This window comes from Notolepis coatsorum (genome assembly GCF_963971535.1).
Source record: "Notolepis coatsorum genome assembly, chromosome: 4".
In the NCBI taxonomy this organism is placed as follows: domain Eukaryota; kingdom Metazoa; phylum Chordata; class Actinopteri; order Aulopiformes; family Paralepididae; genus Notolepis; species Notolepis coatsorum.
The window spans coordinates 94,484,494-94,556,582 of NC_140168.1; the positions used below are offsets into that span (position 1 = coordinate 94,484,494).

The 72,089-nt window shown below is 43.8% G+C and overlaps 1 protein-coding gene across 2 annotated transcripts; it reads left to right on the forward strand.

Moving 5' to 3' along the window:
• Nucleotides 1-2,895: 2,895 nt before the first annotated feature.
• rp9 (RP9 pre-mRNA splicing factor) lies at nucleotides 2,896-36,864 on the forward strand. 2 transcript variants are annotated; one of them, XM_084312936.1, is made up of 6 exons: nucleotides 2,896-3,165; nucleotides 3,452-3,482; nucleotides 3,832-3,961; nucleotides 11,686-11,777; nucleotides 19,699-19,760; nucleotides 36,208-36,864. In XM_084312936.1, the coding sequence occupies exons 1-6, from the start codon at nucleotides 3,014-3,016 to the stop codon at nucleotides 36,425-36,427; spliced, it is 687 nt and encodes a 228-aa protein (XP_084169062.1). In that variant the 5' UTR covers nucleotides 2,896-3,013; the 3' UTR covers nucleotides 36,428-36,864. The 2 variants fall into 2 exon arrangements, with proteins under 2 accessions (XP_084169062.1, XP_084169063.1); XM_084312937.1 differs by lacking the exon at nucleotides 36,208-36,864 and adding an exon at nucleotides 20,138-20,379.
• The last annotated feature ends 35,225 nt before the right edge of the window (nucleotides 36,865-72,089 follow it).

A 72,089-nucleotide genomic window follows, 5' to 3' on the forward strand; every position in this document is an offset into this window, starting at 1 on the left:
GTGTTGGGAAAGAACGTGTTGGTGGTGCTACACTACAGTATCTGCAGTCGGCCAACAATGGCTAAGATCTGGGCTAATTCCAGTGGTGGAAGAAGTACACAGTTCCTTTACTTAAGTAAAAGTATAAATACCCAGATAAATGAGTACTCTGGTAAAAGTAAAAGTCCTCTATTCAAATTCTACTTAAGTAGAAGTAGAGAAGTATTTTCTATTGAATGCACTTAAGTATCTAAAGTAGGCGGTCAGGTGGCGTAGCGGAGATTGTGCTCATCACCAATGCAAGAGGCTGCGGTCTCGACTCCCGGAGAGTCAGCATTGCCTTGGCTCGGGCTGATCGCTATACTAACTCGTTTGGCTGAGTTAGGGGGAGGGGAGCCGTGGGTGGGTCCTGGGCGTTGTGGACAGCGACCCCTACAGTTCGGTCGGGCGCCTGCTCAGCGAAGGTAGGATCTGGTGAGAGGTAGTGCGGCCTCCCACACGTTACACTCTCCCAGTGAGAATCTGCGCGGCCAGGCTGGCTGGCGGCTGGCTGCACATGCGTCGGAGGAAAGCATGTGACAGTCTTCGGCCTCTCGGACCAACAGTAGGGGAAAGTGCGCAACAACCAGGAAGGGGGTTGGGAATTGGCATAACGACTAACAGTGGGATGGGAGAAAAATCGGAAAAAGAAGGAGGGGGGAAAAGATAATCATAGAAGTATCTAAAGTAAAAGTATGCCTTCCACATGACATTTGTGTATTCTAGTGCTTGGGAAAGTAACGGATGGGTTAAAATAAATGTAGTGCAGCATTGCCTTGGCTTGGGCTGATCGCTATACTAACTCGTTTGGCTGAGTTAGGGGGAGGGAAGCCGTGGGTGGGTCCTGGGCGTTGTGGACAGCGACCCCTACAGTTCGGTCCGGGCGCCTGCACAGCGAGGGTAGGATCTGGAGAAAGGTAGTGTGACCTTCCACACGTTACACTCTCCCGGTGAGAATCTGCGCTGCCAGGCTGGCTGCCGGCTGGCTGCACATGTGTCGGAGGAAAACATGTGACGGTCTCCGGCCTCCCAGACCAACAGTAGGGGGGGGGGGGGGGGGGGGGGGTGCACAACAACCAGGAAGAGGGTTGGGAATTGGCATAACGACTAACAGTGGGATGGGAGAAAAATCGGAAAAAAGGAGGGGGGAAAAGATAATAAAAAAAAATGTAGTGGAGTAAAAAGTACAATATTTTGGGCGCCCTCGTGGCGCACCACGTTAGTGCATCGCACACCTACGCGGCCGTCCCGGGTTCGCCTCCCGCTCCCGGTGATATTTGTTGCATGTCTTCCTCGCCTCTTCTCCCGTTCACCCTCTCCTCATCTGTCGGTCATGTCTGACTAGGAATAAAGCAATAAATGCTCAAAAATAAATCTTAAAAAAAAGAAAGTACAATATTTCCTTTGAAATATAGTGGAGTAAAAGTATAAAGTTCCCTAAAATGAAAATACTCACATAAAGTACATTGCACTACTTTTATTATCTTTATACAATAGATTAACAATAACAATAGATTCAATTATAATTTGTGATAGTTAAAAAGGGGTAGGAAAAAAGTGTATACTTCTTCCTACTCCTTTTTCAAACAGGGTAAACTAGGATTTGTTTTATCTGTTTCTCTTTTTGTTGTCTTTTTTTATAATAATTTTTTATTTTGTATATGTCAAATTGAAATTAACAGATATATTTTTGTTTTTATACTTGTTATAAAATAAAAATCATTCATTCATTATAAACCTATTCTTACGCACTTAATGCATTGCTTTTATTCTGTCAACTGTATGTTAATTGTATGCTATTTGCTGTGAAGCACTTTGAGCTGCAATCCATGTATGAAAGGTACTATATAAATAAAGTTATTATAATAAAGTACAAGTAGCTCGAAATTGTACTGAAGTACAGTACTTGAGTAAAAGTACTTAGTTACTTAAACTTTCCACTACTGGCTAATTCTCATGATAATGTCATGTCTAATGACGCAACACCACAGCTGATGGCCATGGCTGGCCACGGTTGTATGACAATCACCTGTTATTTGATTACTGTTACACGTTTGCTTACCAATATAGTCTCTGCATGTAATATAAGTATGATGGAATAGCCTACTATAAATAGAGACCTATATAGACAATTTACATAACTAAACTGAATTTCTAAAAGGTAATCGGTATAGTGACAATTAATTTCCAACAGTAATCACATTACTTTACATTTCCAGTAGACTAATCGGGAATCACTAACCTACCATAGAAATAAACAATAACTAATAGCTCAAAATAAATAGCTTTTCATATACATGTACCGTATGTGTCTCACTTACACTCAGGGAGATGCAAGCTGAGACTGACAGACGTTGCCCCCCCCCCCCCCACCCCCTCCTAATAGACAGTCTCCTCCCCACTGTATGTATATATTTTCTCCCACCCACCCACCCCTCCTAATGTACAGTCTCATCCCCATCATATGTATATATTCTCTGTTAGGATCTATGGGTAACAGTACTGTATATTTGCATATCGTATGTCACAAATGTAACCGTACTATATACCTGTATGTCATGTATGTCCCTATGCCATAAATGTCATGATGTCATGTATGTTGTGTATGTCATAAATGTCACTATGGATTGAAAATGGGAGACCCTGATGTAAACAAGACGAAAGTCTTTCTCTGGTCTGCATCCCCTTAACAATTGTGTGTATTGAGCCGTACTGTATTGTACCCACTCTGCAAGCTGTTAAATAAAGTTTTCATTCATTCATTCATCATTACAAGTGGGGTCTGAAATAAGACGCAATACTGTTTTTGTCCTGCAGGTGGTGCTGGATTTTAGCATGTGCATGAGCCAGGCACAGGAAGTACAGCAGAAGAAACACTTCTGTGTGTTTGCTCCTGGCTAGCAAAGCCTGTTATGGTTTAGCATAAATATAAACTATGGGTTAATAAGGATTCTTCTCGGGAACCCTGTCTCCAATATATACCACCACCAATGCGATGTCAGGCAGAAAGCGAGCGAGAGACTCGGAGGAGTCTGCAGAACGCAAGAAAAGGCACAAGAAGGAGTCAAACGATGATTTGGAGAAACTCAAGAAACATGCGAAAAAACTCAACCAAGAAGTGCAAAAGAGCAAACACGTCGAGACGTTGTGAGTAACGTTACGCCCCGTCCCTGTGCATGAGAGTAAACTTATGTATGAATTATGGATGCACTGACGTTGCCACTTATTAAAAGCCAGTACCCCATGCTAACGTGTGTCTTACAACACTATGAATTGAAAAGGGGGGACCCTGGTGTAAACAAGACTAAAGTCTTTCTCTGCTCTACATCCCCTTAACAATTGTGCGTATTGAACTGTACTGTACCCATTCTGCAATCTGTTAAATAAAGTTTTCATTCATTCACTTTGTTTCCTGTTTTTCTCTATCATGCAGCTATGAGAAGCCCCCACCTGTTCTGATAAAGGTAGGTCCTGGAATGATGATAATAATAAACAACACAGAGAGCCTCAAATGATGTAAGAGAAGTCTTGTCTTGGGACATCCCGCGTCATCTACAGTTCACGATACCTGTATGTCATGTATGTCCCTGTCATGTATGTCATGTATGTCATAAATGTCACTATGAATTGAAAATGGGGGACCCTGATGTAAGCAAGACGAAAGTATTTCTCTGGTCTGCATCCCCTTAACACATTGTGTGTATTGAGCCGTACTGTATTGTACCCATTCTGCAATCTGTTTAAATAAAGTTTTCATTCACATCACATCTCACATTTAATTTGTTTTCTCTTTTTTTTTTTTTTTTTCTACAGGAGAACGATGAGAAGCCGGAGGACTGTATCCCGCAGGCGCCGGGGAACGAGGATGCCAGGGACTTCCTGGCTCACGCGCCCACCAGGGGGCTGTGGATGCCCCTGGGGAAGGAGGTCAAAGTCATGCAGTGTGAGTCGTGTGTTTCCCCTACAACCAGTGGTGCAGTGGCAAATTGACAGTAGGTCAAACGCTCCACGCGCGTGTGCGCGCATGCACAGTTTTTTTTGGCTGCTCTCGTCCTGCAGCTGGATACTATTGCCTCACAGCGCGGCCGTCAGCGCGCGGCCCAGAGAGCGCCGCTGGCTCTGCGGCTCTGCAGCTGCATGCTTCTCCGGGAGTCCGGTTGGATAATGCCATGTAAAAAGCGATTGCGCGTACTTCAGCCTCAGTGACCGAGGTATAACGCCGTTATACCGAGTTATACCAGCACTGCACCACTGCCTACAACACATTCCATTACACCATCGCTGCAGACGGTTGGTTTTAATTAACGATCGTCGTTATATGACAACTGTGGCCAATAAACTGTGTGTAGATGTTTTTTCAAACATTTGTCTATTTAGGAAAATATCAGCTTTTTCAGTAATGTTAGCTACAATACTTACGTCCTTGATGCCCTGTTACACAACATACACCTGGCCCATTACAACCTTCTACTGTTGACCACTGAGCTGTTGGAGGGTGAGTGCCTTGCTCAACGGCACCTCACCTGTAGTTATGAGGGACGAGGGGAGAGTCTATAGTTCCCTGACTGCTTGGGGGATTGAAAACGGCATCTCCAAAGTCACAGCTGGCGTTTCCATTCAGGCCAAGATTGTCTCATTGAGGGTTAATTGGGAAGGTTTGAAATCCTGGTGAAAAGACATCAAACTGATCTCCTCCACCAGCACACTCCATCCCCGGAACCTACGGTCCTCTGATCTAATAATAATAATAATAATAGATTGAATTTTAAGAGAGAAGCGCCTTTCTCAGACTCAAGGACACTGTACAAGGAAAGATGGAAAAAAATAAAAGTAAGTAATAAAATTGAAAAAATATATATAATAAAATACATAAAAGATCTGTGTATAGTAACAACAAGAAAAAACAAATAAGATAAGAGATAAAAATAAATAAAAAAAGGAGGCAAGTTCTGTCCAATTGGATGAAGTGGTTAAAATTAACAAACAAACAAACAACAAAACAAAACAAAACAACGGAATCTGTGGCTTAAAAAGAGTCAGGGGTGGGCTACTTGGGAGCGGGGCCGTGTTGCGTGAAGGCAAGTGTGAACAGGTGGGTTTTTAGCTTGGTTTTGAAGAGGTTGATGGTGTCAGAGCCTCGGATGAGGCTCTAGGTCTCCTCTCCATCCCTCGCACCAGGTTACGGACTTTCGGGGACGGAGCCTTCAGCGTGGCGTCCCCTACCCTCTGGAACTCTCTCCCCCTCCCCGAAATCCGCAACGCCCCAACCCTGGACACCTTCAAAACTGCTCTTAAAACACACCTCTTCACCAAGGCTTTCCCCCATCAGTTAGTTTAGATTAGATTAGGTCCATTATCCCTTACCTGCCCTCATCGCCCTTTTTCCCCCCTACTTCCCTAGCCCTATTTTTTGTCCTGATTGTGAAGCGACCTTGGGTTCTATGAAAGGCGCTATAGAAATGTGATCTATTATTATTATTATTAAACTAAAAATGTAGGAGCCTTGTGGGAAATATGGAAGTATTGATTGACAGCCATGGTGTGAGACTGAGCACAAGTAAACTAATCAGGGTTGGGTACCAATTAGAACCGATGCCGTTACCAGTACCTGTTTTCGGTACTTATCTTTCTCTGTAATAACAAACATTTTTATTTCAGTTTAAGTTTAATTTAAGTCCAAACTTCTCAATTTCAACATTGTTATTTATTGTTGTAACACGCCACACAAAATAAATCACATGATCATGTATTACGTTTGTAAATGTTTAAATATCTGTCCATCCTCAGTAAATATGACCAAACTCCTCTGACCTCATCTAGTCTTTCCAAAGATGGGACAGTAATAAAAAATATATATATATTATTTAGTGGAAAAGGCTCCCTCTTGTCTAGTATATTACACTCTTGTACTTTATACTAAACATGTAAAGGTACCGAAATTTGGTACCGATTGATCTAAGCGTGAGTCGGTACTCTGTAGTACCGATGTAATCCGGTCGGTACCCTTAACCCTTTCACTGCCACACGACAGAAGGTTAATCCTTTACTATCACACAACCGACCGTCATACATACAGGCAGTGAAAGGGTTAACATTATGTGAATTGTCGCAGTGAAAGGGTTGACCGTTTTGGTAGTGCGGCAGTGAAAGGGTTACAAGTACAGAGTTCGGTACCCAACCCTAAAACTAATGCAACACCACCCACTCTCACCCAGAAGCAATCCTGCTCTTTTGTGCAGTGAAAGCACTGAATATCATTTGACATAGTTTACTTTAATTGCCGTGTGGTTAGAATAAGACAATGTGATGTTCTTTCTTACTGTTCGCAAGGCTCCGTTGCCTCACAGCAAGAAGGTCCTGGGTTCAAACCCCAGCAGGGGGCCTTTCTGTGTGGAGTTTGCATGTTCTCCGGTCCCCCGTGTTCGTGTGGGCTTTCTCCAGATAGCCCGCTTTCCGCTACAACGTAAAAAAAAAAAGACTCATGCTAGCCTGGTCTATACTCCTGCCGTCGCCCTTGAGCAAGGCACTGGCATTACAACTGGACCCCAGACACCGCACTATAGACGTGTTTCTCGCTTACACCAGACTCCGTGTGTGCGCGCATCAAGGGGGCAAACGGAACGTAATCCTGCTCACTTTGGTCAACGTTCACCAAGACTTGTTGATTTTTGCCACACGCTGAATGATGAGCACCTCTCTGGTCAGCACTATATTTAAAATGATGAGCACCTCTCTGGTCAGCACTAGATTTAAAATGATAAACACCTCTCTGGTCAGCACTATATTTAAAATGATAAGCACCTCTCTGGTCAGCACTATATTTAAAATGATAAGCACCTCTCTGGTCAGCACTATATTTAAAATGATAAGCACCTCTCTGGTCAGCACTAGATTTAAAATGATGAGCACCTCTCTGGTCAGCACTAGATTTAAAATGATAAGCACCTCTCTGGTCAGCACTATATTTAAAATGATGAGCACCTCTCTGGTCAGCACTATATTTAAAATGATAAACACCTCTCTGGTCAGCACTATATTTAAAATGATAAGCACCTCTCTGGTCAGCACTATATTTAAAATGATGAGCACCTCTCTGGTCAGCACTAGATTTAAAATGATGAGCACCTCTCTGGTCAGCACTAGATTTAAAATGATAAACACCTCTCTGGTCAGCACTAGATTTAAAATGATGAGCACATCTCTCTGGTCAGCACTATATTTAAAATGATAAACACCTCTGGTCAGCACTATATTTAAAATGATAAGCACCTCTCTGGTCAGCACTATATTTAAAATGATCAGCACCTCTCTGGTCAGCACTATATTTAAAATGATGAGCACATCTCTCTGGTCAGCACTATATTTAAAATGATAAACACCTCTCTGGTCAGCACTATATTTAAAATGATAAGCACCTCTCTGGTCAGCACTATATTTAAAATGATGAGCACCTCTCTGGTCAGCACTATATTTAAAATGATAAACACATCTCTGGTCAGCACTATATTTAAAATGATGAGCACCTCTCTGGTCAGCACTAGATTTAAAATGATGAGCACCTCTCTGTTCAGCACTAGATTCAAAGAGGTCCTCCTGCACGATTGCATGTAGGGAAACAAAAACGTTACAGATTTAATCAATAACATAAGAAAATGTATTCGTCCACAAATCCTTATGACTTCCGACTAAGAATGTGTTTGTTGGAGTGCGAAGCCCCCGGTCTCCTTCCATAGTGATGTTATATGTGAGACACAGGGGCCAGACACAGTAACGGGCGGCACGGGTCGGAAAGATCCTTCTCACCACGTCACTAATAACAGGTTTCACACAAGGTCCTTGAAGTGCTTAAAGTGCTTGATTTTTTTACACACAAAAAAAGTCAAGCCCATTTTTAACAAGGTGCTTAAAAAGTCCTTGGAATTCAAATCAACCATTCACATTGAATGTTTTGTTCATCCATAATCAAATTGTTCTGAATCAAGAAATCGTTTTAATTTTTTATCCATTTTTTCTATTCTTCTCCCATCCCAATTTCGCTGTGCCAATTCTCCCCTCCCCTGTCTTGAACGTTGCTCGCATATGCCCCCCACTGGCCGGTTGTAGGATAGAAGCCTTGCATCACGTGTCCCCTCCGATACACGAGGAGGCAGCCTGTCACATCTTTTCATCTGACAGCGCGGACTCTCATTGGCCAGGTGTAGCGTGTGGGAGGCTCTCACTACCCCCGCTTGTAGGAGTCGCTGTCCACAGCGTCCAGATGACCACCCATCGACTTCCACCCGCTAACTCTGCCATTGAGTTAGTATGACGGCCGGCCCAAGCCGGAGGCAACGCAGACAGTCTGATTCGAACCCGGTGTCTCTTGCGTTGGTGACGAGCTCAATGTCCGCTGCGCCACCCAGCCGCTATAAGAAATCGTTTTTATAAATGTTTTCTGTTTTAATCAAATCTGACGAGTCGCTGTCTCGCGCGCTCAAACTGCTCCTCGTTTCTTCTTGGCGTGTGATGCTCTAGCTGGCTAGCAGGCCAAGAAGATGCTTAAAAAAAACAGCATTTAAAAGTGAATTGTATCCTTCGAGTGACATCCTTGAAAATGAGTGCTTGGAGGTCCTTAAATTTAATTTTGCAATGTCTGTGGGAACCCTGATAACGTCACTAATAAGAATAGTATCTCTTATGTGGAACCAGCAGTTGTGACGCCTCAGTCTTACTATGTTCTCTGTCACTTCTCCTAATGAGCCTTTAGAACCTTTAGAACCGCCATGGAGACTGAACTCCCGCCTTGCAGTCTTTAGCCAAACAAAGACCCTCGTTATTTCCCCTATTTATTCTTCTGTCCCACTCGGTTTCCTGGTATGTGGATCACCAGGGCCATGAGCGCGCACACACACACACACACACACACACACACACACACACACACACACACACACACACACACACACACACACACACACACACACACACACACACACACACACACACACACACACACACACACACACACACACACACACACACACACAACCACACACACACACACACACAACCTCACACACACAACCACACATACACACACACACACACACACACACACACACACACAACCACACACACACACAACCACACACACACACACAACCACACCGAGTGGCTCCGTCGGCCTCCACATTGCGGCGGGGGGATCGGAAAAGCACAATTTGCTCTCTGCATAAATTCTCAGAGAAAATGTTTTGAATCCGCTCTTGTTCTCTGCGATCGGTCTCCCCGGTGGTTCGGTACACCCGGCGCGTTGCCGTGACGAACGCTCGTTTGTTTGTTGGGTAAACGGAGTATAATGGGCTCGTTTGGTTTGGTGTCGTGTCGAATGGGTTTCAGGTGTGCGTCTGTCGGCCCGGTACCAGTGGAGTGGGACAGAAGGTTCTGCTGGGACCTGATCCCAGGCCAGCAGGGGGGTGTTGTGGGTTCTTACCCACTACACAATTTTATTGCACTGTAAAAAAAAAACTGCGATTTTATATGTCTGCACTTTATGTGCCCTATTTTACTCTGTCTATTCTATCTTACTCTTTTATTATTATTGTCTATTTAAAACTGAATCAAACCATAAACAAGGTGGCCTGTTGGTATGTTAGATCCTAATGTGAACAACTGTGATTTTATATGTCTGCACTTTATGTGCTCCTTTTTTCTGTTGTGAGCTGCAGTTTCTGTATGAAAGGTGCTATACAAATAAACTTTATTATTATTATTATTACACACAGTCTCCGGTCACAGAGCTGACATATTGGACCCGTCCTCCTCGGCACTAAAATGGAGTCTGAATAAGAAATGTGTTTCCCATCATGTGTTTGTCAGATAGTTGGTAATGCTGCCCTAATGAGAGAGGAATTCCCACAGCAAGCTAAAGCACTGGGAACAGTTGATGAGGCTGTAGGCCTGTGGTGCTGGTCCAAGGAAAGAGGGGATTTGTTGAGGTCTTGTGTGTGTATCTGTGTCTGTGTGTGTGTGTGTGTGTGTCTGTGTGTGCTGGCGCAGTAATGACATTTCATGTGTTCAATTCATAAGAGTTCTTGTCGCAAACCACAGTTAGAGGAGAGACGGTAAGATAAGTTATTGTGGTGCGTCCACCACATGTATAGGAGGAGGCATGTGGTAGTCTACACCCACCCCAGACCGACTAGCTGGCAGCGCAATGACCAAGGGGGGGTGGGGGGGGGTGTTATGTTTGGTTTCATGACCTTTCTCGGGCTCGTTTAATTTCATTAATTTATTTCATTTATTTTATTTGTTTAAGAGGGACAAGCATATTGATGAACATTCATAGAACATAAAATGCACATGGAAACGTAAATGCACCAAACCAATTATAGCCAGAGGCTAGTTTCCAGAGGCAGCCCCCCCCCCCCCCCTACCAGGTGTTATAGGCTGCTCCTGGTAATCTACCCCCTTTTTTTTTTATCCACTTTTTCTCCCATTTTCTATTTTTCTCCCATCCCAATTTCGTATCATCCAATTCAACCCTCCCCTGTCTCGAACACTGTTTCTTGCCTCCCACAGGCCGGCTGCAATGTGGACTAAGTCATACTCCGATACTCGAGGTAACAGCAGTCGCATTTTTTTTAACCTGCGCAGCGCGATCTTTCAGCGTCAGGGGTCTGCGCTTTGGAGGGGCGCCGCCCCCATCGCTTCCTGATTCTACTGCGCAGGCGCACCAACCGACCTGTAGGAGTCGCTGTCCACAACGCCTGATCCCCACCCATCAGTTTCCCACCCCCTAATACTGCCAATGTGTATTAGTATGGACGACCAGCTAAACTGAAAGCAATGTGGAGCGCTGGGCTCGAACAGGCGAACCCAGTGTCTCCAGTATCCGTGGTGAGCGCCTTGCCCACTGCACCATGTAGCCGCCCTAGTAATCTACGCTCTTGATGTGTTGGGTTTCGTGTTTGAAGATACTAAAGAAAGAGTCTATAATTCCACGCCAGGCAGCCAATGCGCCTAGACGTCTACAACCACGTGGTCTAATTAAACATGTAGATGAACGAATTAATGAATAAAATAAATAAAATTATTATAGAAAAGACAAACAACAAAAAAATCTACATATCACTGTTAGAAAAGGAGTAGGAAGAAGCCTAAGCTTATCATGCTCTACCCCTATCCGCCCCTTCTAAGTGGGAACATTTATATAATGGAGGATATCCACATTGCCAATAATTCTTCATTCTTAACATTGAAAACAACATACAATTAATAAATAATATCAGTATCCATAATGTAACAGCTTAGAATCCAGAAGATTGGCAATAGTCACTTCCCCTTTCCTCTTTTTGATCATTTGCAAATATGACTCCTTTATAAATTTTTTAAATAGAGCAATATTTCTGCTTTGCTTTCCTTCATTTTATCTTCTATCCCATTCCACACAGTTACTCCATAGGATGATATGCACCTGCTCCTGAGATTGGTGCACGCATAACGCTTATCAAAGTTGCATTTACCTCTCAAATTATATCCCTTATCCCTCTCTATAAATAATTTTTGAATGTTACCTGGGAATTATTGAGTCTTTGCTCAATACATTATCTGTGCCAGTTTAAATGTGAATAAGTCCATTAGCTTGAACACGATCGCCGTGTTCTGACGCGTCGCTCCCCCCCGCAGGCTGGAGATGCAAGCAGTACGGCCACCGGACGGGAGACAGAGAGTGTCCTTTCTTCATCAAAGGCAACCAGAAGCTGGAGCAGTTCAGAGTGGTGAGTGCATAGCGTGGACGGACGGGGTCAGCCCAATGTTCCCACAGCCCACTGGTCCCACAGCCCAATGTTCCCACATTTCTAAGATTCTTCTCAAAATGAGGCCCTATGTTCCCACAGCCCAAATTGTCCCACAGCCCTATGTTCCCGGACGAACCCTCTACTACCAGAGGACAATTGGATAATAGGTTGGGTGTAATTGGCTAACCAAATTAAGAGAAAGGGGGATAAAATCGGATTATAATGGGATCAAGGAAATGTGGGAACATGGGGCTGTGGGAACATAGGGCTGTGGGAACATAGGGCTGTGGGACCATAGGGCTGTGGGAACATAGGGCTGTGGGACCATAGGGCTGTGGGAACATAGGGCTGTGGGAACATAGGGCTGTGGGACCATAGGGCTGTGGGACCATAGGGCTGTGGGAACATAGGGCTGTGGGACCATAGGGCTGTGGGAACATAGGGCTGTGGGACCATAGGGCTGTGGGAACATAGGGCTGTGGGAACATAGGGCTGTGGGACCATAGGGCTGTGGGACCATAGGGCTGTGGGAACATAGGGCTGTGGGAACATAGGGCTGTGGGAACATAGGGCTGTGGGAACATAGGGCTGTGGGACCATAGGGCTGTGGGAACATAGGGCTGTGGGAACATAGGGCTGTGGGACCATAGGGCTGTGGGAACATAGGGCTGTGGGACCATAGGGCTGTGGGGACATAGGGCTGTGGGGACATAGGGCTGTGGGGACATAGGGCTGTGGGACCATAGGGCTGTGGGAACATAGGGCTGTGGGACCATAGGGCTGTGGGAACATAGGGCTGTGGGGACATAGGGCTGTGGGAACATAGGGCTGTGGGAACATAGGGCTGTGGGGACATAGGGCTGTGGGAACATAGGGCTGTGGGAACATAGGGCTGTGGGGACATAGGGCTGTGGGAACATAGGGCTGTGGGAACATAGGGCTGTGGGGACATAGGCACGCTCCCCCCACGTGGACGTGCTGCTGCGGAAAGAAAATAAACTATTATTTCATTTCATTTCAAAATCCTTTTATTTCAACTCGTAAGACGCTGAGGTTCCCCTCGTGTACATCAGGAAACCAGGAAATACTACACAAACCAAAACCAAGTACATTTAGTACGATGAAAAAGTTGTTATAGAAATGAAAAATGTGTGTGAGATCCATTATCAAAAAGACAAAGGTCATTATGTGCCCAGCTTCGCTCTGGGATTTTGCCCCTTCACCTCGAGACCGGACATTACAGATCTGTATTTACTGTGGTATCGATATTGAGAATGAGTTTTATTTAGTTTTATTGTCCACTATACTATGAGTTGCGTAAAAAGTTATTCAGATTACCACCCCGGACTCCCGACGCTCTAGAACTGTCAATCATCCACCGATTGCGAAAATGATTGGTCAGGGTTGTAGCCAACCTGGGGGTGTGTGAATAAGGGATCTAGGTGAAAGGTGACGAGCGAAAACCAGAAGTGAAAAGAATTCTGAATGCATCGCCGTGGATGAGGAAATGGAGAAATGGAGAGCTTTTTTCTTGGTACACGGTTTACCCGGATCTCTCCCGAATTTCTGAATGGATTTTTATCAAATTTGGACCTGTACTACATAAGACTTCGGGCTATGGATTTGAGATGTTTTCCAGCTTATACCTATTATTATATATATTTTTTGCAACTACTACAGAAAAATTTGAGTACACAATTTCAACTCAAGTTCAGCCCTATGTTAAGGCGCTCCCATAGTCCAGCAGACTGTACACAGAGCAGACTCCGCGGATGTCCGCGCGGACGTCCGCGCGGACTCTTGAGCTTTGATCTCAGCGGACAGCAGACCCACAGGTGCGACGCTCCTATTTTCTGAGGCGCGGACATCCGCGCCGCTGACTTTGTGTCACACAAAACGCTGCTCGGCGTTTTGGTTGACATCGAACTGCATTTAATGTGACGCCGCGCGAGCGATTTGTGGCGCGAGGAGAGATGAGCCCGTGAAGCGCTCTCTCTCTCTCTCTCTCTCTCTCTCTCTCTCTCTGTCTCTCTGTCTCTCTGTCTCTCTGTCTCTCTGTCTCTCTGTCTCTCTGTCTCTCTGTCTCTCTGTCTCTCTCTCTCTCTCTCTCCCTCTCTCCCTCTCCCTCTCTCCCGCTGATAATGTTCCCTCTGATCTGCCAGTACAGTAGAACAGACAGAATTGTGGGAAATGTAGTAAAACTGGTGCGAGAAATGTAGGAAATAGACCGCGGACGTCCGCTGAGATCTGCTCGACTATGAAAGCTCAAAGAGCCGCGCGGACATCCGCGGAGTCTGCTCTGTGTACAGTCTGCTGGACTATGGGAGCGCCTTTACTCTATTTCATTAGCACTAAAAGTGATTTTCCTAGTAACTTCAGAATGTTATCTTTCAAAAGAGACCAGGCATATGCATGTGCTATAAGCATAAAGTATAAAGATACGCTTTTCAAAAAAAGTATGCAGTTCTCTAGGGCTGTCTTAAATACTTCGAAGCTTCAAAGCTTCGTTCGATGGGCATGGGATTCGAATGGGAAAATAAAATTCTAATATATATAAAAAAGAAAAGGATTCTATATATTTTTTTTGCAAAATCAACTCTGCCTCTCTTTTTTTTACCCACTTTTTTCTCCTTTTTTCAATTTTTCTCCCATAACAATTTTAGCCGTGCCAATTCTCCCCTCCCCTGTCCTGAACGTTGCTCGCATGTGCCCCCCACTGGCCGGTTGTAGGGAGGATAGAAGCCCCATCACATGTCCCCTCCGATACATGTGGAGGCAGCCAGTCACATCTTTTCACCTGCCAGCGCGGACTCTCATTTTGGCGAGGTGTAACGTGTAGGAGGCTCACACTGCCCCCGCCATTTTCCTGTCTGCTGTGCAGGCGCCCCAACCGACCTGTAGGAGTCGCTGTCCACAACGTCCAGATTACCACCCATCGACTTCCCACCCGCTAACTCTGCCAATTGAGTTAGTATGACGGCCGGCCCAAGCCGGAGGCAACGCCGACAGCCGGATTCGATACCGGTGTCTCTTGCGTTGGTGACGAGCGCAATGTCCGCTGCGCCACCCAGCCCCTAACTCTGCCTCTCTTTGTTAACTACAACAAGCAATGCCGTTTGTTATTTAAGATGCGGTCGGACTCGGCACTGACAGATTTGTGTTCATTGTGCTGCTTTTATAAAGCCTCAAATGACGGCTTACAATATTTCATGAAAGCAAAGTGTTTCGTTTGTCTAAGATTTAAAAAGGTTTAAACTTTAAAGCACTGACAAAGTGCTGTACAAGTCCCACAACAAAAAAAATTATAAAAGAATATATAAAAAAAAATTATATATATATATATATATTTCTTTTTTAATCTCGAACCTTCGAATTAAAATCGAATCTCGGAATTTTTAAGGTCAGCCCTACTGAGTCCTCAAGTTCAAGTAAAAAATTGCCGCTTTTCTGGGTGCATGTTAAGAGTTGAAGCCACAGCATTATTACTAGGGCCGTCAGGAATGCTTCAACCGCTGTAATGCTAACCGATGTTAAAATACAGTGTTCGAATGTGCCGATTTCCTTGTTTTTGCTGGTGGTTTTTCCCCACTCTAGAAATGTGCCAACATAAGAAATGGCATGTACATCAGGACAGCCCTAATTATTACTATACTCATAATACCCATACTGCATTTCACGATATCTGCTTAATGTTGGGTGATCAATTGATGCTCATCATATTTGAATGCATCTCATTCATTCAGACAGTCGGTCCTTATCCCAAACACAAGCTGGCATAAAGTAGATGTCACATGTCGGCGGGCTTGAAATTAATTACTTAAAATAGTGGTTAGTAGCAGCTCTAGTAACATTACCTCCTGCAACACACAGACCTGCATGCACACACACACACATTTTAAAGTACATTAAGGACATAAACACTAACGGTGCAATTAGCTCATTGGGAGTCATTCAGTTACTTTTGTGACTGTGCAGCACCCATCGTGACACTAGGGCTGACCTTCGAAGCTTTTTTTGGCAATCGAAGCTTCGGGGCCGAGCTTCGATTTTAATTCGAAGCTTCGAATTTTTATTTATTTATTTTGTATCTTATGTTGTGGGACTTGTACAGCACTTTGGTAAACTTTGTTGTTTTTAAATGTGCTCTATAAATAAAGTGGATTGGATTAATTAATTAAGTAGCCCCTTTCGCGACTGTGACGCAGCCAACCAGGTTTCACTCGGCTGTGTGATTTAATTCAAGGTGGATCGCTGTTGTCGTTTGAACAACTTCAGATTTCATGGGAACTACCAATCCCCCAAATCAAGAATGTTTAAGATGAATGAAGTAAGATTTTGATTATTTGAAATATGGCCTGTGTAGACTAAACTATGCACAGAATGATGTCAGTCTACAAGGTCCGGATTCTACATGGTCCGGCAATGTAGACCTTGTAGACTCCACTACAGACCAATTATCAGTGAATGTTCATGCATTTTTAACCCATTCTCCGCCGGGCATTGTACCCATCCTAAACCATCCTCTGCCAGCTCTATTTGTCTATGGAGATGTTCACCTTCTTTGCAGGGCTATAACTTTTTTAATTGTATTGCTAAATTGACATTACTATGGCCCATTCAACATCAATTATCTATCGTTCAGGATGTAGGAACATTTTACTTTTTCATTCACACATACAAAAATACGGTCTAGAGTATAAATATGTTTTTATCGTTTTCTGCAGTATTTCATAGAACGTGAGATATAGCCATAAATGCATATATTAGATCATCAAATGCAGTTTGATACCGATCGACGCCAGATAAAAAATGTCAACTGTACATGATCCTAAACGTTATGACTCATCATGCGCGGATGAAAGGAGGGGGGGGGGGGGTCGTTTATAATTCCGTGACCGACGTTAAATGATTCATGTAGTATGGGTGATATATTGATCAGAGCAGTTTGTATCGAAAATGGTAAAGAAAAACGCTGAAACTCACCCCAGTCTCCTCGTAGCGTTGGGTGATGAGAGTGGAGCAAAAAGATCGCTATTATGGGATGTTGATCGATGCGATCCATTGCCAGGTTGTATATTACTAATACACATCCAAATAATATTGATTATTGAGTTATGGCAAAGATCCATATCCACGGTGTCTGTATTGAGCCCCGGGACGATCACCGAGTGGCCGGACGAAAATAGGGGACGGACCAAGCACTTCCGGCCACTTCCGGTTTGGTAACTCGTCGATCGGCCACGAGGTGGCGGTATTGAAGCGTTGCAGAGTTGAGCGGAGTCCTACAGCACCAGCCAAGACTCCGTGGGTGAAGTGTGAATACCATGACGAAAATATGGAATATTGATCTCAAAGACGCCTTACGGCGTCATTGGCAGATTACACATGGCGGAGAATGACGTGTTAACAAGTCATTGGTGAGCAATGGGTTAAGAAGGGCTACTTCCAGGGGCGGTCAGGTGGCGTAGCGGAGATTGCGTTCGTCACCAAATGCCGGAGACGCTGGATTCGCCTGTTCGAATCCAGCTCACAGCTCCGGCGTTGTCACCAGCTTGGCTGGCCGTTCACACTAATACAATTGGCAGTATTAGAGGGTGGGAAAGCTGGCGGGGTGGGTCCGAGTCGTTGTAAACAGCGACTCCTACAGTTCGGTCGGGGCGCCTGCTCAGCGTGGATAGGATCTAAGGGGGGTAGTGTGATCCTTCCACACGTTACACCCTCTCAGTGAGGGTCCGCGCTGCCAGGTGAAAAGAAGCGGTTGATTGGCTAGACGTGTGTCGGAGGAAGCATGTGATAGCCTCCACTCTCCCAGACCGACTGTGGGGGGTAAGTGCGCAGCGACCAGGAAGGGGATTGGGAATTGGCATAACGACTAACATTGGGATGGGAGAAAATCGGAGGAAAAAGGAGGGGGTAAAAAAGATCAATATATAAAAAAAAATTTAAAGAAGGGCTACTTCCACAAAAAAACAAAGAACTCACCAAAACATCTCAGTAGCACCTTATCTAAATGTTCTATTTGGAGATTCATATTTATTTATGTATTGCATGCATTTCTACATTTTATTTCCTATTTTGTTTATTCATCCCAGTATCTTTCTTTCTTATGTGTGGAATTCTACAAGGCATGTAGGTGTATATGTGTTTGAGGATATCCTTCAAACAGGCAATAGTGATGATATAATTTGGGCAGTGCTGAGCTGGGTTACTTTCCTCCAGTGTATTTGTCCCCCGGCCCCACCCAATGGCCCCACGCTCGCGCACGCACACACACACACACACACACACACACACACACACACACACACACACACACACACACACACACACACACAAATCGAAGTAAAAAAGAAAATAGAAATTAATATTTTTTTATTTTTATTCTTTTTACTTCAATTTCTTTTTCATGTTCGAAGCTTGTGCCATCGAACGAAGCTTCGAAGTATTTAAGACAGCCCTAATTGACACAGATGATGTTTAAAATGTGGGTTAACGGGTACAATAGCATTATAGCATACAATAGCAATCTACTTTATGGGTACAAAAAGCAACGCTGTCTCCAAATAGAGCGGCTACCAATAATAGCAGATATAGAGCAATACCTTGCTAACTGTTTAGCCTTTCTCTTGGAGATGTGGGCCATCTGAAGGCCCCTAACCACCAGCTTGTGAACACACACACGCACACAACCCCTGCAAAAATTACCATAAGTGCAGCTTTGTCATATTTTCCTACCTAGCATTGTGAAGCAAGTGGATTTAAAGGAAAGTGCTGATGTGGCAGTCGGAGTAGAATAGGCGGGATGTGTCGAGGTGTATTAAATGAATTTCCTCTCTGCATTGTATGCATAATTGACCCACTCCTATCCAAGCTCCTCCTATCCAAGCTCCGGGAGGGTCATCAAAGAGAAGCCACCTATTCTCTACCTATCTTTCGACGTCGACTAAAAACCCACTTCTTCAATCAATATCTGAAAGGAAAAAAACAAACACTAACCTTCTTACTGTCTTCTACTATCATGCACTCTTCCTACTATACTAATATGTATCTACTACTATGCACTCAACACTACTGTCTTATAATATCATGCACTCTTCCTACTATACTAATATGTAGTGGTGGGGGAAAATATCGATACAGTATAGTATCGCGATACTTTGCGTGGCGATACTGTATCGATACAAGGACGATCGATATTTAATTATGCAAAAACATTTAAAAAAAGTTTTTATAAGGAAGTTGCATTGTTCATTTCAATACCTGTAATAGTACAGTAGTCCACACACACACACACACACACACACACACACACACACACACACACACACACACACGTGCATTCAGTTAAGTTGGAATATGACTGTAATACAAACAGTTCAGTTTGTCAGGTACATGCAACACAGATTACAGTGTTGACATCTGTCTGCTTGAGAAAATCCCATTTGCTGCAATAGAAATGATTGAAGTGAGATGAACAGACAGAAAGTTTTACTTTGCAGTTGAAAAAAGCAAATATATCGCAATATTAATTTAATATCGCAATACTTAATATTTTGATTCGCAATACTATCGTATCGTGACTTAAGTATCATCATAATATCGTATCGTATCGTGAGGCCTCCCACCCCTACTAATGTGTCTCTACTACTATGCACTCAACACTGCAGCACCCAAGTTCCAGCACTGTTTGATGAACATTGTTACTCACATGTAAGAGTCGTACCCTTCCTGCTGACTTGTCGTACAGAACTTGTACTCGCTTTGGATAAAAGCGTTCAGCTATGACTAATGACTAATTGTAATTGTATATAGCAGATGTTATTTTGGGGCGGAGGCTTAACTGTGGGTTCCGCCCCCTCGTCGTCGATGGTTGACGGATCAACGTTTTGTCTCCTCACAGGCGCACGAAGATCCCATGTACGACCTGATTCGGGAGAACAAAAGGAACGAGAAGGAAACCAGGTACGTTGTTGTTGTGATTCTCTCGCTGCTGTTATTCATGTTCCCTGGTTCCTCTTCTCTACTCTCCGAGAGCAGAAAACATTAGTCATCATCGTCGTGGATACGCCTCCCTCAGTGGGAGCTGACAACTGGAAGGATTCTCACTGGTTTGGATGAAGATAGGCAGGAATATGTCTTGGAACTTATTACTTTTGTGTGTGTGTTACATAAGCAGTGGTGGAAGAAGTACACAGTTCCTTTACTTAAGTAAACGTAGAAATACCCACATAAATGAGTACTGTGGTGAGGTAAAAGTCCTCCATTCAAATCCTACTTAAGTAAAAGTATTTGTTACTAAAGTAAAAGTATGCATTCTACATGACGTTTGTGTATTCCAGTGCTTGGGAGCGTTCAATATTCGGTCCATTGGGGTGCCCTCGTGGCGCACTGCATAGTGCCTTGCACACCTACGCGGCCGTCCCGGGTTCGCCTCCCGCTCCCGGTGCCATTTGTCGCATGTCTTCCCTGCCTCTTCTCCCGTTCATCCTCTCCTCCTCTGTCGGTCATGTCTGACCATGAAAAGCAATAAATGCTAAGAAATAAATCTTTAAAAATATATATATTCGGTCCATTGACCTCTAAAGGTTAAAGTGGTATGTGTTCCAGTTATGCTGCTCTGATTAAAGGTTATGTTAGAGTGGTATGTGGTCCAGTTATGCTGCTCTGATTAAAGGTTATGTTAAAGTGGTATGTGGTCCAGTTATGCTGCTCTGATTAAAGGTTATGTTAGAGTGGTATGTGGTCCAGTTATGCTGCTCTGATTAAAGGTTATGTTAGAGTGGTATGTGGTCCAGTTATGCTGCTCTGATTAAAGGTTATGTTAAAGTGGTATGTGGTCCAGTTATGCTGCTCTGATTAAAGGTTATGTTAGAGTGGTATGTGGTCCAGTTATGCTGCTCTGATTAAAGGTTATGTTAAAGTGGTATGTGGTCCAGTTATGCTGCTCTGATTAAAGGTTATGTTAAAGTGGTATGTGGTCCAGTTATGCTGCTCTGATTAAAGGTGATGTTAAAGTGGTATGTAGTCCAGTTATGCTTCTCTGATTAAAGGTTATGTTAAAGTGGTATGTGGTCCAGTTATGCTGCTCTGATTAAAGGTCATGTTAAAGTGGTATGTGGTCCAGTTATGCTGCTCTGATTAAAGGTTATGTTAAAGTGGTATGTGGTCCAGTTACGCTGCTCTGATTAAAGGTTATGTTAAAGTGGTATGTGGTCCAGTTACGCTGCTCTGATTACGTCCTCTTGAAGTTGTCAGGCTTCAAATGTGAAAGTATATAATCTTCATGCGTTTTTGCCATGTTTTCTATGCAAAATCCTTTTCTTCAAAGTAACTAGTAACCGATGGGTTCAGATAAATGTAGTGGAGTTAAAAAAGTACAATATTTCCCTTGAAATGTAGTGGAGTAAAAGTATAAAGTTCCCTAAAAGGAAAATACTCACGTAAAGTACAAGTAGCTCGAAATTGTACTTAAGTACAGTACAGTAAAATGCTTTCCACCATAGTGTATAAGTCAAGTTCTGCAGCCAAGTGTCTCCAGTATGTTGTCAGTGGGGGTGTGAGCGTTCTGTGTACGTGCGTAGCAGGTTTTGACATTGGGACAACTGGAGCGATCAGAGCATGATCTAATCAGCTTGTCGTCATCATCGTCGTAATGTCCTGCTGGCGTCTAATCGGGGAAGACGGCTATGAGAGGAAAGGATGAAGGTGGGGGGGGGGGGGGGGGGGTGTTATCACCCTGTTGCGTCCCCCACATCTCTTTTATAAACATGCATATCTTCTCTGCAAATCTATCTTCTACCCAGAGAGCACGCTGTCTTCACGCATCGAGGTGAATATGGTAAATGTGAGGCCTGAGGTGTTCGGGCCGATCACGGAGCGCACAGCGGCGCGTTGCTCTGCGATCAGTCACATCTTCTCAGAGAGGGTTACGTAGGCTCTGCCGTTAGGCTCCTTGGCCTGTGCCGGAACGACAGATAGAATAGAAGTACTTTATTGATCCCGAGGGAAATTCAGCACTACACACAGCTCACACAGCTCACAGTAAACATTTAGGTAGTCAAAAATGGTCAAAATCACAAATAATGATTCAACATGATGAGCACATCTCTGGTCAGCACTAGATTTAAAATGATAAGCACATATCTGGTCAGCACTAGATTTAAAATGATAAGCACATATCTGGTCAGCACTAGATTTAAAATGATAAGCACATATCTGGTCAGCACTAGATTTAAAATGATAAGCACATATCTGGTCAGCACTAGATTTAAAGAGGTCATGATTGCATATGGAAAACTAAACTTTTACAGATCACATAATCAATTATTACTTAGGCCATGTCCAGACTAAAACGACTTTCTGGCAGCCTGAAGACTGTACTTTCTGATACCAGCTCCCAGAGTGCGCAATTCTGAAGACGCCTGAAGATGCCCCCCATTGCGTCACCATCTTTACAAGAGATACGCGTCTTCTCCTGAACCGATGACGCGATAGCCCACCTCTCCCTTACCCCACGTGTGAAAACATCACAACAACAATGGCATGTACAGCTATTGAGCTTGATCGGGCTTTTACAGCTTTACATATGCTGTGCTCTCTCGATCTGTCTGAAGCGGAGCGGGGCTCTGCTGTGCTTACACACAATCCCGACCGAGGCGCACACACATGCTCACACGTATCTCCCTTAATCCGCATGCAAACCCAGACAAAAAAAAGAAACATGATAGATATGTCTTATATGGCCTGGCTAGAAGTGTTTATTAAACACCGGGAGTTATTATTATATAAGATACAGACAACGTTTGCTAGTCGAAATGACTGGACACACACAGGGACAAGTTAAACATCAATCAATTAATTTATTCCAACAGGTAGTTTGAGCTGCATGTGAGCCGCAGGCTTTCTCTCCTCTCCTTTGGAAACTAATAGCTCGAAAAGCACAGAACCGGCCGACAGAAGTTAAGCTGCTAGCAACAGACACTATAACACTTCCGGTCGGGGGTTTTCAAAATAAAAGAGCAACGTCTAAAAACAGGAAAGACATTTATTTTGTACATTTGTGGCACGTACTTATTATCTTGAGACGTTTTCGTTTTTACGGAAACCTTAAAACGAAAATAAAACGAAAAAGATCAAAATTGTTTTAGTCTGGACAAGGCCTTAGTCAACTAAGAATTTCTTCAGTTGAGGACTGCACTAGTGTTTTGTGTGTGTGTGTGTGTGTGTGTGTGTGTGTATATGTGTGTGTGTGCGTGTGAGTCTGTTTCTAATCAATGTTTAAACAGATGTATGAGCTTGGAACCCCAGCAATGTCAGCTCTGTGTGTGTATGTGTGTGTGTGCGTGCGTGCATAATTCATCCCGTGTACTTGTCCCTGCTCTCTCACTCAGAAGGAATCTAAATGATGCGGACTCCCCTCAAGGCCTTTAGATCATAACTTTTTTGACGGAACCTGGAATTTCTGCCCGTTCCTCCGCGATGGAGTCAGCCAACGTCAATTGACCTGGACGTAGCGTTCAGGCTGCCCTGTGCTGCCCTGTGTTGCTCTGTGTTGCCCTGTGTTGCTCTGTGTTGCTCTGTGCTGCCCTGTGTTGCTCTGTGCTGCCCTGTGTTGCTCTGTGCTGCTCTGTGTTGCCCTGTGCTGCCCTGTGCTGCTCTGTGTTGCCCTGTGTTGCTCTGTGTTGCTCTGTGCTGCTCTGTGTTGCCCTGTGTTGCTCTGTGTTGCCCTGTGTTGCCCTGTGTTGCTCTGTGTTGCCCTGTGTTGCTCTGTGTTGCTCTGTGCTGTTCTGTGCTGCGCTCGGTGTTGCTCTGTGTTGCCCTGTGCTGCTCTGTGTTGCCCTGTGCTGCTCTGTGTTGCCCTGTGCTGCTCTGTGTTGCCCTGTGTTGCTCTGTGTTGCCCTGTGCTGCTCTGTGTTGCCCTGTGTTGCTCTGTGTTGCTCTGTGTTGCTCTGTGCTGCTCTGTGTTGCTCTGTGTTGCCCTGTGTTGCTCTGTGTTGCTCTGTGTTGCTCTGTGCTGTTCTGTGTTGCCCTGTGTTGCTCTGTGCTGCTCTGTGTTGTTCTGTGTTGCTCTGTGCTTCTCTGTGCTGCTCTGTGTTGCTCTGTGTTGCTCTGTGCTGCTCTGTGTTGCCCTGTGCTGCCCTGTGTTGCCCTGTGTTGCTCTGTGTTGCTCTGTGTCGCTCTGTGCCGCTCTGTGTTGCCCTGTGTTGCCCTGTGTTGCTCTGTGCCGCTCTGTGTTGCTCTGTGTTGCTCTGTGTTGCCCTGTGCTGCTCTGTGTTGCTCTGTGTTGCCCTGTGTTGCCCTGTGTTGCTCTGTGCTGCTCTGTGTTGCTCTGTGTTGCCCTGTGCTGCTCTGTGTTGCTCTGTGCTGCTCTGTGTTGCTCTGTGTTGCTCTGTGTTGCCCTGTGTTGCTCTGTGCTTCTCTGTGTTGCCCTGTGTTGCCCTGTGTTGCTATGTGTTGCTCTGTGCTGCTCTGTGTTGCTCTGTGTTGCTCTGTGTTGCTCTGTTGCTCTGTGCTGCTCTGTGTTGCTCTGTGCTGCTCTGTGTTGCCCTATGTTGCTCTGTGTTGCTCTGTGTTGCTCTGTACAGCAAATGCTGGCCGACCACCTGCAGGCTGGAGTGGTGTAGTCGGCAGGCCTGGTGGGGAGGCTAGTCGCAGGCGTGTGTGTGTGCGCACATAGAGCAGTATGCATGCTTCAGTGGAGCAACATGCATCCGTTTGTGTGTGTGTGTGTGTGCGCGCACGTGGAGCAGTATGTAGTGATGCACGATATATCGGCCGCCGATATAATATCGGCCGATATGGCCGTTTTTTTACACATCGGTATCGGTCCGATATCAAGATAGGGCCGATATTAATTTTTTTTTTTTTTTATATCTTTTTTTTTTTTTTTACATGTTTTGGCCTTAAATAGTTTCAAAATATCAGTCATTTCTGAAAATAAGTTACAAAGGTAAAAAAGTTATGCGTTTTGGAAAATAGCTCTTTATTTGATTATCATAAAAAAGTGTTTTCTATACAGAGATATCGACATCGGTAAATATCGGTATCGGCCAGAACAGCAATATTAATATCGGTTATCGGTATCGGCCACAATTTTCACATCGGTGCATCACTAGCAGTATGCATGCTTCAGTGTGTGTCTGTGCACGCAGCTCAACACACACACATGCTCGCTTGCGTGTGTGTGTGTTTCACAGAGGTTATTCCAAGGTCAGTGCCTTCTAGGGCTCGGTTGCGAGTGTCTTGCCACATGGATGGTGGCATGTTGTTTGGACCAAGGCTGCAGGGGCCGGACCTGCCTCCCTCTCAGCTCTCACGGAGCGCTCGTAAAGAAAGGACCTCAAGTCACTGGATCTGAGGTTTACTGGTAGTGGAATAATAATACACTTTATTTGTATAGCACCTTTCAAACAGAAATTGCAGCTCAAACCTCAAAGTGCTTCACAGCAGGAAAAAAAGACGGGCATAAAATGAGCAATGCATGAAGTGCAGACATAAAACATAGTATTCATTGGTTACAGACATATGAAACGAGCATAAAAAAGATAGCAGCAGGGTAAGGGGCAAATCACCGTTTTTCACATTAGGCTCTAACATCCCAATAGGCCTCTCTGTTTCCGGTTTGATTCGGTTTTTAAATGGGCAGTAATAAAAAAAGAATAAAATAGAATAGACAAGAGTAAAAAAGTGCAATAAAATAGTGAAATAGAATGGTCAGTAAAATGATGCAGTACTGCAGTGTGAATAAAATAGTTCAATAAAATAGCCCTCATTTACGATACAATAATCAGTGTTGATGTAATGAGTCTAGGCGGCCTAACAGAGCAGCGCATCGCTCTTATAGCTAAAGATAGCTAAAACAGGCTATCTGGGAGTCCCAATGCTACAATCTGATGCTAAACAAAGTAAAGCAACATGGCTTTCTTCATTTTATTTGATGCAAAGAAGGATGTTGCTCTAAGGCTGAGACCACTTATCAATTGATCAATAATTATCGATAACTGCGTGAAATCGATAAGTGGCGTTTTTTTGCATGTGTAAAAAAACGATTTTCACAAAAACGATTTACCGTTAGTTTGTGTGTGTCACGTGCACTCACTGTAGTTTTTGCAATGCTGTAGTTGGCCCACGGCAGCGAGTCGTGCTGAGCGAGCTGCCAGTAGCGATCAGGAAGATGCTGTCTGAAGTGTAATAATAATAATAATAATGGATTGGATTTACATAGCGCTCTTCATGACACCCCAGTGACCCCAGAGCGCTTACAGAGTCCATTATTCGTTCATACACAGTCATACCGGTGGTGGTAAGCTGCAATTGCAGCCAGAGCTGCCCTGAGGCAGACTCACGGAAGCGTGGCGAATAATCATCGCCTACGGCCCCTCCGACCACCACCAACATTCATTCACATGCATACACATTCATGTGGCAACATTTTGAGAAGTTGGAGGGCAATATATTTGTTGTTTGCAACGTATGTAAAGCGAAACTACTGTTTTTAGGTAACACTACCAATTTACGCGATCATAAAAAAAATTATTATAATTTATTTAAAAAAAATATTATAATAAAAAAATCGATATTTATCGATAATTTTGTTCCGATTTATCGATTCTTCCAAATGGCATATCGTCTCAGCCTTATGTTGCTCTCTAATGGAGGAAAATAGATTAGGCTGTATCTTGTTCGTTATTCTCTGGTGACACCAAGTTACAGTAATGGTCTGATTGAGTTATTAGTAACAATCAGTACTTTGTATCAAAGCTTTCTTTTCACAACCCTTTCTTTTCACAACCTTTTCTTTTCTTAACAAAAAAAAAAGGACGCTGTCGTAGACGTTGGGTATCGGCGCCCAGATTGAACTGGTCTTTACGCAACGTGTCGTGCCTGTCGACCACCACTAGGGGCAGAGTGGCTAACCCTGAGTGACTTGATTAAATAATAATACTACACTTTATTTTCTATAGCACCTTCTTTCATACAAGAATTGCAGCTCAGGTGCGGCCGGGTAGTGCAGCGGACTAAGCCTACCACCACAGAGACAGTGGGATCGAATCCAGCTGTGGTGCTTCCGGGTTGGCCGACCGTCCATACTAACACGATTGGCGGTGTTAGCGGGTGGGAAACCCGGCGAGGGTGGGTCCTGGTTGTTGTAAACAGCGACTCCTACAGTTAGGTCGGGGCGCCTGCACAGCAAGGGAACGATCTAAGAGAGGTAGTGTAATCCTTCCACACGTTACACTCTCCCAGTGAGAGTCCGCGCTGCCAGGTGAAAAGAAGCGGTGGGCTGGGTACACATGTGTCGGAGGAAGCATGTGATAGTCTCCGCCCTCCCGGACCAACGGTAGGGGGTAGAGTGCGCAACGACCAGGAAGGGGATTGGGAATTGGCATAACGACTAACATTGGGAGGGGAGAAAATCAGAAAAAAAGAAAGGAGGAAAAAGATAATAATAAAAAAAGAAGAAAAAGAATTGCAGCTCAAAGTGCTGCATAGCAGCAAAAAAATAAATAAAAAATATGGGCATAAAATGAGCACAAAATTGGCAGATCAAGATCAATGCATAAAGTAAGCATAAAATAGATGGCAGCAAAATAGACAAAGGTAAGGCATAGCACATTAAATCAGTTTTTCATATTAGTATCTAACATCTTAACTCAATGGGGACGAAGCACGGATATCTCCGTGTTTCGATTCCACCCAACCCCCTCCAATGTACAGTAAATTACCTAGTATGTTTTTGTCAATATTCCAATGTACAGTTTTGCTTGTTTGTACAGTGTCCCCCCCCCCCCCAACCTGTACAGTAAATTACCTAGTATGGTTGTCAATATTCCAATGTACAGTTTTGCTTGTACAGTGTTCCCCCCCAACCCCTCCTACCCAACCCCCCCCCCCCCCCTACCCAACCTCCTCCAATGTACAGTTTTTACGTCAAATGTATATACTCCCTTTTCTGGACTCTTTTTGTATCACAAATAGTACTGTATTTGCAAATCTGGTATGTCATAAATGTATAGATGTAGCAGTACTGTCTATCTGTATGTCATGTATGTCATTATATGTCCTGATGAATTGAAAATGGGGGACCCTGATGTAAACAAGACGAAAGTCTTTCTCTGGTCTGCATCCCCTTAACAATTGTGTGTATTGAGCTGTACTGTATTGTACCCATTCTGCAATCTGTTAATAAAGTTTTCAATCAATCAATCAAACCCGTTGTGGACAGAAGCACAAGTTGTTTTGGCTTTTATTCCATTTTAATAACCTATTCAAGGTCGCCGAGCTGCACTGCAGATGTACCCTACTCTTTGAATTCGAGAGTGCAATACCGGCCAGATCCTCTTAGGGGCGCTATCGCGATAATGCAGTGTGCCCTGTGGCTGAACGGAGCATTATTTTTTTTTACTTTCAATGGAGTTTTCAGTTAGCTGGATTCTGGATGTGCAGCATGTAGCTTGGATTACGTTTTGGATTGCGGATTTCACGATGCAATAAGGGGATTTATCATCAGCCAATGGACATATCGATCTACCAGATGGAGATCGATAACGGGGAAATGCTCGGGGGGATCCAACCGGCTCATGGTAAGATCTTTTTCACGTAAATTACAGCCAGATCGAGCCTTGTTATGATACCATACGATCGGCCTATGTGGCTACTTAGACGAACACGGTTATTGGTAATCAATAATAAGAAACAACGTGCATACATGCTTGAGGATCGTGCCGATCATATGCTGTTTGAGTTTTAACTGTAGCATCTGTATAACGGAAATGCCATTGGATATAACGTTAGTATCTATTAGCCCTTTATCTCGCCTTCCAGGAAATATACTAGACCAAATGCCGTATAACGCTTATATTCACGGCGCTATAAAATGAGAACGTATTGATGAAATATTTTTTTCTTTAATCCATTTTGAAGGGACGGTTTATGGTCCCAATGGACCTATCTCAAACCCTGCCCTCTTTTCTTGATCCTCCAATCACAACTGTCGCTTACCTAGGTTCAAGAAAAGAGGGCAGGGTTTGAGATAGGTCTCTTGACAATGAGAATGGACAGATAGCAATACTATAAAGTATAGATTTAGCTCTACAAACAGCCCCAAGTCCTCTAGAGATTTATTAGATGCATCCCAATGGCCCCGAATGTGTTAAAAGGCATCTTTGTTTACGGTTTGATTATCACTGATACACATCCTTTTAACTTTAGCTTTTGTGATTTATGATCACAGGGACTCAAGATGGTCTAGTAACTTTCACCCGAAAATGACTCTTTATTATTGCAAAACAAAAGGATTTTGTTTAAAGGTGCTATAGATGACATGCGGCCACTAGATGTCGCATGTCATTTATCTAATCAGGTGCATTCCACATGGGGAAATGGGAAGTAGGGAGGTGATACATGCATAAATGGAAAATGTTGCATTTATATATAGGGATGGGTACCGAATTCGTTACTTTTGAGGTACCGAACCGAAACACGTCTGTACTACCGAGTATCGAATCAAGTGAGATACCGATTTTTTTTTTTTTTTTTTTTTTAACTTTTTTCTTTTCATGTCAACGTTCACACGCACAATATATGCTTACCTAGGATTTGACTTGATTCAACAACAAAGTAGTCGGAGCAATGACAAGCCGAAAACTGTCGAAATTGTAGTTATTTGAAGTTTGGATTTTTTTTTTTACGACTGAGGTAGGTAAATTAAATTTCTTGGGACTAAAGTACCGAAAAAAGGTACCGGTATCGGTTCAAATGTGAAAGGTACCCATCCCTATTTATATAACAGCTTTTCGCTTTACCAATTTTTGTTCCTCACATGTTTACCCGTTCACTCACACATTCACACACTGATGGCCGAGGCAACCATGCAAGGTGGCGACCTGCTCATCGGGAGCAATTAGGGGTTAAGTGTCTTGCTCAGGGACACTTCGACACGCTGCCCGGGAGGAGTGGGAATCGAACCAGGAACCTTCTGATTACCAGATAACCGCTCTACCTCCTGAGCCACTGTTGCCCCATGCAGCAACAACAACAAAATACATTTTTGACCCGTACATTTTTTTTTTATAAATGAATGAATCAATAATATTTTTTGGGGAAAAGCTTTTATTCCACACATTTTGAAAAGTTATATTGATGTAAAAATTTCATAAAACTACACTACCCAGCTGCAGCCGTTTGACATGGGAAAAAAATTTATTATACTTTTATTACACATCGAAAAGTTACGTTGATGCATTATTTAAAAATACATTGTGGTTTAAGTGAGCATATCCACTCGTTATGATGTCAGCTTCAAGGTCAAAGATACAATACATTAAACAATCACAACATGACCAGGGATGTATGGCTTTACAAGCCTCAAAAAGCCAATGAAAACAAGTGAGTCTTCAACTGTTCTTTGAAAATCTCTAGGGTCTGGATTGGAAGACTGTTCCACAACTTAGCCACCTTTTCAACCTAGACCTTGGGACATCTAAAAGTAATTTATTGGATGACCTCAGTGCTCTAGCTTGAGGGTGAAATGCTGGTCTCAAACAGTGCTTCTGCGCATTCATCCGATACCCAAATGTAACTTGAAAGAACCGGTGCTTTCTTTTGAAATGCACACGCAGTACACCCAGACTAGGTTACAGCTTTAGATCATTAACTCTGTGTACAGTACAGTCTGTGGAGTCTTGAAAGAGACTTTCTGAGTGAGACTTTAGACACGGAGTCGTGGGAGTGCAGGGAACAGGCTTTGCACAAGGTCCTTAACTCATTTGGCGCCAACCTCTTAACCCCATCTTTACTCAATGTCGCCGGCGTTATTGACCATTTTAGCGATGTTTGCAGAATGCAGACCCATCGTGTGTACTGTATTATAGCTATGGAGACAATAGTATGGCTCATTTGACAGGCATTGTTCATAGTCCATCACTGACTAATCAGTTCATTTCTACATACTGTAGTTTGTGCACTATTACATGCTAAACATCGCCCCTTTCCAAAATAATCCAGTCTTTTTTCATACATTGCGAGATATGACGCGTTATATGCAATATGCCCAAATCATTCTGGTTGATCGCCTGAAACCCCAAATACTTCCAAATCAAAGGTAACTGTAACTGAGATCAGCCCCACAGCGCTGTGACTGTGAGATCAGCCCCACAGCGCTGTAACTGAGAGATCAGCCCCACAGCGCTGTAACTATGAGATCAGCCCCACAGCGCTCTAACTGTGAGATCAGCCCCACAGCGCTGTAACTGAGAGATCAGCCCCACAGCGCTCTAACTGTGAGATCAGCCCCACAGCGCTCTAACTGTGAGATCAGCCCCACAGCGCTGTAACTGAGAGATCAGCCCCACAGCGCTCTAACTGTGAGATCAGCCCCACAGCGCTGTAACTGTGAGATCAGCCCCACAGCGCTGTAACTGTGAGATCAGCCCCACAGCGCTGTAACTGTGAGATCAGCCCCACAGCGCTGTAACTGTGAGATCAGCCCCACAGCGCTCTAACTGTGAGATCAGCCCCACAGCGCTCTAACTGAGATCAGCCCCACAGCGCTGTAACTGTGAGATCAGCCCCACAGCGCTGTAACTGAGATCAGCCCCACAGCGCTGTAACTGAGATCAGCCCCACAGCGCTGTAACTGAGATCAGCCCCACAGCGCTGTAACTGAGATCAGCCCCACAGCGCTGTAACTGAGATCAGCCCCACAGCGCTGTAACTGAGATCAGCCCCACAGCGCTGTAACTGAGATCAGCCCCACAGCGCTGTAACTGAGATCAGCCCCACAGCGCTGTAACTGGGGGATAAAGGCCCCGTGCGCAGAGTGTTTTTGTAGTTCTCTTTCCTCCAGGTCGGTAAACACCTTTCAAAAGAAAATGCCTTCGTTTTCTCAGTAGGTGAAACGCTGGAAAAGCACGATAATTGCTCTTCTTGTTGTGAATCATTTATGAGATCGATGTTGTCGATATGTTTCTCAGAAATCAATGCCTAGCAACCTGTTGTTTTGCACCTTAGCAACCGTTTCTGGCGCCAAATAACGGTTGCTATGCTACAGGCAGCCATCCTGGAAGAGCTACATGAACATTCCGTGCAAGGCCTCTATTGGGGTCACTTCTGTATAGTTAATGACAATTTATTTGGGGATATGTCTTCGAAAGTCGTCATCCGTTGGCATGGAGACCAGCAGGAGGATAGCCCGCCTTTGGAAAATACCTAATTAAAGAAAAAAGCAACCCCCCCCCCCCACAGTCACATCAAATACATTTGATCTCTCTATTTCTCTTTCCTCTGGAGTGTGTTTTAATATTTAATTGCAGAATACGCTGCATGAATAGCTCTCTCGACATGTGGATATATCTCAACGTTACTTTACTTCCTGTAAAGGAGCCAATCATCTCCTCCTCTTAACAGATGAACCGATATCACCCTTTTCACTGCTGTCATCAGTCGATACCCATTCTGATTGTTTTAACTTTCAGTATCTGCGCTCATTGATACCGAGTATCTATCCGACCAAAACGGCACATATACGTGCCGCCACCTCTCTCTCTGCTCTGGTAGGACTGTTAGCAGACAGAGTTAATAACTATCTCTCTCTGCTCTGGTAGGACTGTTAGCAGAAAGAGTTAATAACTATCTCCATCTGCTCTGGTAGGACTGTTAGCAGAAAGAGTTAATAACTATCTCTCCATCTGCTCTGGTAGGACTGTTAGCAGAAAGAGTTAATAACTATCTCCATCTGCTCTGGTAGGACTGTTAGCAGACAGAGTTAATAACTATCTCTCTCTCTGCTCTGGTAGGACTGTTAGCAGACAGAGTTAATAACTATCTCTCTCTCTCTGCTCTGGTAGGACTGTTAGCAGACAGAGTTAATAACTATCTCCATCTGCTCTGGTAGGACTGTTAGCAGAAAGAGTTAATAACTATCTCTCTCTGCTCTGGTAGGACTGTTAGCAGACAGAGTTAATAACTATCTCTCTCTATCTGCTCTGGTAGGACTGTTAGCAGACAGAGTTAATAACTATCTCTCTATCTGCTCTGGTAGGACTGTTAGCAGACAGAGTTAATAACTATCTCTCTATCTGCTCTGGTAGGACTGTTAGCAGACAGTTAATAACTATCTCTCAGGGGCGGCTGGGTGGCGCAGCGGACATTGTGCTCGGTATCGAATCCGGCTGTCGGCATTGCCTCCGGCTTGGGCCGGCCGTCATACTAACTCAATTGGCAGAGTTAGCGGGTGGGAAGTCGATGGGTGGTAATCTCGACGTTGTAAACAGCGACTCCTACAGGTCGGTTGGGGCGCCTGCACAGCAGAGACAGGAAAATGGCGGGGGCAGTGTGAGCCTCCTACACATTACTCCTCGCCAAATGAGAGTCCGCGCTGGCAGGTGAAAAGATGCGACTGGCTGCCTCCTCGTGTATCGGAGGGGACACGTGATGGGCTTCTATCCTCCCTACAAACGGCCAGTGGGGGGCACATGCGAGCAACGTTCAAGACAGGGCTGGGGAGAATTGGCACGGCTAAATTGGGATGGGAGAAAATAGAACGAGAAAAAGTGGATCAAAAAAAATAACTCTCTCTCTCTGCTCTGGTAGGACTGTTAGCAGACAGAGTTAATAACTATCTCCATCTGCTCTGGTAGGACTGTTAGCAGACAGAGTTAATAACTATCTCTCTCTGCTCTGGTAGGACTGTTAGCAGACAGAGTTAATAACTATCTCTCTCTGCTCTGGTAGGACTGTTAGCAGACAGAGTTAATAACTATCTCTATCTGCTCTGGTAGGACTGTTAGCAGACAGAGTTAATAACTATCTCTATCTGCTCTGGTAGGACTGTTAGCAGACAGAGCTAATAAGATAAGATAAGATATTCCTTTATTGATCCCCTTGGGGAAATTCAGGCATCATAGCAGCATGGGGGAGGGGGGGGGGGTACAGGTAGTAAAAACAACACAAGCAGTGTAAACAAATAGGTCAATATAATTTACTATCTAACTAACTGAAAAATATATTCACAGTATTCACAGTGTCACATAAGGTGCAGTATGCATAAGGTAGTGTTATAATTTACTATCTACTGAAATATACATTATTCACAGTATCACAGTATCCACTGAAATATACATTATTCACAGTATCCACATAAAGTGCAGTATGCCTAAGGTAGTGTTATTGTCCTCCTTGGGTTCCTATTAGTCCCAGGTCAATGTCTGGAAGCAGTCGCTGCCCTCTGTTGTGGAGCCTGGAGGCCGCTAGTCGCTGCCCACTGTTGTGGAGCCTGATGGCCGCTGGTATGAAGGACTGTCCGAGGCGGTTAGTTGAGTGTCGGGGGGGTATGAGTCTGTGGCTGAACGAGCTTCTCATCTAACTCATATAACTATCTCTATATCTCCTGTTCTGGTAGGACTGTTTACTGTTAGCAGACAGAGTTAATAACTATCTCTCTCTCTGCTCTGGTAGGACTGTTAGCAGACAGAGTTAATAACTATCTCTCTCTCTGCTCTGGTAGGACTGTTAGCAGACAGAGTTAATAACTATCTCTCTATCTGCTCTGGTAGGACTGTTAGCAGACAGTTAATAACTATCTCTCTCTCTCTGCTCTGGTAGGACTGTTAGCAGAAAGAGTTAATAACTATCTCTCTATCTGCTCTGGTAGGACTGTTAGCAGACAGTTAATAACTTTCTCTCAGGGGCGGCTGGGTGGCGCAGCGGACATTGTGCTCGTCACCAACGCATGAGACATCGGTATCAAATCCGGCTGTCGGCGTTGCCTCCGGCTTGTGCCGGCCGTCATACTAACTCAATTGGCAGAGTTAGCGGGTGGGAAGTCGATGGGTGGTAATCTGGACGTTGTAAACAGCGACTCCTACAGGTCGGTTGGGGCGCCTGCACAGCAGAGACAGGAAAAATGGCGGGGGCAGTGTGAGCCTCCTACACGTTACTCCTCGCCAAATGAGAGTCCACGCTGGCAGGTGAAAAGATGCGACTGGCTGCCTACACATGTATCGGAGGGGACATGCGATGGGCTTCTATCCTCCCTACAAACGGCCAGTGGGGGGCACATGCGAGCAACGTTCAAATACATTTGATCTCTCTATTTCCTTTTCCTCTGGAGTGTGTTTTAATATTTAATTGAAGAATACGCTGCATGAATAGCTCTCTCGACATGTGGATATATCTTGATGTTACTTTACTTCCTGTAAAGAAGCCAATCATCTCCTCCTCTTAACAGTGTTTCTCAAAGTGTGGGGCGCGCATGACAGGGGGGGCCTTGAGATTTATAAAAAAATTAAAAAAAAAAATTTGGATTCCAGAAAATTATCACTAAATTGCTATCTGTTGCAGCTGCACTGTTCTCCATGAAAATACCATTTCTCAAAATCTGAAAATCATTATTTAATAAAACACAGAAAAGGATCACCAAGTTACTCTGGATAAAAAAAAAACTTTACATTGAGACAAAGCTTCCTGACACATCTCCATCCAAACTCTTGGAAGAACTCTTTGAAATCTCATCTGATACCACCTGGAGAGCTAGTTTCAGAGTGTGGTGCTGAGTACCAAGTATCTCATCTCATGGCCCACCAAGTATCTCATGATGCAGCCGTTAAGGTGTTGATACCATTCAGCACCACATACAGTATCTGTGTGAAGCTGGCTTTTCATCCATGACAGCTCTGAAAACAAAATATAGGGCCAATTTGAAAGGTCACGATATTGGTGTTATTTCAATAAATTTAAACATGGCCCATTTCATGACTATTTTGTTTTGGTCCGCCAAAGGGGGGCCTGACAGAAAAGGTTTGAGAAGCACTGTCTTAACAGATGAACCGATATCACCCTTTTCACTGCTGTCATCAGTCAATACCCATTCTGATTGTTTTAACTTTCAGTATCGGCGCTCATTGATACTACTAGTATCTATCCGACCAAAACGGCACATATACGTGCCGCCACCTCTCTCTCTGCTCTGGTAGGACTGTTAGCAGAAAGAGTTAATAACTATCTCTCTCTCTGTTCTGGTAGGACTGTTAGCAGAAAGAGTTAATAACGATCTCTCTCTCTCTCTGCTCTGGTAGGACTGTTAGCAGACAGAGTTAATAACTATCTCCATCTGCTCTGGTAGGACTGTTAGCAGACAGAGTTAATAACTCTCTATCTGCTCTGGTAGGACTGTTAGCAGACAGAGCTAATAACTATCTCTATCTGCTCTGGTAGGACTGTTAGCAGACAGAGTTAATAACTATCTCTATCTGCTCTGGTAGGACTGTTAGCAGACAGAGTTAATAACTATCTCTATCTGCTCTGGTAGGACTGTTAGCAGACAGAGTTAATAACTATCTCTATCTGCTCTGGTAGGACTGTTGGCAGACAATATCTCATCCCTTCTCTCTCTTCTTCTCCATATCTCCAGGATACAGCAGCTCCAGGCGCTCCTCCAGGACACCACCTCCTCGTCCTCCTCTTCCTCCTCCTCGTCTGACTCCGACAGCTCCTCCTCCTCCGACCACCACCACCGCAGCAGCAAGAAGAAGAAGAAAGGGAAGGAGAAGAAGAAGAAAGACAAGAAGAAGAGGAAGAGCAAGAGGAAGCACAAGTCGTCCAAGACCAGTGACTGTTCGGACTCTGACTGAGTGACTGGCTGGAGGCCGCAGCAGCGCGCACGTGTCTCCGTACCTGCTGTGTTTGTAGTAGCATGAACTTTTATACTACATCTTGAAACTGTGAATAAGGCAGCGGCCATCGCAGCTTTCGCCTGACGGGTGAAGTGTGTTCTCTGTCGCTCACTTACGGAGGGCACTCGTGAGAAGCACACTCTCCCGCAACCTCTTGCACGACCTCGGTAGCTCACGATTGAATGTCTGCAAGTCCCGCCTCCCCTCTAGTTACTGTCGCTATGTCTCTCAGCGACCTTTCAAGATGGCCTCCGCCGTAGGGATGGGCACGTTATTTGCATATTCGACTGTTTCGAAATGACGTAGGTATCCGACGATAGCCGATGGTTTTGTTGCATTGATTCAGCCTACTGATTTTTGAGTTTATTTTTCTTCTATGTTCAATAAATTGAACAAATTGGATTTTTGTTTCCTAATTTATTTGATTAATAAATTATGATTATTTGCTTAGTGAGAATCACAGAAGCCCCTCGGGCTACATTACAGTACATTACACTACAGTGTGTGTGTGGGGGGGGGGGGGGGGCAGTTTGGTTAACCCATTGGTCGGCAACCCGTGGCTCTTCAGCCACTAGGGCTGACCTTCGAAGCTTTTTTTGGCAATCGAAGCTTCGGGGCCGAGCTTCGATTTTAATTCGAAGCTTCGAAGAAAAAATATATATATATTAATTATAATATATATATATATATATTTTTATCTTATGTTGTGGGACTTGTACAGCACTTTGGTAAACTTTGTTGTTTTTAAATGTGCTCTATAAATAAAGTGGATTGGATTAATTAATTAAGTAGCCCCTTTCGACAAGGTTTCACTCGGCTGCGCTGCCTGGGTGCAGTGGGGCTGCTCTTACAGCCAACGACATGACATTATATAATTATGTTGCAACCTTCGTCTATCAAGCAAACAATTATATTATATTTAATTTATAATTTATAATTATATCAGACAATGCACCTACAAAAGCAGATGATTACAATTAAATTAGCCAACTTGGTAACACATTAGTCATAGCAGCATAGGCATAGCCTTATTAACACTTTGGATGCCACGGACGACATAACACGTGTTAGCAGTCCGCCCCCTGAATGCCCACCACGACAATTAGCGTGATTTTTTTTTATTAGCGATCTGAATTCATATTTCATCAACCGAGTCTACCGTTGGGAAACCAGCCCCACCAGGAGCTCAGACTTTTTAAATTGTATTGCTAAATTGACATTATTATGTCCCATTCAATGTCCTATATCTATTGTTCAGGGTGTAGCAACATTATACTTTTTCATTCACATATTCATACTAAAATACGGTCTAAAGTACAAGTATGTTTTTATCGTTTTCTGCAGCTTTCTCCAGAACGTGATTTATAGCTCCAAATGCATTATATTGATGATGAAATACAGTTTGATAGCAATCGGCGCGAGATAAAAAATGTCAACTGGACGTGGTTCTAGAAGTTACTACGTATCATCTGATGTTGACCGGATGGGCGGGGGGTCGTTTATAATTCCGTGGGCAACGTTATATCATTCATCTAGTGTGGGTGATATGATCATCAGAGCAGTTAGTAAAGAACACGTTGGAAAATAACGCTGGATCTTACCGTATCTTCCTTGCGCCGTTGGGCGATGAGCGTGGAGCAGAGATATTCCTATTATGGGATGTATAAATACCCGATCCATCTCCAGGTTGTATAATAGTATATACGTCCAAATCATGTTGTTTGTCGAGTTATTTGCACCGATCGGTGTTCACTGTGTCAAGATTAGGGATGGGTACCGAATTCGGTACTTTTGAGGTACCGAAACACGTCGGTACTACCGAGTATCGAATCAAGTGAGAAACCGAAAAAAATAAAATTTTATTTTTTTTTTAACTTTTTTCTTTTCATGTCAACGTTCACACGCACAATATATGCTTACCTAGGATTTGACTTGATTCAACAACAAAGCAGTCGGAGCAATGACAAGCCGAAAACTGTTGAAATTGTAGTTATTTGAAGTTTGGATTTTTTTTTTACGACTAAAAATTAAATTTCTTGAGACTAAAGTACCGAAATAAGGTACCGTTGGGTACCGGTATCGATTCACAGGTACCGGTACCAGTATCGGTTCAAATGTGAAAGGTACCCATTAGTGGTCTGCAAGGGCCTTGAAATGAAGCCCGTACCCAGCCCGAGCCCGTGAACTTCAGGCCCTGCCCGAAAATAAGCCCGACTGTAAATAATATTTTAGGCCCTAGCCCGCGTGAAAACCTGATTTTTTTTTTATTATTTATTATTATTTTTTTTTTATTTTTTTTAAATATTCGAAACACGGTTTTATATGAACTTAATAAATAAACAAAAACGAAAATGTTCAATAGGTATACCTAAATAACAGATAGTGAAAACGAAAGAAACATTAATATATATATTATAACATATAGCCAAAAATTATTTTATTTTTTTGTTTTAAATATTCTAAACACTGTTTATATATTAACTTAATAAATAAACAAAAACGAAAATGTCCAATAGGTCTAACTAAATAACACATTATCATGCTGAAAACTAACAACCAGTATAGCCTTTTTTCGCAAATTCTATTTCCCAGCGCGAGTCAGCCTCGTAAAACTCGTAATTTGAAGGCTATATGGAATCTTCTTTGACACACACACACACACACACGACACAATAGCCTACTCAGTCACTGTACAAACAAACAGAAAACATAAATCAGATTTCGAGCAGAGCAACATTTATATAATGAAAGCGCAACAGAACAGGGCAGCAGCGACGTCACCCCAGACACCAGCAAATAATAATAATCAAACTCACCACTTCGCTGTGTTGATGTCAGCAAGGCGTTGAACAACGTTAACAACGTTAACATCCAAGAACAAATTAAAACATTCGCCAACTGGCTATATTCCAACTTCAACTGGTCTGGTTAATTTGTTCATCATCCACCTGAGCCGCGCGCTCCCCTCGAGTTATCATCCACCTGAGCCGCGCGCTCCCCTCGAGTTATCATCCACCTGAGCCGCGCGCTCCCCTCGAGTTATCATCCACCTGAGCCGCGCGCTCCCCTCGAGTTATCATCCACCTGAGCCGCGCGCTCCCCTCGAGTTATCATCCACCTGAGCCGCGCGCTCCCCTCGAGTTATCATCCACCTGAGCCGCGCGCTCCCCTCGAGTTATCATCCACCTGAGCCGCGCGCTCCCCTCGAGTTATCCCTGCAGGCTGCGGAGGGAGACATCCAAATGTTTCCAAAAATGCAACTTTCCCTTATTTTATCTGTTAACCTATACATCTTGACTCCTCAGACACGAGGCTTTCACGCTCTGATGACAGCACTACGTTACGCGAAAATGAAACAGAAACGTAAGGTTAACCTATAACCCTATGAGTATAGCGAGCGCAAAAAAAAAAAAAAAAAAGACGCAATAAAAAAAAAAAATTTTTAAAGAGGGCACTGCTCGGCCCGGCCGAGCCCGAATTATTTATTTAAAAACAAAGCCCTACCCAGCCCGAACCCGTCGGGTCGGGTAGGGCCCCGTCGGGCTTGGGCAAGGTTGCAGTGCACTAGTACCCATCCCTAGTCAAGATGGAGTCCTGCTAATGATAGCGAGTGCCCGGACGAAATATGGGTGAGCACCACTTCATCCACATGACTTCCTGTTGGGCGATCTGCCGATCGGCCACCAGATGGCGCTCTTGAACCGTTAGAGAGTTGAGTGGAGCTCAGCAGTATATCTCAGGTCCCCGGAGGAGAAATATGATTTCGATCACAGATTTTTGAAATATTGATATCAAAGACGTGTTACGGCGTCTTCGGCAGAATGAGCATGGCGGGCAATGACGAGTTTCGGCGTTTCCGGCGATTAAAGTGTTAAAAGACGACATAACACGTCGCCGGCACTCAAAGTGTTAAGCACATAATTTAGAATGTGTGTACGTACAGAAAAATCGGGATTTATCACACATGCGTAGACGTGTCCCACGCACACCTGCAAGTACTCTGTGTTGATAAATATCACTTGATCTACGCTCCACGCTCGTGCACGGTTTTACGTATTCGCATATAGAACCGCCCGTAATTAACCATATATGGTAATGAACACCCCCATGAAATGTGGAAAAGTGGACTAAACCGAGCGAACGCCTGGGAGAAATACGCGACAGGCTGACAGACGTGTACACGGTGATGTCGGAAACAGTCAGATATGATATCTATTAACTTCCTAAAGACCATTGCTGCCTGGGCAGCGCAAACACTAATAAAGACCGTTAACCACTGTTTGCCATTGGTGTCATTAATAACCATGCTGGAATATGACTGCTTTTTCTTCATTTCGTTCGATTAATACCCAGGGATTAAAGTTCTCCGTCAATTTCATTCCAAATCGTGTCGGATTTTCCGTCAATTTTCTACCTGCATATGATTTGTAGAGGCATACAATCTATTTTGATGTCGGTATTAGGTAGCCTATATAAACAATAATACGAGAGCATATACAGGAACCTTTCTATTCACATAACTGCATTTGTGATGGAGCTTTGACAGCTACATGGGTGGTACAGTAACAGGCTATTGCTAGATCCATCTCCAATATCACGATGGACCGTGCCGGAAAACCGTTCCCCGCAGAGTGCAGTCAGTGCACCCCATTTATTCCGATAACCCTATATATAAACCATGCTGCATTCATTCGGAAAGAAAGACTTATTCCAAATGCTATATATATATATATATTTTTTTTTTTTTATCTCTTTCTCCGATTTTTCTATGTTTTTCTCCCTGTCCCAATTTAGTCGTTGTGCCAATTCCCCCCCTCCCCTGCCTGGTTGTTGTGTGCATGTTCTCCTACTGGTCGGTACAAGGGAACCCTGAAGTCATCCGCACGCTTCCTCCGACACGCGCGGCGACAGCCAGTGACTCTTTTTTCACCTGGCAGCGAGGACTCATTGGTGAAGCGTAACGCGTGGGAGGTCACGCTGCCTTCATCAAGTTCAAGTTTCTTTAATAGTTGTCATACAGAAGTACAGAATACTTTTATACAAAATGCTTCTTTCTGTTACGCTCCAGAGACTGTGCTAGACAAAAGATAAGTATGAAATAAAATAAAATAGTATATAACATGTAAAAATAGAAGTCACGTACGTAGACAGTGTTCAGTATATACATATGTACAATGTTCGATGCAGAATAGAGTAACTGAGTTACCTTACAATATACAATATACTATGCAATATACTAATATACAATACTATATAGTGCAAAGCAGAAATGGGATGAGGTACAATTTAGGTACAATTTACAGTAAGGTGTACTGAGGTATTGGTTGTAGTGCAAATCCTTTACCAATAAATATAAAGTGTGTTTAGGTGTTCTAAAGTGTGGAGAGTGGGTGCTGCATTGTGTTGTTTGTTTAAAGTGAGTGTGGATGTGTGTGTTGTGAGTGCATTTGATGGTTGTTGCATAGTGTTATTGTTCGTTGAGCAACCTGATGGCCTGGGGATAGAAGCTTCTTCTGAGTCTTTCTGTGCTTGAGACTCCGGTATCGCTTGCCTGACCGAAGCAGTTCAAAGAGGCAGTTGTTTGGGTGGCTGGAGTCCTTAATAATTCTCTTAGCCTTACCCCTGCACCGCTTGTTGTAAATGTTCTGGAGAGTGGGAAGCCCCCCTCCAATTGTGCGTTTGGCTGAACGTGCCACTCTCTGTAGTCTGCTTCGGTCTTGTGCGGTGCTATTCCCAAACCAGGAGGTGATATTGCCAGTCAGGATGCTCTCTATTGTACATGAGTAGAAGTTCTTAACACTTTGTATGCCACGCCGGGTTTTCTTTTTTACCCCCTTGATGCCACCATCCACTCCCAATGTTAACGTTATCGCCTAATCTATGTTTTTTTTTTTATATTCTTTTTTAAACAAACATATAAACAAACATGACAACACACGATAAGATATACAAGCATTATTAACAGTGCACATCCAATGAAATCACCATGTAGTTAAATGTCTTATACAGGATATACCCCCAATACCTGCTATCTTAGCTCGTACCCCCCCCCCCTCCCGGACCCCCCATTGGATAATCCATCCATTATCCCTCGCTCCTAACCAGACACTACCATTATATGCTAGCTTTTATTTTCTCCACCACTTCTAACCACATTGTCATTTTGGATTCATTGAGACCCAAAATTCTTGCTGTAGATATTTCTTGATAAATCACATCGAGATATGTAATAATCCAGACCTTTCGGCACATTTTTTCCGGTTGGAACCATCGTGATGCTATCAGCTTTTTAGCCACTGTGATACCCGATAAAACCAATCTCTTTAGCTGTGGATGTACTGCATACTCAAAAACATCATTCAGCAGTAATACAGAGGGGTGTACAGGTATATTCAGAGTTAAGAGATTTGATAATTGCTGGGTCACCTCTTTCCAGAATATCTTAACTGGTGGGCAGTCCCAGTACATGTGCATAAATGTCCCCTCGTCCCCATTTGTACATAAGGAGCATTTGGAGTCTTGTTTAAGACCCATTTTTTTCAGTCTTATAGGAGTCAAGTATGTCCTGTGAATACAGTTAAGATTTATTTGTTGATGGTCCGGGTTCCTTGATGTAAATCGAACATTTGCCCAGGCTTCTTGCCAATCAAAATCGCTTTCCAGGTATGGTATATCCCTCCTCCAGACGGAGTCTAGGTGGAGGGTTTCATACGAGGACGTTAGTAATTGATGATAAAAATCTGAAACAAAACCTCTCGATGTCTCTCTTTCATAGAAGAATTTGTGGTATCTGTGGTGTTCAATTGGTATCTTTAATGGAACACCGTGAGACTTCAAACATAACAATAACTGTAAAAAAAAATGTGTGGACTCGGTGAGATTACATTTTTTGCGTATTTCTTCATAGCTACAGAAACCCTGTTTGTTAAAAACATCACCTAATGAGTGTATGCCTTGCTTTTCCCATATAGGGAATCTTATAGGTCGTTTTCCAATCAAGAGTGCATTGTTATTGAATAAGGGAGTATGATTATGCCATTTATGTGGATTAGAATGTTTTTTTTGTGTTTCACGCCATATCCGGTTCGCATGAGTAATTATGGGGCCAAATTTCCGTTCGCATTGCTTAATTGATAATTTAGTGTATGCTATGTCCTTCAGTCTATGTGGGGCTACTATATTTTCTTCAAATTTTCTCCAGGATACTAATGCTTGGGGATCAAACCATGTTGTCAATGGTCTTAAAGTGTACGCCTTAAAATAGTGGTGGTTTGTTATTCCAAATAAATTTGTATGTGGAAGATCCACCGCACAGAGAAACAAAGCAGACGGTGGTATGGCCTAATCTATGTTTTAAATTCTAAATGCTGTGTCTAATCTGCCCATCGCTTATCAAAGAATCATTTTCCAGTCAACATTGGCAAGGCAGATTGTATTTTTATCGCTTAATTTCCGTTTGATAGCATTTTGAAAATCACCCGTTTTCCAGGGAAAAACAACCCATGCCTATGATAATCGCCTTTTACTGGAATATACCAGAACGTTGTCATTTGTCGGTCTATTTATGAATCGTTTTCAAATAAACGCTAGATGATCGATAGTATATGTGTGCGCACGCTCATGCCGTGCGCTGATAATCGCTGCTATTATTTCCTCATGGCTTTTACAGTTAAAACAGCCATATCGCATATCACATAAACGCTTATATATCCATGAAACCGAGTCTGATTATCCTAACACTGATAACATAGATTCCTTACCTGACATCAGATGGTATCCAAATGGTATATTCCAATTCCTGATCACCATTCGAAAAAATCGATAAGTGTATTGATCCAACGTGTATACAGTAGAACACATGATTCCCCGCGGCTCAGAGGCTCCAGAATGAACTCTGGTAACCCCGGCTGCATCAGTGAGAAGTAAAATGTGGAGTCAGAAATCCGTTCTCCCATTCACTTTCATTGAGTCCATTCCAAAAGGGTGATTTACCATCTGGGAGACGATAGGGGGCGCTTTTTTCACATCTGATCGCCGGCGGTTCCTGGATCTCCAACGGTAGGCTCGCGTGATGCAATATAATTTCAGATTGCTAAAAAAAAAAACCCGAGAATAGCCGTGACGTGGCATTCAACGGTCGGGTCGTAAACCCGAGAAAAGCCGTGAGTGGCGCTCAAAGTGTTAAGGATCTTCTGACTGACTTGGAACTTCCTTAGGCGCCTGAGGAAGTAGAGGCGTTGTCGTGCCTTCTTCACAACACTGTCAATGTGTGTGGTCCATGTCAAGTGGGCTCAATGGTACTTAAAACTGTTCACTCTCTCAACCGGTGCCCCGTCGATGCTGAGGGGGCTGTAGTCCCTGACCCCCGACTTCCTGAAGTCCACAATCATCTCTTTTGTTTTGCTGACGTTCAGGGAGAGGCAGTTCTCCTGACACCACTGCGACAGATTCTCTACCTCTTCCAGGTAGGCCCTCTCGTCGTTGGCAGAGATCAGGCCCACCACTACTGTGTCATCAGCAAATTTGATGATTGTGTTGTTGTTCCACTGTGCCACACAGTCATGTGTGTACAGGGAGTAGAGGAGGGGACTCAGAACACAGCCCTGGGGGGCCCCTATGTTGAGCGTGATGGATGAGGAGGTGCAGTTGCCTGCTCTTACCACCTGGGGTCTACCCGTCAGGAAGTCCAAGACCCACTGGCAGAGGTCATAATTCAAGCCCAGGTCCTGCCTCCGCTGAGCAAGAGCCCTGACCTGTAGGCGTCGCTGTCCACAACGCCAGATTCCCACCCATGACTTCCCTCCCCCTAACTCAGCCAAACGAGTTAGTATGACGATCAGCCCAAGCCAAGGCAATGCTGACTCCAGGAGCCCCTTGCATTGGTGACGAGCGCAATCTCCGCTACGCCACCTGACCGCCCTCCAAATGCTATATTTATAGGCAGGGCTTGACATTAACACCTGACCACCGGCCAAATGCTGGTAGAATTCGGCTGTGGCCGGTAACTCTGTCATTCTACCGGCCACAGTGGCCGGTGACTTTTTTTCTATGAAAAAAAAACATTGTAGGGCGCCCCAGTGGCGAACCACATAGCGCGCTCAGCCGCGACACGGCCGACCCGGGTTCGACTCCCGAACCCGTCGTTATTCTGCCGAATGTCTTCCCCCCACTCTGTCTCCCATTCCTCCTCTGTCTCTCCCTACTGGACTGCCCAGTAGAAATAAAGCGTTAAAACGCAAAAAAAAAAATCTTAAAAAAAAAAAAAAAAAAAACATTGTAGTCTACAAAAGGCATCGGCAATAATTAAGTCAATCCAAGTGATACTACATAATACTACAACTCCCACAACAATTCGGAAAAGTGCATTACCGGCCAGATCCTGGTAGTGGTGCTGTCTCGAGAATGGAGTACTCCTTGTTTTCAGACCAGATGTAATTTTTTTCATTCAGGCCTACTTTTATTGTTAGCGTGAAGCTATGCCTTCATCAGATCGCATGGAATACCTTTTGCAACGCCGAATTCAGTATGCAGTAAAGGAATATAGCATCAGCCAATGGACATATCGATCTACCAGATGGCGATCAATAACTGGGAAATCCTTTTTGGGATCCAACCGGCCACAGGTAAGAACGATTTCATGCTGATCAGGCCTTGTTAGCATAGCCAACCAGCCGATGAATGAATGAAAACTTTATTTAACAGATTGCAGAATGGGTACAATACAGTACGGCTCAATACACACAATTGTTAACACTTTGAGCGCCACGCCTGGTTTTCCGTTTTACCGGCTGAATGCCACCATCGGCGCCAATGTTAACGTTAATATCGCCTAATCTATGTTTTAAATTATGGCTATGTGTCTAATCTGCCCATCGCCTTATCAAAGACTATTTTCCAGTCAGTGCTGTCAAGGCAGATTGTTTTTTTATCGCGTCGTTTCCGTTTCAGAGCAGTTAGAAAAGCCCCCGTTTTGATATAAAAAACAGCTCATTCTGGAGAATTCTATGAAAATCGTCTTTTAGTGGAATATTCCACAACGTTGATATTCGTCGGCCTTTTTATGAATCGTTTTCAAATAAACGCTAGATGATCAATATTATACGTGCACGCAAGTACATTACGGCCGCGCACGGATAATCGCTCCGTTGATTTCCTCACAGACTTTTACAGTGAAACCGAAAGAAGACATTTCACAAAACAGCTTATAACTTCATCAAACTTACTCTGATTATCCTAACACTGATAACATAGAGTCCTTACCTGACATCAGATGGTATCCAACTGGTATATTCCAATTCCTGATCACCATTCGAAAAAATCGATACGTGTATGGATCCAACGCGATACTGTAGATCTCCATGATCAGCGGGGATCTGAGGTTTCAGAATGAACTGTGGTAACCCCGGCTGGATCAGTGAACTGGAAAATGTGGAGTACCGGATTTTTTTCCCCATTCATTTTCATTGAGTCCATTCCAAAATCACTTATGTCATCTGGGAGACGATAGGGGGCGCTTTTTTCCACAGTGATCGCCGGCGCCGCTCGGCTATACTCGGGTAGGCTCGGATGATGCAATAATTTTTCAGATCGCTAAAAAAAATAAAAAATAAAAAAATCCGAGAAATCTCGTGAGTGGCTAGCAACCACCTATAAAAAAAACCTGAGAAATCTCGTGAGTGGCACTCAAAGTGTTAAGGGGATGCAGACCAGAGAAAGACGTTTATCTTGTTTACATCAGGGTCCCCCATTTTCAATTTATAGTGACATTTATGACATACAGTACACAACATACATGACATCATGACATCATGACACATCAGTGTATGATGCTACAATAACGAATGCTGTTATTGGTAATCAATAATCAGAAACAACGTCTCCCCCCCCCCCCCTTTCATGCATTCATGGTGGAACATGATACCGATCATATGCATTTTGATTTTAAACCTATTCATCATCACGCTATAAAATGGGAACGTATTGATGAAAAAATTATTTAGTGTGGTGATTTTTGGCTGGTGAAAATGCTGAGTGGCTAGTGACTTTGGAAAACCACTAGCCACAGTGGCTAGTGAGCCAAAAAGTTATTGTCAAGCCCTGTTTATAGGGTTTGACAATAATTACACTACTGTCGCTATTTTACAATGAAATATAATGAATTACGGGTCATACTACAGAACACGCCAGTGTTGAAACGAATGCACGGAAGCTTATTTCCGCATTGCAATAATAATATTCTACCACCGGGCGCCAGGTACGCACGGTCGCAGCTGTGCGTAAATATTCAAATTGATAAGTCACACACTTTGCTTAGAAATGATCGTACGCACGGGTTACGCACATATCTGTGCGTACGCACCATTGATAAATGAGGGCCCTGGAGCGTATACAGTCCGGGTGGCCCGCTATGAGGTTAACAAATATTTTTTCTAATCACGGTTTTATATGAACCTAATGAAAAAACGAAAAACCTACTTATGTAGACGTAAATGTCCAATATGCCTAACTAAATAACGTGTATAAAACGCTGAAAACAACCAACTGTACTAATGAAACAACAAGAGTATTTTCAATGAGGCTATTATTGTTATTATTATAATTTTGCAACAAGATAGGCTATTTAGCCTATCTCAGACTGACACATGGTCCCGGGGTGTCAGGCGAGGGTGCATGCAGCCTGGTCACAATCTCGCAAAAACACTTGCTCGGATGGTACCGACGTCGCAGGTATACAGAGGTACAGGCCGCGTGTAGCTTATTCCCAGCGGAAGAGTGTGTCGCGTGCTTCCGCGTTTTCTCTGATTGGCCATGACGCCCATGTGACCACGGCAGCGCGAGAGAGCTGCAGCGCGGAAATAGGCTGTCTATTGCCTCGCGCTGCAGCGCGGAAATAGGCTGTCTATTGCCATTCTCTAAGACAAACTCTAACCTTAACCAGCTCCTTAACAGCGCCTAAACTTAACCCTTCTAACCTTAACCAACTCCGAAACAATGCCTAACCTTAACCTTAACCTTAACCATGCCTAACCTTAACCTTAACCATAACCAACTCCGAAAGAATATTGCCATTCTCTAAGACAAACTCTAACCTTAACCAGCTCCTTAACAGCGCCTAAACTTAACCCTTCTAACCTTAACCAACTCCGAAACAATGCCTAACCTTAACCTTAAGTTCTGTTTCATTAGGGGCTCTGCTTGGCATCACAACTGCACTTCCTCGCGTACGTGCACGCGCACTGAATAAATTCCACAAATGTACCTTTAATACCAGTATTAGTCTGACCACACCCCTCATCAGCTTACCTTCATAAGCAGGTGTGTGGTCACCTGCTCTCCTCCTTCTCGCTTTCACCACAAGAAAGTGCCTCGGTAGTACCCCACTTGACGTGTTGTTAGTGGAGAAAAATTTTGTTTACAAGGAAGGAGATACGTTGACATCATATCTTTATTTTCTCTCTCACTATTTTTGAGAAAATACGGCGATATTGTCTTCGTACTGGAGTGTCTGGAAGATGTTGATCATTCTAAAAATCCTCCACCGGTTTTCGTATTGGGAGCACGCCGATGCATGCTTCTCAACTGCAGTTCCTTGCTGTGTTTGTTGGGGTGAAACCTGTCAGGCCACAGCTGAACTGTCGGACATGCCGCTGTTGTGAGAAGCGGTGCGTTCCAGGTTGGGTGAGTAGTGTTTTGCTGGCAGGCTCCACTTGTCTGTTAGTGCTATGGGGGCTACTTGACAATGTTTATGGAAACCGGCCCCAGGCTAGGGTCCTTTGTTCAGCCACCTAGGCGACAGAAGGCCTTGGTCTGAAGACCATTATAGTTTAACTAGTGGGCCGCGACCATTAACACTGGTGATCCCTGTGTGTTTTGGACGAGTGGATTCTCTCTGTCACCGTGTTAAGGCCCCATCTTTCATATCCAAATGAGAGTATTCCTTCACGAGGGGATATGTGCATGGATGTGCGATAGCGGCAGATCCATGTTCAAAGTCAGCTACACAGGCCAGTTGGTATTGTGCTGATTCCGTCGGGTGTTGGTAAGATCACCGTTGTGAAGCGGTGTTGACATCTTGTTTTCTCTTTTCTCTTAAAAAGTGAGGAGAGGTTCAGAACGGCGGCCTGTCTGGGTGAGTGTTATGTCATTGTTTACAGGTTCAGTTGATAGCTGCTTAGCTTACGGTTAGCCAGTCGGCTGTTAACTGCTGCGTTAGCCTGCTGGGATCGCTGCATGGCCTGCTCAGGTTGGGCCTACTGTTAGCCAGTCAGCTGTTAGCTGCGGTGCTAGCATGTCATGATCGCTAGGTAACGTTAGCTTGCTGCTATAGGCCATGGCCTGGCGCGGGGTAGCTTAGCTTCTCGCGCGCCGCCGTGAGCTCGCTTCTGGTCGCGTGCGTCGTTAGCTCGGCGTCTCGCGAGCAGGAGCAGTAGCACCCGAACGGTTGGAGCGGCCGTTAGCTTGATGCTATTCTGTTGAACGTGCTTTGATTTTAACATGTTTTACACTCTTGACTACGACGTCATCCTTGACAGGGGATGTTTCGTCGACCCTGCCCTGAGCCAGGACGGCAAGGTTGCATCAACAAAGGACTGTAGTGCGGGTTGGAGCGGCGACGCTGCCCAGTTCGAACAACACAGGAGCGGCTGTGTTCCTACGGTGTCTGTGACTGCACTTCGCTGATCTACGTTCCGGGTAGGAACAGGTTTGACCAGACCTTATAACACGTTTTCTGGTTTTACTTTTCTAAATGTATTGTGAATAACGATGTTTTTCCCAAAACGTGTGTTGCTGCAATGCATTTGGGATACGGCGCGGGTTATGTGTGAGCTGTTTTTGTCACTGGCAGTTAGCTTCTCCGTGCAAATCGGGATGTAATGATCTGGTTGTTGTGTGAGAAACATCATGGTGTTTATATGTACCGTGTACTCACAACTAAGGTAACTGACCTATGAAGCTATGCTTGGTGACAAGTGAGTAAAAGAATGTTCTTTTCTCAGCCTGTGATGACAATGAACAGTGTGTTCACATATTAACAGGTTTTCCTGTTTTAACTGGCCGTATTGAGGGTAAAATAAGAGGATTGTGTTTCCCCCCGGTTCCCTGGGGACTTTTTCATCCTCCTATCAGACATGTTTGTGCACTATTTGTGTCCTTTGTGTGGTAGGGATGCGATGTAACTCTTAGCTTGATTGCTGAGGTTGTGCTAAAACTGCTGGAGAAACTTTATTTTCCTAAAAGAAAAAATGGTTTGGTCGCTGTCATGTGTGCTTAGCAAGGCCTGTGGCCGATACTAATCGAGAATGATGTATTCTCTCATTGTGAAAAACGGCGTTCCTCTGTTGAGTGTTTTTGCCATTTTTTGTAGGTGATGATGGGTTGTGTGTGTCATGTGACCTACAACTGGGTTGGACTGGCCACAGAAGCACATGTGTATGTTGGACCGGGGCTCTTAGAGCCCTCTCTATTCTGTGTTTTTCCTTAGTAAAAATCAGATAGCAGGTTAGCTCATGCGCTGTGTGGAGCTGTCAAACGCTTCATAGAGCTGACTATGACTGTGTCATATTCTCTTTTTGTCATTACATCGTATCATGGGTGTGGGGTCGTAAAGGGGTGAACTGGTAACCTTTCCTCTCCCCCTTGTTTCTGTCGGTCAGGGGTACACCCCCTGTCCTTCAAGGTTCCCGTCACGTGGCGGTTCGGCACGTTACGGGGGGGGGGGGGGGGGGGGGGGGGGGGGGGGAGGGAGTTCCTGGTCCCACGGCCTGGTATATTGGGCGTGTGCACCGCAGGAATTCCCCCGCCATAGAGTACGTCACCGTGCGCGTCTCTGTTGGTAGGACTTCCGTGTGCTGTTCAGGTCCATGTGATGGATCTGTTTTCAGGGGGGTGGTCAGGGCTCCTCCTCACCAAGCGCCTATTCGGGCCTTCTGTGAGTTCGGACTCCTTCTTCCATGTGAGGGAGCCTCCATCGGAGTACAGAGCCTTCCTCCTCAGATTGTCAAAGTGAGTGGACCCTCTAGAAGGGTCCTATTCTATTGTATATGTATTCGATTCAATTCGATTATTGAGTGTGTATGGGTTCAGTGCCTCTTCCCCGGAGAGCCCTAAAACCAATTTTTTACATGGCTCAAGGTGCAATATATTCTTTTCAATCTGTACAGCTCGCGTGGGAAGTCTCTCTGGGGATCCCCGTCTCCTTCCTATGGGAGGGTGGTGGGATGTAAAAATGTGAACAATTTTTACCCCTGGCTGTGTAGACTGGGATACATACTGTTGATGCTTCCTTCTTTTCTATTCCAGAAGTGTTGGAGTTAGGGAGTGTCACACCCCTCTTGTCGTTCCCCTGGGCGCCTTGGGGATTCAATGACAGGTCTGAATAGCCTGTTCATTGATGGGGGTGTGTCCCGACGCACGTATAGTGCTAGCTCGCTGTAAACAGGCGACTGACTGGCACGCCTTGGTTGCTTGTGGTTGAAACGGCGTTTTTATAAAGCAACTGAGATGGGGGTTTTTCCTCTTCCGATGACCAAGTCCCACGACCTGGGTTGGTTTTTCGACGGATTCTCGTTCATGTCTGGGGGATGATGACGGAATGGATCTGAACATATGTAGAGGGGTCTCACGCCCTTGGGGTGGGCCACCAGGCGTGGTTCGGCCGAACGTCTGGGTGGCGCCTTCTTTTTCATGTTAAGATCGACACGCATATCTGCCCTTTCTCCTGGAGTTGGCATGTCGGCGTGGTTAGGGCACGGGACTGGTTCTGGTCACGCTGGACCGGATCAGTTGGACCCGTTGTCCGCCGGGGATGCAGATCTGCTGTTCTGGTACCCTGAGGGACTTGGGCTTTTTTCAGGGGGAAAAATGCCAGGTCGGTCCGGGTGTCACAGGGTTAGGCGCTATGGAGACCCTGGTTGGGTACGTTTTTACTCAGCACTGTCGTAATGGCTTGCGGCCATGCCAACCTGTACACGCTCGATCTCGTCGGATCTCGGCCGCTACACAGGTTGGTCCTGGTTAGTACTTGGTTGGGAGACCGCCTGGGAATACCAAGTACGGTGTGCTTAGGGGCTGGTTCTCCATTATTTTTCGCTCCTCTCTCACGCATGGCGAAGAGGGGCCTGTTGGGGGTGGTCTTTGACCTCCTCTGGTGACCCTGTGCTTCCCGTATCGCCAGGCCCGGTCCGAGGTAATGTTCGTCGACCCGTAGGCCTGGGTTAACCCTTTTTTGGAAACTGAGACACTTGTACTGCGGTATAGCCGGTGTATACCTGCAGGTGTGTTTTGGAGTTTTTTCTTGAGGGGTTATAGGAACAACCACCGCATTGGGTAACACCGAGGTGGTTGATTCCCTGGTGTGTTGGAGCAGTGTCAACTCCCGGGTTACCCGGTTGAGGGTGCCCCTGCACGTTCATGACGTCTGCCAATTGTGTCAGCCTTCTCTGCCTCAACCCCTCTGGGTGGGGGTTTTTAAATGGAGGCTTGGTCATGCAACAACGCCAGCATACGCCCCTTCCGCCGGGGCAGCTGTGTTCAGCTGTCCCCTCTGGCGCCTGTCTCGTCCGCAGTCTCCAGGCTGGGGTTAACAGCCTGTTGCCTGGTTTTTCCCCGGTGCGCTGCCTGCTTCCGTTGGTTAACCTTTTTTGTGTGCTTACGGCCATGCTGACTGCCTGTTCTGCAGGGTCAGTGTGCCAGGCGGTGTACTATTGGGGGGACAGGGTCAGGCGTGTGGGAGGACCACACTATCCCCCTCACGTCCAATCCGCGCTTAGCAGGCGCCCCGACCGAACTGTAGGAGTCGCTGTTTACAACGACCCGGACCCACCCCGCCAGCTTCTCCCACCCTCTGATACAGCCAATTGTATCAGTGCAGACGGCCAGCCAAGCTGGTGACAACCCCGGAGCTGTGAGCTGGATTCGAACAGGCAAATCCAGCTCAGCTCCGGGGCTGGTGACGAACGCAATCTCCGCTCGGCCACCTAACCGCTCGGCCCTCCCTGTTCTGATGGTTTTGGGGGGCTGTCAGCGGGGTGTATTTGTCAGCCAGCGGCTCCGCTTGGCCTCCCCTTGTGCAGTTGTGATGCCAAGCAGAGCCCCTAATGAAACAGAACGTTAGGTTATGACTATAACCAAGTTCTGTTAATTAGGGGTGACGCTTGGCATCAGACGGCCGCTGCAGCCCTTGACCTCACCTTGTGGTGAAAGCTTGGGAAGGAGGAGAGCAGGTGACCACACACCTGCTTATGAAGGTAAGCTGATGAGGGGTGTGGTCAGACTAATACTGGTATTAAAGGTACATTTGTGGAATTTATTCAGTGCGCGTGCACGTACGCGAGGAAGTGCAGTTGTGATGCCAAGCATCACCCCTAATTAACAGAACTTGGTTATAGTCATAACCTAACGTTAACATGCCTAAACTTAACCGGCGAAAGAATGCACGTTAAAAAAAATAAAATAAAAATAAAAATTGAAGGGATTCGAACTTGTCACCAACGGACCGCAGGACCGCAGCGCTGCCAGTTGAGCTAAGCGTCGAATGAAAAACATTGGGGATTACGGCTACATAATGCCGCAAGCTCTGCCGCGGGGCGTGTCGCAGCCAATCAGGGAAAACGCGGAAGCACTCGGCAGCACTCTTCCGCTGGGAATAAGCTATAGGCGTACAGGCCAGCTCTGCCAGCCTGGGGAATCCCCCCACAAGTGACTGTAACATAGCTTTCAGTCGTCAGGGCAGTCCAAATGTCTGTTGTCAGGCCAACCTTGCGACCTAGCTCTCCTCCCCCTTCCGTTACGCATGCAAACTATATGAAATATAGAAATAGATACGTTCGTTAGAGAAAACTAATATAGATCTTATTATATGCGCACTGCCAGCTAGCCTTTAATCCCTTTATGCGACGGAGAGATACACAATTTTGACAGAGAACACAAACAGCCCTCTTGAAGTTGACAGGCTTCAAATGTGAAAGTATATAATCTTTTATAATTTTTTTATTTTGTATATATTATGTTTTCTATGGAAAATCCTTTTCTTCAAAGTAACTAGTAACTGATGGGTTCAGATAAATGTAGTGGAGTAAAAAGTACAATATTTCCTTTGAAATGTATAGATAAGATAAGATATTCCTTTATTGATCCCCTTGGGGAAATTCAGGCATCATAGCAGCATGGGGGAAGGGGGGGGGGTACAGGTAGTAAAAACAACACAAGCAGTGTAAACAAATAGGTCAATATAATTTACTATCTAACTAACTGAAATATATATTCACAGTATTCACAGTGTCACATAAGGTGCAGTATGCATAAGGTAGTGTTATAATTTACTATCTAACTAACTGAAATATACATTATTCACAGTATCACAGTATCCACATAAGGTGCAGTATGCCTAAGGTAGTGTTATTGTCCTCCTTGGGTTCCTATTAGTTCTAGGTCAATGTCTGGCAGCAGTCGCTGCCCACTGTTGTGGAGCTCTGTACTCCTCCTCATCATCGTCAGTGATGTAGCTTACGATGGAGGAGTCGTCTGAGAACTTCTGCAGGTGGCACCCGCTTGAGTTGCGGCAGAAGTCTGAGGTATAGAGGGTGAAGAGGAAGGGTGACAGCACAGTTCCTTGGGGGGCGCCGGTGTTGCTCACCAGTACTGTACGCCAGACTGACTGTCCTTTAGTCTGACGTACTGCGGTCTCTCAGTGAGGTAGTCCTTGATCCAGGCCACCAAGCCGTGCTCCAGCTGCATCGCAGAGAGCTTCTCCGCTAGCAGTGACGGCTGGATGGTGTTGAAGGTGCTGGAGAAATCAAAGAACATAATCCTCACTGAGCTGCGCGGCTTCTCCAGGTGCCGAGTGAAGTGGAGTAAAAGTATAAAGTTCCCTAAAATGAAAATACTCACATGGAGTACAAGTAGCTCGAAAATGTACTTACTTCATACAGGGGATTGCAGTTCAAAGTGCTTTACATCAGTAAGAAATAAAACATAAAATCAGTGTAAAACAAGCAGCAACAGCAAAGCACAAAGTGGGATCAAATAATGTAGATATATTAATCAATTCATATCAGAAGTTCAGAACCTCACGTTCCAATAGGCTCCTGTAATCTGTTACAAAACATGATAAAGGTCAGAGTATGCACCCAGCGGATAGTGGGGCGTAAAGATAAAAGTAAAAATAAGTAAAATGAGCAGACATATAAAATCACAGTTTTTCACATTAGGATCTAACATCCCAACAGGCCACCTTGTTTATGGTTTGATTCAGTTTTAGTATTTTATAAAATACATGAATGATGAAATGAGCACATAAAGTGCAGACTATAAAATCCTTGGATATATAAAATAAAGGAGAATAAAAACATGGGGAAATAAAACATAGATAAATAGTGCAATGTCGATCACAGAGAAATAGTACAGTATAATAGTGTAAAGTCAGTCAAATGCTTTGGTAAAAAGATAGGTTTTAAGCTGCCTTTTAAAAATGTCTAATGTATTAAAGGGGCACTGCACCAAAACAATGCTGATTTATTTTGCACATAATCTCACGCATCCAAAATCTCTAAACGGTTATTGAGAGTAAGTGAGTTTGAATGACATTGATTCCTTGTGTCATGTTAATTACAGCACCATGAAATGATGTACTGTAGATGGAAAAGAAAATAGCAACACCTGGGCCCTCATTCATCAACGTCTTCTACGCACAGATCTGTGCTTACCCTGTGCGTACGATCATTTCTAAGCAAAGAGTGGGATTCATCAATTTCGATTTGAACTTGACTCCGTGCTTACATCTACGCACAGGTCGGACCTGGCGTACCTGACGCCCAGTGGTAGAATATATTATTACAACAAGGAAATGAGCTTCTGTGCATAATAACACTGGCATGTTCCGTACGAACCGTAGTTCATTATAGTTCATTGTAAAATAGCAACAGTAGTGTAATTATGGTCAAAACCCTATAAATAGCATTTGGAATAATAGATCTTTCTCTCAGAATGAATGCAGCATGGTTTATATAGCGTTATCGGAATATACGGGGTGTAGGCTACTGACTGACTGCGCTCAGCGTAGCTTGATTGATTGATTGATTGAAAAGTTTATTAACAGATTGCAGAATGGGTACAGTACAACAGTACAGTACAGTACAGCTCAGTACATACAATTGTTAATTGGGGATGCAGACCAACTTTCGTCTTGTTTACATCAGGGTCCCCCATTTTCAATTCATCATAAATCATAAAGCTCAACTCGTTATTATTTTGCGCACAGACCGCAGAAACACGGGAACGTTTTGATTATATTTAAAAGGCTTTACGTTAAACGAAACAAGTGGAATTTCGAAGCTGTAAGCAGAATACAAGTCATATGAATATAGTGTTCTTCCCCCTTTTTACTGTATAAGAAAGAATAGAAAACGCATTGCAATGACACTATAGTGGACAGACTATGTATATGATGGGATTCAAGTCCGCGTTTTTGTTGCTCATAGGCATGCTGTCAGAGTATGATATCTTCAAACATTCTAAAACATTTGTCGTCACAGATCATGTCCTAATAGAACATAGGCTATGGCATGGATCGTGATATTGTGTGGACTGTAATTATTACTGTACCGGTACCACCCATTGTGACAACAGCCTTGTGAGTCCCGCACACAAACATGATGGAATTCAAGTTCATGTATTGAAAGACAGGCTACATCATACATGCAGTGAGATTCATTGTTCTTGTATATGCTCTCGACTCTATTATTGTTTATATAGGCTACCCAATACTGACATCAAAATAGATTGTAGTATGCCTCTAGAAATCATATGCAGCAGGTAGAAAATTGACGGGAGATCCATCGCGATTTGGAATAAAATTGAGGAGAACTTTAATCCCTGCATAATCAAACAACACGGGAAAAGGCAGTCATATTCCAGCGCGGTCTTTATTAGCCGACAACAAAATAGATGCCTCTAAAAATCATATAGCCAATCGAACACAACTAATAAAGGCATTCATATTACAGCACAGTTATAATGACACACAACCAACGCCAAACAGTGGTCAACGAACGGTCTTTATTAGTATTTTGAGCTGTCCAGGCAGAATTGCAGCAATGGTCTTAGGGAGCCGTTGATATCTGACATCACCGTTTACAAATCCGCCTTTTATTTATCCCATAATACGCGATAGTGTCTTCTTGGTTCGACAGCAGTGAATTCTCCGTGGAGTTTCTCAGGGTTCCGCTCGGGTCGGTCCATTATTTCACATCCCATGGGGGGTGTTTCCTCACTTTCATGACCATATATGGATAATCATGCACGAGCATTGACGGTAGAACAAAGTGGTATTCATCATGACAGGTGTGCGTAGAGCCTGCGTACGCACGTGTGATGAATGCCGACTTCCCTGTGCGTACGCTAGTTCTACATTCCGTGCTTACGTGTGGAAGTATGTCAAGTTCTACGTCCACGTTGATGAATGAGGGCCCTGGTCTCAGTGTTGTAGCGCTCGAGTCGGAGTCCAGGACTGATTTTCAGGACTCGTCGTGACTCGACTTGGACTCGAGCGTTGACTGCATTTGGACTCAGAAGGTGCCGACGAGGACTCAGACAATTGAAAAATACAATAATAAGAAAAATATTTTTTGTAATAGGCCCTACTCATTTGGCATAAGATATTGTTGGCTATATTAATACTGTAAAAAAAATTTATTTCGGTAGTGACCGCTGTGAAATGTATGTTTAATGTAGACTGCCAGACTGGAGTGGACTCAACCTTGAGGACTTGGACTCGGACTAGGGTAACGGGGACTCGACTCTGGCTCTTCTTTGGTGACTTGGACTTGAACACTCGAGACTCAACTCGGACTCGAGATTTAGTGACTCGACTACAACACTGCCTTGTCTTATAGGGACTGCTACCTCATCATTTAATGGAGCTGTAAGATTAGATTGATTAGATTAGATTGTACTTTATTATCATTATATTTGCATACAACGAGATTTGGGACTCGAACTTAAGGTGCAGTAGTGGAATATAAAATCACACAAGTAATAAAAGAGAAACATAAAATACTATACAAGAACCATAAAATACTATACAGAACCATCAAATACTATACAAGAACCATAAAATACTATACAAGAACCCTAACATACTATACCGAAACATAAAATACTATACAAGAACCATAATATACTATACAGAAACATAAGATACTATGCAATAAACAATGTTACAATATACAAAATAACAATCACAGTGTCAGACAGTAGTAATTAACGGGTAATTAACACAACACAGGGATTCAATGCCCTCCCAATGACCCAGGAAATCACCGGTATATACAAACTTAATTTACCCTCAATAACTGTCAAACTAAATAACCGTGCATAACGGTAAATCTGCATTGTTTTTCTGTGAAGTGCCTCTTTAAGTCTAAGTGTTGAGTCACCTTAATGGATCATATGACAGAGGTGATCAAGTGGTACTTGGCTTCACTCCTAGTGTGGAGTCTCTTAATATGGATCTGTCATGCATCACATCTCCCATACGTTTCTTTGGCCCTGGGGGGGGGGGGGGGGGGGGGCTCGTTAGATAACATTCTCCATTAGTTTCAAGTTCAAGTTTCTTTAATAGACGACATTAGAACGGGATGATATGGAACAGCCGTTAATGTGTGCCTGTGTGTGTGTGGGGGGGGGGGGGGGGTCTGTGTGTGTGTCATAAAGAATTATCATGATGAGTGACTCATCTGAAGTGATGTGAAATTAACTTGCTGTGTAAAGCGATATAAACGATGTCTCTGCAGGATTAGATATAGAGAGCAGAGCATGTTGGGATATCCATATGTTCTAAGATAAAGAGAGCAGTTTGTTTGTTTTGTTTATTATTTGTCATAATAAAATACAGAATACTTTATGATGAAATGCTTGTTTCTGTATGAGCCCCTGAGAGTGTGCTACATACAGTAAAAAAGTAAGTAAAAAGAAAAGTTATTAAGAAGTAAGTAAAAAGTAAGTAAAGGAATGTTCAGTCAATATACATATATACAATACAGAGTAAAATGAGTAACAGTGGGGTACAATGCAGAAATGAGACGAGGTACAAAACTTAGGGTGCAAATGAGGTATGAATGTAGTGCAAATCTCTTTAATAATAAATATAAAGTGTTTAAAGTGAGTGGTAAGGTGAGTGTTTGTTTAAAGTGAGTGTGTGCATGTGTGTGCAGTGCAGAGTGTAGATGATGGGCTTGTTGGGATATCCATAGGTTCTAAGTAGGGATGTCCGATATTATCGGCCTACCGATAGTATCGGCCGATATCGGCATTAAAATGTGATATCGGAAAATATCGGTATCGGTTTAAAAAAGAAAAATAATAAAACATTTAACATTTCTATAACCTTTATTTACCCAGGCAAGCAAGTAAGAACAAATTCTGATTTTATTTATTGTCAAAAGTATGCATAATGTTGTGTTAATTCCACAACAAGAGATATGTAATGTTAACACTTTGGTCGCCAGGCTTATATTCTTAATAAACCATCCCACACCAGCTCTATTTGTCTATGGAGAAGTTCCCCTTCTTTGCAGGGCTATAACTTTTTAAATTGTATTGCTAAATTGACATTACTATGGCCCATTCAACATCAAGTATCTATTGTTCAGGGTGTAGCAACGTTATACTTTTTCATTCACATATTCATACTAAAATACGGTCTAAAGTATAAGTATGTTTTTATCGTTTTCTGCAGCTTTCTCCAGAACGTGATTTATAGCCCTAAATGCATTATATTGATGATTGTATACAGTTTGATAGCAATCGGCGCGAGATAAAAAAATTCAAATGGACGTGCTTCTAGAGAAGTTACTACTTATCATCTGATGTCGACCGGATGGGGGGGGGTCGTTTATAATTCCGTGGCCAACGTTAGATGATTCATCTAGTGTGGGTGATATGATCATCAGAGCAGTTTATATCGAACACGTTAAAAAATAACGCTGAATCTTACCCCAGTCTCCTCTGGCCGTTGGGCGATGAGCGTGGAGCAGAAATATTCCTATTATGGGATGTAGAAATATGCGATCCATCTCCAGGTTGTATAATAGTATATACGTCCAAATCATGTTGTTTATCGAGTTATTGGTAACGGATTGCTATCCATTGCGTCTAGCTCGAGGCCTGGGACTATTAGCGAGTGATCGGACCGAATTGGAATGAGCACCAGCTTCCATTTCCTGTTTCCTGTCTGGGCGATCCGCCGATCGGCCACCAGATGGCGCTCTTGAACCGTTGGAGAGTTGAGAGGGGATCAACAGTAGATCTCAAGTCTCCGGGGGAGAAATATGATTGCGATCACAGATTTTTTAAATATTGATATCAAAGACGTGGTACGGCGTCTTTGGCAGAATGAGCATGGCGAGGAATGACGTGGTAAGGCGTTTTTGGCGACCATAGTTTTACTTACCTGAAATTATAAAAAAAAAATTGGGGGGGGGGGACCCTGCATATATCGGTATCGGTTGATATCGGTATCGGAAATTAAGAGTTGGACAATATCGGTATATCGGTATCGGTAAAAAAGCCAATATCGAGCATCCCTAGTTCTAAGATATAGAGAGCATGTTGGGATAATTATGTTCTAAGTAAGGCTGTCAAAGTTAACGCGGTATTAACGCACGATTCTATTAACGCCACTTTTTTTTTAAACTCACGATTAACTTTTTAGAAAAGAAATCTATTATAATATTTATTTTATTTTTACTTTTTTTTAACTAGACTTCACTCAGGTATATTATTGATACCCTCATTGATACTATGTTTGTTTCTGACTCAAAGTGTGTGTGTGTGGGGTGTGTGTGGGGGTGTGTGTGAGAGAGAGAGAGAGAGAGATGAGGAAGGGGCAAGCGAGAAAGAGAGCTGGGAGAGTGTGTGTGTGTGTGTGAGAGAGAGGGGGGGTGAGTACTCAGCCCTTGTGTGGGTGAATGTAACAAGTTCCTAACGTTTTCTTTCCCCTATTATTTCATGCACACTTTATTCATTGTTTTAAATTATTCAATTCGCTGTTCTATGATATTTCAGCAAACACCCCCGATGTTGTTGTTGTTAATGAGAATAACAGAGAGGTTCTCATCCTAGAAATTGGCTGCACGTTTGACTACAGCCTAGAGGAAGCCTTTACAACCAAAATGTTAAAGTATCAACTGTTAGAGCATACCATATCACAACTCGGCTACAACTGTAAACTTTTAGTCTTCATATTTGGAAGCCTGGGTCATGTTCATAAGTTAGGTGTTAGAGGCCTTCAGATGGCCGGTCTTCCGAAGAGAAGAGCCAAACAATTAGCAAGATATTGCTCAGTGTCAGCAATTATTGGCAGCCGCGCAATTTGGAGAAGACGCTGCTATCTGTATCCATGAGCTGTGTGTTGATTGTCAGGTTCATCAGCCATGTGTGTGTGTAACTTTGGTTGCCATTGTCAATTTGGGCACGAATGTATCAGAATAACCCAAGTGCACTGATAATATTTGTGTCCTTTAACACATTCAGGGCCATTGGGATGCGTCTAATAAATCTCTAGAGGACCGGCAAATGTAAACAGACGTGGGGCTGTTTGTAGAGCTAAATCTATACTTTATAGTATTGCTATCTGTCCATTCTCATTGTCAATTGAGACCATAAACCGTCTCTTCAAAATGGCTTAAAGAAAAAAAAAATGCATCAATACGTTCTCAGTTTATAGCGCCGTGAATATAAGCGTTATACGGGATTTCGGCTAGGATATTTCCTGGAAGGTGAGATACAGGGCTAATAGCTAGCTACATGCTGCACATCCAGAATCCAGATAACTGAAAACTCCATTGAAAGTAAAAAAAAAAATAGTCCACCGTTCAGCCACAGAGCACACTGCATTATCGCGATAGCGCCCCTAAGAGGATCTGGCCGGTATTGCACTTTCTCGAATTCAAAGAGTAGGGTACATCTGCAGTGCCGCTCGGCGACCTTGAATAGGTTATTAAAATGGAATAAAGGCAATAACAACTTTGTCCACAACGGGTGGAATCGAAACACGGAGATCCGTGGTCGGGCTCCATTGTGTTAATACAATGACTTTGACTTTCAATTCAGTTAGCTGGATTCTGGATGTGCAGCATGTAGCTTGGATTACGTTTTGGATTGCGGATTTCACTATGCAATAAGGAGATTTATCATCAGCCAATGGACATATCGATCTACCAGATGGCGATCGATAACGGGGAAATGCTCGGGGGGATCCAACCGGCTCATGGTAAGATCTTTTTCACGTAAATTACAGCCCGATCGAGCCTTGTTATGATACGATACGATCGGCCTATGTGGCTACTTAGACGAACACGGTTATTGGTAATCAATAATAAGAAACGACATCCCCCGCCCCCCCCCTAGCAGTAGGAATTACTGCTATACAGTCCAAAAACATACTTATATTCACGAGGGTACTAACACGACAATGTATGAATGGAAAAATATAACGTTCCCACATCCGGAACGATAGATACCCGATGTTGAATGGGCCATAGTAATGTCGATATAGCTATAATATTTAAAAGGTTATAGTCCTGCAAAGAAGGTGAGCCACTCCTTAGGCTTATAGCGGTGGCAGAGAGGGCACAAAGATGGGCATACTGCGTGGCAGACAATGTGTTAACTATGTACTATAGGGGATACTTTTACTACACATAGAAGACACATACCAGTGTCTGGTATTATTTGCATGTGTATCTGTTTCATTTCTTCAGCTGATAATTTTCAACACCTGATTTATTAAGACTGAACCATCCAATTCAAAATCCATCCACTACTGTTTATTAAATATTTTAACCTCAAATTTGAACACAATGTTTTCACATTCTCTTCTCTGAAGGGATGGTTTCATAGTCATGGACTCGTCGGATGATGACGTCATGGAAGTGATGTCACCAGAGATGGCAGATATCATTGTCTCGGTATGTCCCATTTACATTGTTTAACTGTGCTGTTTGATTATGTTGTTTTGTGTTGGGTAATTTGACATGATCTTTACATTTCTTGCTGCAGCAGCCAGATCTCAAGACGGTTCTCCTGGGGCTTCAGGGAAACCTCAACCAGGACCAAACCTACGAGGTCATCGCCAGGAGACGCCATCTCATAAAAGGTGCCACCAAATCAGTGCAGTCTGTGCACTTCGATTGGAGGAAGACTCCGTATGTGATTTTTGTGGGAGAAGACATTGATGACCATGGTGGGCCGAGGTGTGAATATTTCAGGTATTTTTGGTGAAATTAGTTGTTGAAAAACTAATTATTATCCATCAATGGTCTCCCACAGCAATATATTGTCAATACAGTTAACCTTAACTCAACAGAGGTACCAGTTTGTAACGTGTATAAAATAGCTCTGTAATAAAGGATTGTGGATTATAATCCATGCTCAAGACTTAATTGTTAATTAATTAATCTCTTGTTATGGCCAATCCCAAGTTATAGCCTACCACTTTAAATGGCAAATTATCTGTGGGAAACCCTGATATCAAAGTTTACATTCTCATGTGTTTCTTTCAATAGATTACTGATGCTCCAGCTACAGGGATGTGGAGTATTTGAAGGGAGCACGGGAGAGAACTTCTTCACTTACGACCAAACGGCCCTCGAACAGGGGAAGTACAGGCTGGCAGGGCAGCTGATGGCCTGGTCCACCCTCCGTGTAGGAACTGATGTGTGGGCAACATAACCCCTATCGGCTCTGGAGTGGGAGAAGCTGCCTGACCCTGTGAGGAGCAACATCCAGAAGGTAGCTTTTATTTTATATTACGGTCTATTCCATCTACTTATTTATAATATACTGTATATTTTGCCATGTCAGAGAAATATCCAAGTGACATGAAGCTTTTGATGAATCTTTAGCTATATCTATATAGAGATATCACAAACGGTGTATACATTCAGATAATTGAATGTTACTGTTCTAACACAAGTTTATATAAAAATGGTGACATAATTATTAGTTACTGTAGATTATTACTGTAAGCATTTTGAGTGCTACGTATGTTCTCCTACCTAGAGTTTTCTGTCTGTGTTTGATGAACTACCTACTGCATATACAGTATCTCTGGATATTCCCTTTGTTATGGTTTGACACCGACCCCAAACGCTACGACACAAAGAGAGTTGTTTCAGAGTTGCCAAAAACAAGGGCTTGTTTTATTTCACCAAATAGCAGCATAAACTTGGTAGAGAACAAACAAAGACTGGGATACAAGCATAGATGAATGTTGCTGCTCCGCAGCTTCTCCCGGGATGGTTCGTCTGGGGAAGCAGACGGTGACGTCAGAGCCGCTCTGCAGATTCCTCTCGGCAGCTCTCCGAGGTGGTAAACGGGACCGAGAGGGAGAGAGGGAGCGGGTTAGCTCAGAGTACAGTTGGGAACAGAGCAGGTGACAGGAGAAGTGACTTGTCCCAAAACAGAGTAATCCAAGTGACTGAATCTTCGGTGTAAATACACACTGTGAGTAATGTCCCAAACACAAATCCACGTGATAGAATCTTCGGTGCAAATAAACACTGTGAGTAATGTCCCAAACACAAATCCACGTGATAGAATCTTCGGTGCAAATAAACACTGTGAGCGAAGTCCCAATAATAATCCAAGTGACAGTATCTTCGGTGTGAATACACACAGTGAGCGAAGTCCCAATAATAATCCAAGTGATAATATCTTCGGTGTGAATACACACAGTGAGCGATGTTCAAGCAAATATTATCCCAATGAACAATCCAAAAAGCTGACACTGGGTGAGTGACAGTCTGACAAAAAGCAGGATATCTTCAGTGTCTAAAACACACGAAAAACGAATAGGGTCAAAGACAGTCTTGAAAAACTCACCCAGGCGCTGTGCGTAAAGAGAGCAGGATCAACAGGGCGAGCGCGTCGCCACGGGAAACAGGTTGTCCAAGCGGAATACTTCTTGAATATCCTGGGAGGCAAAGCACAGGGAAAAACAGCAGGCAAGGAAGGAACGGCGAATGCTGATGAAATATCAAAACGATCCAACAAAACTTGAATGGGGAAACGGGGTATATATAATCAAAGGAATGCTTAATTGACAAGCTGTGACAGCTGCGGGATGAGATTGACAAGCGTGTGGTTGGGGGAGCACCAATCAAACGGCGTCTACGGGAAGAAGCGTGTGAATAGGGGAATGCAATTGATTAACAGAAAACTAAAGGAACAGAGCGAGTAGGCTTAAAGGAACAGAGCGAGTAGGTGAGCAACGGACAAAAACCTCACACCCTTAACGGCATTCTGACCAATGCCCCATGGTGACAATCACCAGTCCCTATTCCCAACTCCACATCCTATTTATTAATTGTCTTCGTCGTTGTTTAGATCCAGGACTGCACAACAGATGAGGGCTTTGAGTCCATAAAAACGGAGCTGGGACACTGGCTCTATGAGTGCGGCCTCAGCTTCATAGACACTGGCTCTATGAGTGCGGACTCAGCTTCATATTCAGTGCCGGACGGCAAGACATCCCACGGATCGTCCGCTGTGTTGTCAAACATTTTTCTTACTTGAGGTAAGCCTAAACATTTTATCGATGTTGGTTCGGGTGAAATTGGCACACGTTCAAATGATGATTCTTTTGTAAGTTTTGTGTTATTTTGTAACTGATCATTTTAAATCTATTTTAGACCGCATTGTCGGCAGACCGTGGGTTATCGGGGAATAATCCACACCTACTGGGTTAAAGGCACCGCTGTAGGTGTGAGTAATTACCCGATAACCCACAGTCTGCTCATTACAAGTTGTCTCCACAGTAGTTGCACAGGGAAGAAAGAGCACTGGTGTAAAAGCTAGATAAATCTTGCCCATTCTATACATTTAAAATATATGCATCATGTTTTTGTTTTGTAGGGTGTTGTGTCTCTCCCTCTCTCACACATATTTTAAATGTGTTGTTTATTCTATTACAGCTTCGATGCCAGCAGTCCTGGCATGGTGACGGCGAAATTACACCGTGATGATGCTGAACACACAATACACACACTGTACACGCTCACACACTAGCAGTCACTTTAACATGAACACACACACTCATCACAGGACCTAGCATGTCTTACCATGCTTTTGTAAAACTCATGTACATATACCTGATATGTCTTACTCTTATTACTTGTATTATTGCACAAATGTCGCATTCTCATCCTATTGGATTCTTATTATTGTATTATGCACAATCGTTGCGGGCAAGACCCCCCGCATTTCACTGTATGGCGTGACAAATAAAACTCTTGACTTGATAGTATAGTTAGTAACCGCAAGTATAGCATAGGGACATAGAAGAATTGTATTGTTGTGTACCGGTACATGTACATTATATTTTTATTATTATTACTATTACTATTGTTTTATTGCACAATCGTAGCGGGCATGGCCAACCGCATTTCACTGTATGCCCTGGTATGTATGTGATGAATAAACAAAATGTCACTTTAAACAAAATGGAAAGGTCACTTTAAACGAAATAACCGATGTGGTTCTTGTATAGTTTAGACTTTAGATTATAGTAAGTATAGCATAATGACAGAGTTGAAACTGTATATTGTATTAACATGTCTATTTTTATCATGCACATCTTATGACTTCTTATTACCTGTTTTTTATGTCTATTTTATTATTAGTATTATTGCACAATCAATGCAGGCATGACCACCCGCATTTCACTGTATGCCCTGGTATGTATGCACAAATGGTCAGTGGCCAATCAGATTAGCAAAACGCACAAAACGGTTGGTATTCGAATAGACGCGTCCAGGTACTGTCCACCCTGGGCTTCTTAGCCACTGGAACATTCCAGAGGGAGCTAGGAGACGGGGTGGGCATAGCACAGCCCTCGATCAGCCTCTGCCTGATTGATTGATTGAAAACTTTATTAACAGATGGCAGAATGGGTACAATACAGCACAGCTCAATACACACAATGATGTTAAGGTAGATAAAAAAATGAATTGATTAATTTGCGATTAATCGCGGGTTAACTATGGACAATCATGCGATTAATCAGATTAAATTGACAGCACTAGTTTTTTTCTTTTCTTTTTTTTAATCTTTTTCCCCCTCCATTTTCCTCCGATTTTCTCCCATCCCAATGTTAGTCGTATGCCAATTCCCAATCCCTTCCTGGTCGCTGCGCACTTACCCCCCACAGTCAGATCATCTGGGAGAGTGGAGGCTATCACGTGCTTCCTCCGACACACGTCCAGCCAATCAACCGCTTCTTTTCACCTGGCAGCGCGGATCCTCCCCGAGAGGGCGTAGCGTGTGGAAGGATCACACTATCCCACTCAGGTCCTATCCGCGCTTAGCAGGCGCCCCGACCGAACTGTAGGAGTCGCTGTTTACAACGACCCAGACCCACCCCGCCAGCTTCTCCCACCCTCTGATACAGCCAATTGTATTAGTGTGAACGGCCAGCCAAGCTGGTGACAACCCCGGAGCTGTGAGCTGGATTCGAACAAGCGAATCCAGCTCACAGCTTCGGGGTTGGTGACGAACGCAATCTCCGCTACGCCACCTAACCGCCTCGACAGCACTAGTTCTAAGATAAAGAGAGCATGTTGGGATATCCATATGTTCTAAGATAAAGAGATGTTGGGATATACATATGTTCTAAGATAAAGAGATGTTGGGATATCCATATGTTCTAAGATAAAGAGAGCATGTTGGGATATACATAATGTTCTAAGATAAAGAGAGCATGTTGGGATATACATATTCTCTTTTTTTTTAACAAATGTTTTTTATTTTCCAATGCATTGGCCATTGTGGTTCTTTCAGTCAATATAGTTAGTTGGAAACCTAAGGTGATGTATATGTTGGGATATACATATTCAATTTTTTTTTTAACAAATGTTTTTTATTTTCCAATGCATTGGCCATTGTGGTTCTTTCAGTCAATATAGTTAGTTGGAAACCTAGGGTGATGTATACATACAGGTTTAACCGAGTTGAGAGTATAAAAAGAGGCTTTTAAAGTAAAATATAAAAAAAGGGAGTAGCAGCTTAACAGAATACAACCTCACATCCTCGACCCGGAACCGGATATACATATTCTCTAAGATAAAGAGATGTTGGGATATACATATGTTCTAAGATAAAGAGAGCATGTTGGGCTATACATATTCTCTAAGATAAAGAGATGTTGGGATATCCATAGGTTCTAAGATAAAGAGATGTTGGGATGTACATATTCCACAATGCTTTGCCCTCTTTTGCGTCTCTGCCATTCTGCTGATATCAAATACTTTTGATTGTAGGCTTGTGTAAGAAAATATAATATAATAAAAGGAAATGTTTGAGTGCAGCTCGTTTATTTTTCCGCTCCAGCCAGGAGGTTTGAACTGCTCACGACTGTACATAAGATATTTGGAATAATTCGAGGTTGGAATGTGCATATTTTCTTTCTGAAACACGACCCCAGAGGGAGGAGGGAATGTATCTGAATGTGTTTCTCTTCGGCTGAAGATAAACTCGCTTTCGATCTATTTTATTCTCCCAACGTTTAACTCCAGGCTGCAAATTAAAAAGAAATCTTTCTCAGTTTGACCTTGACTTTGCCTTGTATTTCTGCTGCCTTCTATACTGCAGGCTGCGGCTAATGAATTAAAGGGGAAACCCACCTTGAGTTGAATTTGCATGTTAACCCTTTCACTACCACACTACAGAAGGTTAACCTTTCACTACCACACTACAGACTGTTGTAGTGTGGTAGTGAAAGGGTTAACCTGCTGTAGTGTGGTAGTGAAAGGGTTTACCTTCTGTATTGCCGCAGTGAAAGGGTTAACCATTTGGTAGTGTGGTAGTGAAAGGGTTAATTCTCTTAATACTCTTTGTGCAGCACGGTGGTGTAGTTGTTAACACTGTCGCCTCACAGCTAGAAGGTCCAGGGTTCGATTCCCGCTTGGGGACCAGGTTTCCCTGTTGCGAGGTACCCAGGTGGGGGGGTATCTCCCGGGCCTTTCTGTGTGGAGTTTGCATGTTCTCCCTCTGTGCTCGCAAGGCCCCCCCCCCCGATAACATAAACCCAATGGAAAAACATGCAGAACAGATCACTAACGCTGTCGCATCCCTGACGAAGACGGACAGGAGCACTTGGATTGTTCCCTGGGCGCCCCCACACCGTAGCCCTCGTCTACTCCCGGCTGCCCTTGGGGGGGAAAGACGACGGGATGGGAAGTGCAGAGAACATTTCATCAGCGACTCAGTGCATGTGTGTGTGTGTGTTCCTGTGGGTCGCCCATCACGTGTATGTGTGTGTGTGTGTGTGTGTGTGTGTGTGTGTGTGTGTGTGTGTGTGTGTGTGTGTGTGTGTGTGTGTGTGTGTGTGTGTGTGTGTGTGTGTGTGTGTGTGTGTGTGTGTGTGTGTGTGTGTTAATCTGATGACAAATAAAGACTTCTACTTCCACAGCTCGGTTTTGACTTGTGAATATGAAGGAGTCTCTGCTGAACATCAGAGAGACCTCCTGGAGCTGAACGATTTGATTTGATTTGATTTGATTTGATTTGATTATGGATCCCCATTAGCTGGTGCCATAGCAACCAGTGAGTCTTCCTGGGGTCCACACAAAAAAACATACAAAAACAATTATTATTGCAAAACAAAATTATTAAAAGTCAGTACTCAACAGACAATGCATAATGAAACTAACAATTAAGATGGCTAAAATTACATGCAAGCTAAGAAACAGAAAACAAAAAAACAAAACAATACTTTACAGTGTTAAATACAATTTAAGAATCTTTTTAAAAGTGAATCTACTGTAAATGCAGCAGAGGTTTTGAGGCAGGTTATTCCAAAGAGTGGAACAACGTCTAGGACAGAAGTCACGTGTTGTATATCATCAAAACCTTGATGCTATTTCCTATAGAACACATGGCCTTGCATTTATACCTGATCTTCATATTGTGAATAGAATACTTGAGATATATGGTTTTGATGGAGAGTCAATTCAGCGCTCTGCGTTGCTAAGCAACCAGCCGTGATGTCGCAGCTAATGACGCTCTGCCGTCTGCCAATCCCATCGTTTGTTCAGAAGAACCGACTGGTGTATATGTTCTGAATCAGACGTGTATCAGCCCTACACTTGAAATAAAACCCATTTGGATGTGACATTAACTCATTCTGCGCCATTCACGTATATATACGTGTTTGCTGGCCAACCGTTGAACGCCAATCGCGTACAGTATATACGTTATTTGGTCAGTTTTCCTTTTTTCCGATTTTAATTTTCTATTCTGTCTCACGGACCTCTATGTTACCATTGAAAGCCGTACTGAGACCCCGAGAGTGCAATCCCGGCCAGCTCCTGCTAGGTGGCAGTATCGCCCACCCTTTGAAACCCTGTTCCAGACTGTGTGTCACATCTAATGTCGTCCGGGCAGAGAATTTTGGCCCAAGCAAGTCTAGCGGTTCATCCGAGCACATTGGAACGCATCCAGGACACTCGATGCATGTGTTGTGCCAGATTATGTCGGGGACCCGATGGACATCAATACTGGAAATCGCGATCAGACAATTGGAATATTCTTTTTGGAATAACCCCGATCAAAGGTAAGGACTATCTGACGTCAATTCCACCTTGATCCTACAATGATTTCATATCGATCCAGCGATCAGTGTAGTATTCAAAACGAATGCCGTTGCTGGCGATCAGAGCATACAAAAATGACCCCCCCCCCCCCCCTTTGATGCATTCATGATGAAACATAATACCTATTATATACGTTTGATTTGGAAACAGTAGCGTGTCCAGGCGAGCAACGCGAACGCATTTAGCAAAATTCACATATCGCTCCATAACGCAGTTTCCAGGAATTAGCCAGGATCACTCTGAAACTATACAATATTCACGTCGGGATAACACGCAAACGTATACATGACATTTGTTTTTCTTTTTTACATGTTGGACGAGGGATAGTTACTGTCAAATGAGCCATAGTATTGTCTCCATAGCTATAATATAGAATATAGATATAGCCCTGCAAACACCGCTCTGCATGGCTAACAAATGCAAATATATTGTAGTTTGCCCCGTTGTTCTGACCAGGATTAGGTTAATTTTGCCCACTTGATGCGCAAGTCTGACGTGGACAGCGGACAGATCTATGGACCAACTCCGAGAAAAGTATCAATTGACGACGTCACAAATGAGCTTCTATCCCCAGGCCATCAGGATGCTCAATGATTCTATGTAACATCATCAACCCATCACCATCTACACTCATTGCACACACATCCACATGCATGCTCTGATAAAACAGGGACACGTCCCCAAGGACTTCAAAATTGCGAGGGTGACCCCTCTGCACAAAAAGGGCAGCAAATTAGACCCAGGCAACTACCGCCCTGTTTCTATTCTCACCTCCATCTCGAAAGTCATGGAAAAAATAGTCTACGAACAGGTCGAAAAGTACCTAGCGGAAAAAAATCTAATCTACGAATTCCAATCTGGCTTCAGAACATCCCACTCCACTGACACATGCCTTCTCTATTTGAATGACCACATCAAACAAGAGGTGGACGCAGGCAAATACTGCGGCATGGTCATGCTGGACCTACAAA

Excerpts from the sequence above, each read along its gene's own strand:
- rp9 (XM_084312936.1), top strand. The coding sequence starts at position 3,014 with ATGTCAGGCAGAAAGCGAGCGAGAGACTCGGAGGAGTCTGCAGAACGC. Across the intron at positions 3,962-11,685 it reads GGAGGTCAAAGTCATGCAGT|GCTGGAGATGCAAGCAGTAC; the intron begins GTGAGTCGTGTG and ends TCCCCCCCGCAG. Across the intron at positions 11,778-19,698 it reads AGCTGGAGCAGTTCAGAGTG|GCGCACGAAGATCCCATGTA; the intron begins GTGAGTGCATAG and ends GTCTCCTCACAG.